Source organism: Aphelocoma coerulescens, chromosome 5, assembly GCF_041296385.1.
Source record: "Aphelocoma coerulescens isolate FSJ_1873_10779 chromosome 5, UR_Acoe_1.0, whole genome shotgun sequence".
In the NCBI taxonomy this organism is placed as follows: domain Eukaryota; kingdom Metazoa; phylum Chordata; class Aves; order Passeriformes; family Corvidae; genus Aphelocoma; species Aphelocoma coerulescens.
The window spans coordinates 8783318-8855406 of NC_091019.1; the positions used below are offsets into that span (position 1 = coordinate 8783318).

General features: G+C 42.1%; 1 protein-coding gene across 1 annotated transcript; it reads left to right on the plus strand.

Annotated features, from left to right (window-relative positions):
• Positions 1–7729: 7729 nt before the first annotated feature.
• BBOX1 (gamma-butyrobetaine hydroxylase 1) lies at positions 7730–30934 on the plus strand. The gene is given in 8 exon segments (XM_069018818.1): positions 7730–7951; positions 10064–10178; positions 22477–22675; positions 26074–26179; positions 28556–28690; positions 28692–28747; positions 29460–29626; positions 30774–30934. Coding segments are annotated over 8 exon segments (1161 nt in total).
• Positions 30935–72089: the final 41155 nt, after the last annotated feature.

Genomic DNA, 72089 nt, shown 5'->3' on the forward strand with positions numbered 1-72089 from the left:
ATGAGAAAAATCCCTGTGTGAGAAACAGGCCTGGGAAACAAAAAGGGAGTTTTGAAGGGATGCAGCTGTGCAGATAAGATGTACTGACCAGGAGAGAAGGGAGGGTGAACTCTGAATTATTTTAATCATAACATAACTGTAGAAGCTTGCCAACGTAAGTCCAATTATGTAGAAGCAGAATGTGCTTTGATAAGTTTTAAGCCACTTAAGAGTTAACAAGCTGGTATACTATATAAGTGCCTCTGGATTGCTAATAAACAGAGCTTGCTTTTATCAACCACATTGGCTTGGACTGCAATTTCTCCCCCCACCGGACTCCACAGACCCTTTTTTCCAACAAGTACCATGCTTTGTGCCGGACAATTCAGCATTGTCCAGGTGTCAGGGAATGAGACTCATTACCATCAGGTTGATGCCTTAAGTTTTAACTTTTATATTTTTCAAATCCTATACTGCCTAGTGTGTAACTCTGAAGTTTCTTGTGGCCTGTTAACTACTGTTCTCTCATGCTGGTTAGACATAACAAACCTTTCTAGGTTTCCACATCAAGTACACCAGGCCCCAAAATGTGTAAACAAAAATCCTGTGAAGTGGGGTAAACTTGGGGTAATTACATTATGAACTGAGGTTTTAATTGGACAATTAACCCTGATATGCAAATGTACCAAACTTATAAAAGCATGAAGAACTCATGACCCAGGGTCCATCTTGGGTGTAGCCTTTTGACTGCCCAAGGTGTACCTTGAAGGCCCGCCAAATAAATACCCTACCTTTATTCCCTTATTCTTTTCTAGTCTCTGTTTTTAGGTGGCCATCTCAGGCATCAAGGTAAACTGCTAACCTTGAACAGAGAACTATCCTGAAATGAGTACAAATGTATCAAAAGTTTATGGCAGGTTGGAATGGTCTTTTTTTTTTTTTTTTTTAAACCCTGGAGCATAACACAACTTTGCAGTCATACATAATAAAACTTTGTCCAAGAAATCTCAGGAGGACACTGCAGCCAGTCCTGAGGTATAAATATTTTTACAGTTCAAAGGAAAATTGCAGTATGGTAGAAATACACACATATATATTGACATATGTATATTTATGTACACATTTCTATAAAAGAAAATATATTCAATCTGGATATAACCCCATTTTGGGATAAAAGATGTTTTAAGTCTGTATGCACAAAACTAGCTGTACTGCATTGCAGGTGAGGGTTAGTAATTACTGGGTTCCAATGGGACTACTGTTTACAAACACAAGAAAGAAAAAAACCAGTATTCTGCTGTGCTATACTCAATCAAGTGAAATAAAAACAAATGGAGACCCAAGGGTAACCTAGTTTTAAACTGTAGCAAAGGAAAATATTAAAAAAAAAATCTGATAACTCCAATAGGCCTTTGTGACTCGAAATACTGAAGTCCAGGACATTTTTATGCACAAAGACAACTGGCGAGAATTTGGTCCTGGTAGCATCAATATTTTGCCCTGTGAGTTTAAGAACAAAAAGAAAAGATACTTTAAAAATATGCAATATTTGAAGTTGTTAAAGTCTATTAAAATACATTTGTAATGACTTATTTATTCAGGGAGCCTCCCCTGGATTTTTCTGATTAAGAAAAACATTAGACCAGAACTTTTCTAATTTTAGGATCTGGATACATCTTCTTTCTGCAGTACAGTGTGCAGCTGGCTTTAAATAAGAGTATAGCTATAGAAAGCAGTCTGGCTGTGAAAGGAGAAAGGAACTCTAGGAGAACTCTGTTGCCATTGCTAAAGTCATGTTTACAAAGCTTTTCCTTGCAGGGAGGTGGATCCTGTGTTTTCTATTCCATAGTATCCACAGGAGGGGTTATGGTGTATATACTTTTAAGCTTTAGGTTTGGAACATGGCTGGTAGTAGCTCCTACTTTTGGTTTGTGGAATTCATTTCAAGGTGTCTTTTTGTGAGAGACTGAAATGTTATGGCCAAGGGCTTAAATATTCTCATGCAGGACTTTTTGCTCTTTATAGCAAAACTGTATAAAGAAACTGCAATCACAAAAGTCCACCCCTTCCTGAATATGCCTCCTGACCAGAATTTTGGACTGTGAGTTAAGCTGCCTAAGTATTACCACAGGCCTGGGCCCTAGGGTATATCACCGTGTCCCACAGCCATAGGGAGGAGGAGGAGAGAAGATCCAGCAGGCAGGAATTGTGCAGTAAGATTGATTGATTTAATTATTTTACAAACTCTTTTATAGACTTTTTTCTTCATAGTCTAATTGGACAAAGGATCAGCCACCCCCTTTGGGTGATTGGCTAAAATCCTAAAACATCCATTGTCAAAATATTTTTCCACTATACCATAAACAGGACTTTTCAAGGTTGCAGGTGGCTTGGTGGTTTACATACTCTGCTACCTCTTCTGTGAGAGAGAAAAGTCTCTCACGGACTTAGAAAATAGCAAGAAAATCCTCACTAGCAGCATTTCTGTATCTACAGTTCCCCCTTTTTGTTTGATAAGAGAACAACTCTATTATTAATCCTAAATAGAAATCTACATCAGTTATTAATTCTAATATATTCTTAAGGCTTTAACTATCTGACTCCATAACAAGAAATTTAAAGTTCAGTCTCAGCTGGTGGAAGGACCATCCCAGTCTTTGCTTGTAGAAGGACCATCTGCCTGATGGTTGACATCCTGGTCATCATCAGAAGAGTCATTAGGCTGATGATCTACATTCTGGTCGCCATTTGGATGGTTGGCGTTCTGGTCATCATTTGGAGGTTGCCTGTTCTGCCTCTGGTGCCGTAGGTCAGGGCGAACGCATTTTGCAGGTAGCCACTGTACCCCAGTATCTGTGGAAACGCAAGCATACCCACGACCCCAAATGATAAGCTCATGTGGGCCTTCCCACTGGTTAGGGAGTAAATTCCGCACCCAGACTTTTGCCCAGGGCAGTTGTCTCTCACCTGCAGACTGCAATGAGAGAAAATGATTCAGAATAACAGGATTATTTGAATTTTGTGGTACTGTAAGATGATTAATTGTATACAAAGCTTTTTCTAGTCGGCTTCAGTAACCAAATTCAAAGGCTCCTGTGAGAATCATTGAAAAGCCATGATAACATCTCTTAATTCAACTAAATAAGCAGAGTCTGACTCGGATTGGTGTGTTAGTCAACCACCGCAAAGGCAGTGTAGGATACTGTGTGCCCTTACGCACAGTGACCCCTGCTAAAAATTTGTCCCAATCTGTACGCCCCAAGCTGCCAACACGTCCCGTCCCCAAAGGTTAAAGGAAGTGGTAGCAACATAAGGCCTAATCATAGCTGGGTGCCCCTCTGAATCCTTCACCACCACAAGCCGTTCACTTAAATAGCTCTGTGTGGTTCCTCCTACTCCTGCGATGGCCGATCCCACCGGGGCTAAAGGCCATGAGGGAGGCCATGCAGAGAAGGAGATGATAGTTACATCAGCACTCGTATCAATCAAACCTCGAAGCTGAATCCGGAGTGGTTGGGCGTTCGGCAGGACCAGGGTACACGTCATCTGTGGCCTTTGGTCAGAGATGTCTGCAGTCCAGAAGGCCTGTGGAAGTCCCGTAGATCCACTGCTGTTATCTTTGTGAGTTTGTTGTTCTATCCTGCGGACACAAGACTTAAAAGGCACTAATTTAGCAAGGCAGGTCTTTTCAGGAATAGTTACAGGGGGTTTTTGTGTGGAGACCATAGCACAAATCTGACTTTTAAAGTCAGCATCAATAACTCCTGAGTGTACTAAGATTCCTTGATGGGTAATGTCAGGTTTTCCCACCAGCATTGCACTGGATTCCTGGGCTAAGGGTCCATATGCATCCAAGGGAACCTTATAAATACCGCTAGAGTCTAAGACGACTGCGGCTGAGGTATGCACGTCAAAACCATCTGATCCCTGGGTGCTGTCTCTACGGTGGCTGAGTAGGCCTGTGCCTGTACCTGTGCCACTCTCTGGGGGAGCGACTGCATCGGAGAGCAATTCCCCCTCCTTGCACCCCGGCGGAAATTTCCCAACAAAGGCCGACCATTGGCATGAGTCAGGGATCTACAATAGTCTGAGCAATGCCCTGGCCTGCCACACCTCTTGCACTGGGGGATCACTGTGTTCTCTTTTTGCTCGACTTAGGCCGCTTCCATTTTTTCACCTGTTTTGGTTGCTTTGGTTCATGACCAGACGATGCATGAACAGGCTGCAGGAACACAGCCAAAGCAGACCTTTTCTGGCTCCCAGATCCCACCTTAGCACAGGCTTCAACCATGTCTGTTACCTCAGGATCCCCTGGCAAAGCATCTATGATTTTTCTGCATTCCTCGTTTGCGTTCTCTCTCATTAACTGTCTTAACCCGTCATCCTCAACCTGCTTCTCGAGAGAAGCAGTGACTTTCTCTACAAAAGAGAGGAATGACTCTGATTTCCCTTGAACTATTTCAGTATATCGCTTTCTAGGTGCAGGCAACTCTATTGTTTTCAACAGGGCAGCCATGCCAACCTGTTGAGCTTGCTGCAGGATGCTAGAGGACAAAGTAACCTGTAGACTGGGATCAGAGAAGGGACCAGTCCCCATCAAAGCATCCATTCCCGCTGTCCGTCTAGGATTAGCAGCAGGGAGCTGCATATTTGCTAATGCAGCCTTGTCGGCCAGCTTTCTCCAGGTTTTCTCAAAAACTATAAATTGTACCAGTTGAAATAGAATTTGACCTAAGTGTCTGATATCAAATGGAGCAAGTAAATCTGTATTTATCACCCTTATTATCTGCATAACCTCAGCAGAACCTAGCCCATATTGTGCCACCTTGGATTGGAGGTCCTGGGCAACTTTCCAAGCAATTACCTCATGCTTGTCACACTGGCCAGAATCTGGGAGAGCCTTATACACTGGGAAAGCTTGGATCTCCCCTTTTGGGGAGTCACTACCATCGTGAACTTCTGGCACAGCCTGCGGATGTAGTGTAACAGCTCCCTGGTTACCGGCAGAATCCTCAGATCTATTTGGCATTCCAAGTGTTTCCAATAACCTCCAGTCACCCTCCTCCAATGCTTGCATTTTAACTGACTCTAAGAAGCGACTGTAGTGGGTTGGACGCACTCTTACTGTGCAGTCCTTAAAGGTGCAGGGGCGAGACCGGTGCAGCCTTTTCCTTCGCCGTGTGGCTACAGCCGCCTTACGACCTGGGGCCAGAACCTCATCTGCCTCACTTCCCAATGATGAGTCATCAGGCAAAGACAACTCTTAGACAGGGGGCATGAACAGAGGTGGATGGAGAGGGGCACTTTGGCTGGGTGGACTAGGGGCAGAACAGACAGCACAGACTGCAGTTGGCTGTGCTGCAGTTTCAACAGCTGCTTCTTTACGGGATGCCGTCTTGGCCAGTCCCAACTGAGCCGGTACTGGAGCTGCTGCCACCATCTCTGGGGCTACAGCCGCGCCTGGCATCATGCTCATCTCTTGCTCCGCGGCAGCGTTCGGTGCCGTCGCTGTTTCTCTCTCCCCAGCCACGTTCAGTGCTGCTGCCCCCGGCCACCACTCTGCAGCCGCTGCTACTTCTGGGTTTTCCTGTGGCAGCGCCACTTCTGGGTTCACCACCAGCCACGCCGCTCCTCAGTTTGCAGCCGCAGCTCCCGCGGGCGGCGCGGGTGATGCTGGCGGCGTGGGCCCGGCGCACCCCGCATGGCAGGGTGCCTCTGTTATTTGCAGCAGCCGTTTTTGCAGGCTGAGCAATTCTCCCAGCTGCCGGGATATGTTCGATAACTCTGTCAGCAAAGGCAGATGCTGTATTAAAAGGTTGATGGCTCAGTTCTGCAGCGGTGCAGAACTGTCCAGGGCCAAGGAGGGCAGCGGACCACACCCAGGCAGTCTCGGAGCAGGGACGCCTGGTGCTACGCCGGCTAAGAAGGGACATCCGGGCGATTTTGGCTTTGTTGGTGCATAGGCAACTGGGCTAAGAGCTGCTCTGGGGGTCCAATTCACTAAGCCGCTAATTCGTGGCCCTGGATAAGCCGTGGCCGCAGCTGAGCTGAGTGGCAAGGCATACTGAGCGCCCTCCTGCTGCCCTGACACCCCCGCCTCTGCCGGCACAGGGTCCCTGGGGGCTGCGGAGTCCTGCAATTGTGCAGGGTGAGGAGGCGCAGGCTCTGCCTGTGGAGCCGGGGGGTTTTTTCTGGATCCACCATCATTTGCCTCAGAAGACGGGTCAGCGGGGTCCCCCTCAGACATTCCTCCATCACTCATCACTGAAATAGGCAAGCCAGCTCTGCTGCCACAGTCGAGGTCTGTCAGCAGGATAAATAACGAACGCCAGGTCTGGTATAATTCTAACGCTGCTGGGTCCCCAAACGGGAGTTCGTGCCGGACAGCACAGCCAAGTTCCTGCTGTAAGGCAAAGTCCAGGGCAGTATCTCTGTCCATGGAAATCCCTTTTAAAGTAGCCCAATCTAATAATTCCCGAACTGAGTTTTCAGGAATGGAGGTTTGCAATATGCTAAACACACCTTTCCAGACCATTACCACAGTGTCGGTTTGTGAGCTGCTGTTCGCCATTTCTCAGTCCTGTTGGACCTCCCAGTCCCGTGGGGGAAGGGGAACAGTGTACCTCTAGAAAAATTTGGCTTGGCTCGCAGCAGTAGGACATGTCAGAGAGTGCAGATCACGTCGGGCAGCACCAAATATTACCACAGGCCTGGGCCCTAGGGTATATCACCGTGTCCCACAGCCATAGGGAGGAGGAGGAGAGAAGATCCAGCAGGCAGGAATTGTGCAGTAAGATTGATTGATTTAATTATTTTACAAACTCTTTTATAGACTTTTTTCTTCATAGTCTAATTGGACAAAGGATCAGCCACCCCCTTCGGGTGATTGGCTAAAATCCTAAAACATCCATTGTCAAAATATTTTTTCCACTATACCATAAACAGGACTTTTCAAGGTTGCAGGTGGCTTGGCTGTTTACATACTCTGCTACCTCTTCTGTGAGAGAGAAAAGTCTCTCAAGGACTTAGAAAATAGCAAGAAAATCCTGGCTAGCAGCATTTTTGTATCTACACCTAATTGAACATGAGATAAGATAATGGTGACACTATTGTCCAGTTACCTCGGGTCTAGGGAGAAGTAAACAAGGCTGAGGGAGAAGAACGTATCCACAAGAAAGTCAGACCCAGCAGCTATCCTGAAAATCAGCTCTGGCTGGGTTCAGGGTGGGGGAGGTCATAGCTCACTCATTTCCTGAAGCCAGGTTTGCACATGTTTACCCCTCAACTAAGGGGAGAGGAGGAGAGGTTTAGGGATGTGGCATAATCTCTGGTCAGAGGGAGCAGAAACAAAAGACGGCCAAGATGATGGATCAAATTGAAGGGGTTTTTGAATAGCTGTGTCTGAGTACACCATCTGTAAGCAACATACAATGACTTCCTGAAGTCGAGGTAGTAGGAAGGGAGGGGGGAATCAATCTAACACTGTCCTTTTGCTGTACCGATTTCTTCAGTAATAAGCTGCTCTTCGTGGCGTTTTAGGAATTCCATGACAGTGTTCTCCCTCTGATGTTTTCAATATAGAACCCAAAAGGCGGAGGACGGTGGCTAACGCCTTGCTGGGGACCGGAGTCTCTGGAGACCAGGTGTGTTGCCTGGTGCTGGTGCAGAAGGGCTGGAATCCACTCACTGAGAGTACTCAGCCTTGTAGTCGGCATGCTGTGCCAGGGCTCCACACCGCTCAGCAGCTAGCATGAGCCCAGGGATACAGAAGGTGGAAGCTTTGAACGAGCGCCATTTCATCTGCGTGGAGTGGGAGGACGGAAGTGAGAGCAGCTACCCCTGCATCTGGCTGAGGGACAACTGCCAGTGTCCCCTCTGCTTCCTGCCCTCCGCCGGAGCGCGCAGGCTGCTCTTTGAGGATCTGGATGTGAACATCGTGGTGAAGCAGGTTCCTCTGGCAGATAGAAAAAAGGTATTTGAAGCAAACCATCATTCACATTGTTATGAACATATATTGTAGTATTGGCTTCTCACAAGTATTAAAGTAGATACTATATAATGTTAGAAATGCTTTTTGCTGTGTGGATGTAGTTTTCTTTCTTTTTAGCAAGAATGTTAGCAAGTGTGACCACGTAAGATAACCTCCAAGCCAACAGAGGATGAGGCCCAAGAAGCTGCTAATCAACACTTTGTCCAGAGAACAAAAGGGCCCAAAGGCTACTCTGCCCAGAGAATGGGGAGGCCAGGGGGGGCCAGAGCCACTATCACCGCTCTGCCCGGGTGGCCAAAGAGGCCAAAGCTGCAATCAGCCCTGACTCTCTAGAGAATTAAGAGATCCACCCTACTATCAACTCACACCTAGCAGGCCCAACCCCAAGAATCAAAAGAAATAAAACCGCAAAGCAGAAGAATACGCATGCTCTAAAAAGGCGGAACCAAGGAGTGGCCATGCAGAACAGCTCCTGGAAAAGTTTGAATATGCATAGAGAACAGACAGTAGAAATGGTATAAAAAGGACTAACCTCGAGCATCAAGTGTGCTCTTGGCAGAGTGCCAAGGCACCCGGCCATTACCTCTTTGCTTTATTTTATATGTCTCTTATTGTCTTTATATTAAACCCTTTAAATTCTCACAGGAGAGTGAACCTCGTTTTTCACAACCTTCTCGTGAAACTTGTCTAACAATGCTTACTAATCTAAATTTGAGACACTTCCAAGTTATACTCTAATCACAGTTTGCTTATTTGCAAACCTTACCAGGTATAAGCTTTTAGGAAAAATCCCAATTTGGGGAACTCAGATCTTTCTACCTTCATGTGAAACTTCACTTTATAGATGTCATGCAGAGACTGCATAAACCCAGGCTTCAGATGGTATAATATAATAATGCTTTTAAAAATTCTACCATATGCTTCTTCATCACTAGTTGTTGAAAATATAGACATTTCTTGGACATTTAATTACACTTACACTTTTCCCTCTCTTTATTCTTTAAGTAAATGGCTTGAAAATATGAAAAACATATGGCAAAAGGATGATGACCGTAATCCATAAAAAAAAATCAGCTCATTAGCAAATTTTCAATGTAAAATAAACTTCATCTTAGAGTGAACACTCAAACCAAAGTTGAATCCAATAATCAGAATTGGCCTAATGTCTGTATCCCTGTCTACTTATCTACATTAACATTTCTTCCTGAAAAAGTGAAGGTTATCAAGCAAGAGAGGATAGTGGCTGCCCTCTTTATGAATTTCAATCTTTCCTGATATATAAAAACTGAATATATTATTTATATTTTTTATGTTTTAAAAGCAGTATATGGCTCCTTTGGCAAACTAATTTCCATAATTTTACACTTAAAGATGTTTTAAACATATTGAATATGCAGCAGTCAACCCTGGGGCAGCCTTGCTGCAAGGGCAGTTTGCAAAGGCTAACCCATGTAGGAGTGTCTCAGCCACAGGGTAAGGGTCTCTGATGAGGAATTCTGGGATCCAAAATTGTAGACTACAAAGTTGTTAGATCTACAGTTGTAGATTGTAGACAAAATTAATGCAGTGTAAATTCATTATTTGATTAGGCAAATTAGGTATTGTCTGCTTCCACTTATATTCAGAAACTGATGAAAGCACAGCACAAATACTAAAATGATACTAGTGTTTTACCATCATGTGAATGAGTAGAATCGCCTGAATTGGGAATTGATACCTACTCGTTGGTGTTTTGCAAGATATTTTCGCTCTTCTGAGGTGGGGTGAAGTGCTCTCCCCAGTGATATGTGTCAGTTTTTACAATTCCCTTCTTCTATTAAGTGCTGCTCCCACAATGGAAACAGTCCACACAAACCAGCAAATTAGGTCATGGATTGAAATAAAAATGAGCATTTATAAAAAGTATCAGAATTTGAATGGTATTCAGGTTGGGTTTTCATTACTTGTTTGCTAACATGCTTCAGGGAAAGCTTAACTCTGATATTATTGATCTAAGTATTGCAATTTCTGCAGTGTCTAAGTTTTGTTGTTGTTCTAGGTGATGTTTTTTAAATTTTTTTTTTCTAAACTCCCCTTTTCCCTTTGTGTTGAAAGATCTCTATTACATGGCCTGATGAACACACAAGTGTATATGAAGCTGAGTGGTTGAAAAAATGATGCTTCTCTGAAGAAGCCAGAGCTGTAACGCAAGCAGATTTATTTTTACCAGGTAGGAATTAAATCCATGTCTGCCACGCTTATGTCAAATGCAAGGGTTTTGACACTGATAGTACTGGCTAGATGTGCCTGTATGAGGACCAGGTCTACCCAGCTGAAGCAGTGGCAACGACCCTTGGTGCCCAGTGCCAGGCTGTGTATGCATGACAGGAACCCGTGATTATCTTTTTCCTCTTCTATCTTCTATACCTGAGTATAGTACAACTATAGTATAAAAAGAGAAGTATAACTGATTGGGCTGCATTTACTTTCCTAAAAGCCTTTTTCTTTCCAGAAAGTATTAGAAGGTCTCACAAATGAACCATGGACCAGCAGTGGTCTGTGACTATGCAAGTGTATGAGTGCTGTTTAAACTATTTAAATTCTTCTAAATTTTTCTAAAAAGAAGGATAATTTGGAATTGCAAGGGAGTTACAACTGAAATAATTTTTTCCATTTTCATGGCCTTCTTGTTAAAAAGTAACTGTGTAGCATAGCAGTGTGTAGTGCTGAAGTTGAGGTTGTGTTTGCTTTGCTTCCCATGTGTATTTTAGTGGTAGGCTGTCTTTTGATTATGAAGTATTTTGTACAGCTGTCTTTGCAGCATTTACCCTGTACAAATCACTAACCCTTTTAAGTGAATAATTATAAACCCACTAGGTTTGGCATGATGCACATCATCATTCCTTTGACAGCCTTTAGACTGAGTATGAAAGTGTGAAAGCTTGCAAGATACCTGTGATTGCTCTTGACAGTGTTCCTGTGAGATCTGCTGTTGCAGAAAGCTGTGCATCTGTATTCAGTGCTAAGACAGTATCTGTTAAAATAGGACATTACTGGTTTAAAATTTAAATGATGAGTAATATTTCTATTCGTTTCAGTGGATGCTATAACAGACTCCTTATAGTTCAGAATGGAACTTTTTTCCCCTGGTAATATAAAAATTTATATTTACTTTAATTTTGGCAAAAATAAACTGTTGTGTTTACTATTTTGAAGAGTTTGGCATGCTTCCAGAGTGAATATGGTGAAGATACAAACCTTATTCAGGGAAACTAGACTTGATTTTTCAGGTAGTAAGAACTTTTATTTGTAAAAAATAATATGCTGTGAAAGCTAGCAGGATGTTTTGTAGCCTTCAGAGGGATCAAAGTAAATGGAACATTGCTTTAATTGATACCCAGACGAAATAATCTAGATCTCTGGTTGTGTTCATTGGCAAAGGTATTAATTACTGAGATTTCAATATTTCAGATGTAATGCTACTTTTTTCACCTATTATAAAGTCTTAACTGGCTGTGATTTGCCTTCACATGCATGCATTTGCACAGTGCTTACTCTTGGCATCTAAATACAGTGCATGTTTTAGAAGCTAGTTATCTCCTCTGCCACTGCTCTTCTCCATTGGAGCCATTCAGGGAAAAACATACACCAAAGATCTGTTTCATTCTTTGGGCAATGGCTCTTCAAATTCTGTTTCACATGGTAGGTCTGAAGAAATCATGTATATAAACATTACACCAGTTAACTGGCTTTTTTTAGTGGTGTCATTCAGCTCTTCCTCATATTCTCAGCTCTTCCTCATATTCTCAGACAAGCCCTGGCTCATTATGATTGACGCCTTCTTGCAAAAAAAAAGGGTGCAGCCTGTGCATTTGCTTGCTGGCTGCTAAAGATCTGTTTCTCATTGTGCATTGTGTTAAGTTTAGAACACACTTCCTTGTGGTCAGTGGAGCTGCACACTACAAATTACATGCCCTTAAGTAGCTAATCATATTCCAGCAGTATAGTGTTACAGACAATGATACGGAATGTCAGCCCTGTATGCTGGTTCAACAAAGAGGAACGCAAGCTCACCAGACTGCTGTAGTTAAAGGTTAACTTTCACTGCTGAGATTATCACAGCTGTGGCTAATTTTTTTTTCTTTTGCAAGTGGTTATTTGTTTTTAGTGTTGCTTTTTTAAAAAATGCTTTTTCGTCATAGTTTCTGATTCAAAAAATGTAGATGTCAGGCACTGTGTTAAACCCAAAAAGAAGAGTAGGTCAGATTTTCAGTGCATGATGAAGTGACTTTAAGTAGCTCTATGGCAGTATGTTAAGATTTCCCTTTTAAAACATTGCCAGATCCTATCCATGCAATATGCAAAATCAAAATCTGCTATTTGTGTATATCAAGGCTCATTTCAGCCCAGCTTACAAGATGCTCCCAAAAGAACAGCAAAAGAGCCATATTCTACTTCTACAGCTGTGGTGTCTCAAATATACTCTCCTTTTTCTTTCTGTTTACTTGAGTTCTGCCCAGCAGATGTCACAGGAATGATTTACCATGTCTGTAATTCAGATGCTGGGTGTAGTACAGGATGCTTGTGAGAGACACTAAGTAAGCCAGTATCCAGTACGAAACTTCACTGCATTTGCTGAGGTTAATTTTTCAACATGCTGGCATACCAACAGCAGGATGGGGTTGGGGTGGAAAATAAGATAACATCAAAATGATATTTTCCTGTTGGGTAAAACAGAAGATTCTGCAGAGCTAGTACGTAGTGGTACTTTATATTTTTGACCTTAGGTTAGGTTAAGGTTTCAACAGCAGTTTAAAGTTTCAGATGATGATAGTTCTTTAAAATGTGGTAATATGATAGTGGATATATATCCAGCTCCACAAAAGTTTGAATCAGGATGTTAACAGCATCAATGGTGTTTTCAGTTTCTCTGCTAGGCCCTGAGAGATGATGATTTTAGGAGGGTGAAGTTAAAAGTAGTTTTTTACTTAAAAAGTTTGGTCATCTGAATTTATCCTGCAGTAATAACTAATAAGAGCTTAACAACATGAGTTAGGCTGCCATATACATAACTCACAATACAACAAAAATACACTTGGCTTTCAACAAACATTGAAATATGTGATGTAGACAAAATAATTTTAGATGAAGTAATATTATCTAAGGTGTCTAGACTTTCTTATATGACTCCCGAAGTTTTTGATCTCCACTGTCCCAACCTGTGTAGTAAATGCTGGATAATTCCAAGTGTTTGTTAATGGATGCACACCATCTGCAGGTACTGGGCAAAGGGCATCTTCTCATTTTATGCAAACTCTAATGTAGTTATGACTAACCTGGTGTGATCAAGAAATGGGATTTTTGGTTTCTCTTTCTTTTTTCTGCCAAATTACTGTTCTGAAATTATTGAAAGAGGCATTAATTCTTTCAGAAGTGTTTCATTCTTCCCATTTTGAAAAGCACATAGATCTGGGGGCTTAGTAGTCATAATATAAAGTATCAATGAAGACACAAAATAGTTCTACAAGACTTCTTTTTATCCTGTATATTTTTCAGTTACATTTGCAGAGGAACCTGGACAGGTAGAGGGCCCTGGACAGGCTGGATAGACGGGCTGAATCCAACAATATGAGGTTTAACAAAACCAATTGCCAGGTCCTGCACTTTGGCCCCAACAATCCCCTGCAGTGCTACAGGTTGAGGAGAGAGTGACTGGACAACAGCCAGGCAGAAAGGAACCTGGGGTACTGATTGATGGCAGACTGAACATGAGCCAGCTGTGTGCCCCTGTGGCCAAGAAGGCCAACGGCATCCTAGCCTATATCAGGAATAGTGTGGCCAGCAGGACCAGGGAAGTGAGTCTTTCCTTGTACTCAGGACTGGTTAGATCACACCTTGAGCGCTGTGTCCAGTTGTGGGCCCCTCAACTTAGGAAGGATGTTTAGGTGCACGTCCAGAGAAGAGCAACAAGGCTGCTGAAGGATCGGGAATACAAGCCCTATGAAGAGTGACTCAGGGAGCTGCAGTTGTTTAGCCTGGAGGAGGCTCAGGGGTGACCTTAATGCTCTCGGCAACTCCCTGAAAGGAGGTTGTAGCCAGCTGAGTGTCAGTCGCTTCTCCCAGGCAACCAGTGACAGAACAAGAGGAGACGGTCTTAAGATGTGCATGGGGAGGTTCAGGTTGGACATCAGGAAGAACTTCTTCACAGAAGGGGTGATTGGGCATTGGAATGGGCTGCCCAGAGAGGTGGTAGAGTCACCGTGCCTGGAGGTGTTTAAGAAAAGGCTGGATGTGGCACTCAGTGCCATGATCTAGTTGACAAGGTAGTGTTTGGTCATAGATTGGACTTGATGATCTTAAGGGTCTTTTCCAACCTAGTTGATTCTGTGGTTCTGTGACACAAAGATTTTTAATTTGGCAACTGCAGCTATGCTGTGCAAGTGAGATCTAAGGCTGTCTAGACACTAATGACTCATTCCTAGCTTTCTTACCCCTTCAGCTTTCACAGCATATGTTGTAATATTTCTACTGTAGTACAAATGGAAGTTGTATTTACTGCCTTATGCAGTGGGAAAAAGTTCTGCTATGATGACATGATAAAACAATGAAGAGCTTGAGTGGGACCAGTTACCACCAGGAAATACTGGCAAAGAATACAGTCCCTGTGCAGTTCAGTACAGCTCCTTGATAGATTTTCAGGCTGAAGAGGTTTTGTGAATAAAAATGGGTAGAAAGTTCCTGTTGTTTGGTATGTGGCAGAATAACATGCCATGGGGGGCACAGCGTTTTCTCAGGCAGACTTTTAAAAAAATACTTTAAAATGGAAGAACGTAAATATCTTTATATCACAGGATCTTTTTTCGGTTCTCTTAGGTATGCTTTCCTGTCCCTTTTCCAAATAATTATGGACCTGGTAATCTGTCAGATTGTAAATATTGGACAACATATAGCATTTTCATCTGGAGCCAAGTTATAAGTGCTGCTTCTTTTAGTACAGACCTATGACTTGTCTCTCACCTATTGCTGTTGTGCTCACCTGGCTGTGATGGTCTCTGGGACCAGTCAGGAGAATTCCTTCACTGTTTTTTGTACAAATATGAATTGTTTAGAAGCAGTTCATGTGTATGTCAGACATAAGTGTTAGAAACTAGACCTCAGAACTATTGCAGCTACTAGAAGGATCAAAAGTGGCACTAGTATAGTTAAATTAAGCTCTAAGAGCTCTCTGGAAAAAAACACAACTACTAATATGTAAAGCATAAATATTAAAAAGTCTGCAGGAAATTCTGCGCTAAAGTTAATAATTTTCTTTGGGATATTTAGTATTAAGTGGAGTGGTCACATTCATATTACCACTTGGAGCTGTATGCAAGGTTTCAACTTCCAGTGTATTTACCATGGTGTCGTTACTTGTTGGGGTCTCCTCCCCCCGCCTGTAGCCCTGGGAGCCCTGAGGGCACAGACACACGGGGTTTCCCTGCCCCTGCTCAGCCTCGTTCCCCATTGGTTGGTTTGTGTTCCCCTGCGCAGGCAAAGGACCCTCGGGTGCTGACTGTAAGAGTCTCTCGGCAGAGCCCGGCCATGCGGCTGGGGAAATAAACATCTCTGAAACATCTAGCAAGAATCCGTCCGTATATATATGTTTCCTTTCCACGGGACTCCTGGTTTGATATAGGCGTGTTGCAGTATCCCCACTGCAACAGTTACTAGGTAGATTGGCAAGTGTCAAGGGGGAAAGGTTACTCCTGCAGTCGCTCAGAGGCTAAGCTCTTGACTGCATCAGCATCCCACTGAAGGGCTGGAAACTTGGAGCCTTTCTTCTCTGAAACATGAGGTTGGATTTATAAGCATACATGTACCAGCCTGCACCTTTAAAAAGATTAGACGAACCATTAAGGATGCTGGCTACACTTGCCACAGGGGAATTTATATGAGAAAAGAGAAACTTTGAGGAAGAATTTATGGCCTTGCAAGGCAGGATTGAACTGTATTTACCCTCTAGCTTTCTTCGTTTTGTTGGTGTTTGGGATTATTTTTGTTTGTTTGTTGGTGCTTTTAAAATGCAAAGTGGCTAAACAAACCAACAAAAAAGCTCTTCAGTTTTAGTAGCTGTTTTGGGAGTACCAGTGTAGAGTTCAGTTTCCTTGACACTTGTGGGAAACAGAGGAGCAGAAACTTCCACAAGCATTAGTGAGTTTGATTTACAGCACTGGAAAGAGCTTGGATTGATGTAATGGCAAAGCTATACAGACTTTAAGCAGAAGAATTATGAACCAAGGTTTCTATAGTTATAAGTAAGAAAATGTATTGGGTGATATGGTGAAGGGTTTTTAAGTATAGTAATGTGATTTTATAGTTTTAAGTTAAGAATGTAGATGTTATAATAGAAGTATATGTGTGTACGTGAGCTAGCAAGCCATTGGTTGTGAAACAAACGCATGCAGTAAAAAGTACCAAAGGTGATAGGTTATAGAGTCAAAACAAAATTTTGTGCTAATTGCTTATCGGACCAAAAAGTTATAAATTGCCATGTAACTCTGAAACCCATTACTTTCTCAGTTATGGCAAATTGTTACTAAAGCATGGCCTTTGGGACTGATGCCTTGTTGATTTTTAAGTAATAAATTGTGATAATCGTGATCGTCCCATCTCTTGGATAAGGCACCGACAGACACTTTGCAATTTCCACATTGTAGCAGTACTGTAAAGGTTAAATATCTCTTCAGTCAGTAGGCAATGTTATAGTATTATTCCCAAATACATTTCAGAGTCTGGCAAAGGCTAAATTCCCAGAAAAAATATTTCTCTTCAAGTTAAGTGATATGAGAAACATTTTGAATTTAGCTTTTGTCTCCCTTTGGCTCCATAGCTTTTTGGATGTGAGGCCAGATGACAGTTGCCAGTGCTGAGGGTCTGGTTGGGTGGAGGGTGAAATGGGTGGTTGTTCCACAGGCCAGCTGTAAGAGTTGACAGTTTTGTTATGCCAAAATCCAAGACACATCAGACTGCTATACTGAGCATGTGCTGTTTTGCAGTGCTGCGACAAAGCAGGTGTTTGTAACAGAAGCCAAAACCACCTGAAAACCCAACACCACAGCCCATGTCCGCTGCAGAAGGGTCATTCCATATTAGGTGAAACTTCTAGCAAGAACAATAGGCATTGGGAATTTGAACAAGAGGACACTACAGTCCATGTACCCTTGGAAGCCTAGGACTCCTGGAGCTGCAGTTCAATTCCAGGGGCATGTATTTATTTTCCAAAGGGACGAAAAATCTGTTGGTGTATTCCTTGAAATTCTACTTCTTGTTTCAGGAAGATTAGGAAAATATTTATTAGCAAGTCAGTAAGAAAACTAGGATGGAAAAGATGAAACTTAAAATGTTCCTTTAGTTTTCACATGGTTATTTACCTGCACTGTCTTTCAGGGGTATTCTTGGCAGTTCACACAACATACTTAAAGCTATTTTAATTTCTTAACTTCTAATAGAGAAAAGGGAAAACATTCATATTTTGTTTTTTCACCATCTTTCAAGTGTGTGAAAATATGTATATTAAGTTAAACAAAGTTGAGCAGTGAGTAGCTGACCATGGAGTGGTCTCAAAAAGGAATTTAATGAGGTTAGATTATCTTTCCTCAAGGCTTGTACTTTTTTTATTTTGTGAACATGTTAAAAAATTCAACAGCTTGTCTATCATACTGCAGCTTCTTTGAGACACAGGCAGAGTATAAAAGATGGTCTTTGTGGATAGCTTATATCTGGGCATGTGTGCTGTGATTCTTGGACCATGTCTAACTGGCCTTAGCCAAATGAAAGAGGAACACTAGTGGTTGAAAATTTTGTAACTATGTAGTGTCTGAGTTCAATTTTTTTTTAATGAGTACATTGTGTTTTGTGCTTCCTACCTGTCTCTATAAAGAGGTAAAAAAGAAGCCCCAAACCTGTGCTTCATATTTGTCTGAAGTATAGCTTGTCCCTGAGTCACCAGGTAAAATTACCCAGAGTTCTCAATTCTGAAGGCTCCTTGGAATTTGTAATAGTTTTTATTGGTCCTCTCCATTGAAGAGATGTTGGAATAAATAGAGATATAGGTGTTTTATAAGTGATGTCACCTGCATAATTTCTCAAATGTTTATATGGTCTCATTTGTAGTGTGTAATCTCTGTGATTGATGACTGGGCAAGTTATCTGAATATTAGCTAAAATACCAAGTAAGGTAGTTGTGATTTAAACAAAACAATTATTCTATATAAAATCTTTTCATGCTTTATAGTACACTCTTATAAGAATAGCAGCTTCAGACTAAATATATAAAAGCAAGGAAAAAAAGTATGTCTTTACTGTAAGATTAAAAGCTCTGATTCAATATTTAAGAGAATGCTTGACTTAAACCAGTAGTGTTTCAAGTTTTGCAAAAAACTAGAATCAATGCTAACTTTATGCAAAACAAAAAAAGTAAGAAATAGCATCTTTGTCCTTTTTACCCATTACTGTGCACCATCCTTGGTTTGAACGTATGTGTATGTTTGTGCATACAAGCCAGTAAACTTAAAAACTTAGGAGATGTTACAAGTGGAAATAAGGGAGAAGAGAACAAGAAGGCAGGCAGTGTTTCATTTGGGGAGTATCTGAAATACATCTTTGTTATACAGAAGAAAAAGTAATTACCCCACATCTATTTCTGTGTGTTACAGTATGGAGGGAGACAAAAGGCCCATTTATCTGTCCAAATGGTCTTTGGACAAATCTGGTACCAGCACTGCTTTTCAGATCAGGTGAGCAGATCACACCTCATTTCCTCATTCTGCAAGTCGACAGGTTCCATTATTCGTAGCCCACAAAAAGTCTGAAACATGTAAGACCCAAAGTAGCTATGAAGGAGCCTGTAGAGTCCTAATCACCAGGATATTTTGCTTCTGTGCTTAGCTGAGCTGCAGCAGTCGACAGCTCTGAGATGGCTGCCAGTCTCTGGCATCACAGCTAGCCCAGCTGAGCCCAGCTGGAATCAGAGGACAGGACAGAGTGCTGTTGGGGTGGGGGGTTCTAAAGGCTTACGTGCTCTCTGTTCAATGATAAAATGATTTTTTACTGTGAATTACTGTTGAATACACTGAGTGAATGTTTTGGGTAGTGGCAAGTAGTGTGTGTGGTGAAAGCAGGGCAGAAGTTCATGAGGCAACTGGCACGGGGCACAGCTCTGTAGAGACTGGATGCTTGGTGGCTTGTGTCTCTCTGGTCTGGGCCATCCCTCCCCTCAGCAACTTTTGCTCCAGACAACCTTCATGAAATAGAAAAGACCCACTGCTTCCCTGGAGTAAGTTGCCCAGAGAAGGTGTGGATGCCCAGTCTGTGGAAGTGTTCAAGGGCAGGTTAGATGGGGCTTGGAGCAACCTTGTCTACTGGAAGGTGTCCCTGCCCATGGCTGGGGCATTGGAATCAGCTGATCTTCAAGGCTTCTTCCAACCCAAACCATTCTGTGATTCTATATTCTATGATAAGCACTAGTATAAGTACAAGGGAGAAAACAATTACCAGTGATGCTTTCTAGCAAGGCAGCTTAATAAAAATTATATCTTGACCTAAGATGCATTTGCACTGGAAACCTGTAGTAGTTTCAGGTTACATGTACTAAGGGGGCTTACAAGTGCAATTTGTAACAATAAAATCACTACGGACTCCGCATAGCAGTTTTCTTTCAGCTGCACGTGCAGCCATTTTACTTGCCTTTAAAATCTGTACTATTTTAAAATCCCTATGTACAAACAAATAAAGAAAAGACCAAGATGGATTCAGTGGTCCAGGTACACCATACAGTATTTTTGGACATTCTCTGGAATTCTATCAACTGCAGAAGAAAATCACTATTATTTGTAACAGATGTGACCCACAACTGTAGCTTCCAGTGTCCTCTGCCAGTAGCACAGAAAAATTAAATGAAAGGTAACTGTATTAATCACTGTCAGGCTCCAGAAAGTGTCGTGGTGAGAAGCTGTGCTTTGGGCTCCATGATTAATATCCTGCCTTTTTCCTTTCTACTTTACTCTTCCCTTGAGTTCTTGGCTGAATACACTAGAGCCATTAAAGCTTAGATGATATCGGTTTCAGTGTTGTTTAGCAAAATTGGTCCCTGCAACATTAATTTGAGGGAAAGAAATGGGGGTTGAATGGGGAGGGGTGGAATGACCTTTTATTATTTTAACTTGATCTTGGCCTATGACATTGAGCTCAAAAGAATGAATCATGGGGTTTAGTTGTTATGTGGTTTGGCCTGCACTAATGAATGGCTACAGCACTGCCTTTTATTGGAGGATATTCATTTGATTTTGGCATATGTTTCTGAAAATTTTAAAATAGACGTTATGAGAAATTTTAAACAGATGGTTAGCAAAGTACTAGCTTCTCCACAGAGACAAATTATCAGAGTTCTTTTCCTGAATCTCCTGTATGCTACTGGTAAGATATGAACATTATACTTTTCACTGGTTTAGGGGTTTGATACCTTTTAGTCTTTGTTGAAGCTTTTGGCAGATACTGCCATAGAAAACCTCAGACCAAATAGTTAAGGTTTAACAAAGTTACAAGTAAGTGAAACACACCTAGTAAGAGTTGCGAGGGACCCCCAGTGGTAGAGTTCCTCCAGCTGTGCTCTGGGATCATAGAATCACAGAATGGTATGGGTTGGAAGGGGACCTTGAAGATCATCTTATTCCAACCCCCCTGCCATGGGCAAGAACACCTTTAACTAGACCAGGTTGCTCAAAGCCCCATCCAACCTGCCCTTGAATGCCTCCACACTTTCCCTGGGCAACCTGTTCCAGTGTCTCACTACCCACCGTTAAGGCACCCTGAAGCTTTTTTTTTTCAGACTGAACAATCCTAATTTTCTCAGCTTTTCCTCATATGAGAGGTGCTTTGTCCTTCTGATCAATTTGGTGGCCTCCTCTGGACTCACTGCATGAGTGAGAGCTTTAGACAACCCCTGCCTCAGACTTAGATTTTTGTCAGCAGCTTAACTTAGGTGACCCACACCTAAATTGCTCTGGCTCACAAGTTCTTAAGAATGGCTGATTAGATCTATTATGAAATGAGTTATTTATTAAATAGATGGGAGATTAACAGACAAAAGGCCTTAAACAGAATTACTTACTATGCAGTATAAAACAAAAGAACTACTAGTAGATTACATAAAACAGTGCACGACATAAAGGTACCTATATTATAACTAGCAAAGTGATAGTCTAGATTAGGAATCAGTGTAATTTATCACTGAACTGTCGATAGTGTACACAGAGTCCTTTCATTCAACCCTTGAGAGAGTAATCACAAAGCAGGCATCCCAAACTTTGGGGAGAAGACCCCACACATTTCCAGGGAATGAGCAGAAAACTTCTGCTTTGTGAAAGTATGGTGTAGTTTTTATAGTTTTTCTATAAAGTGGGGTGTCTGTCAGTCAGAAATTCTAGCTTATCTTTCCACATCTGCATCCACAGCAAGATGTTTATTGTCAACTGGGAATGGTAATCCCATGGTGCTGAAATAACTCATTAACTCAAAACAAGCTGTCCTGATGGAGTTATTTCACCAATTAGCAAACTTGTGTGAGAGGCGAGATGCCCTGAATTACTGCACCAGCTAACAAGCAACAGATAAGTTCTTAAGGGCAGGGGGCATGCCCTGCTACACTCCAACAGGTCAATGTCCTTCATGTCTTGGAGACCCCAGGGCTGGATGCAGTACTCCAGGTGGGGTCTTAGCAGAGCAGAGGGGCAGAAAATGAGTGGGCATGAAAAGTGTTTCATGGACATAGGCAAGGGAAACTGAAACCACTGGCCTCGGGTTTTAAGAAGCTTCTTCACAGAGCTCTGCGTGGACCAGCATGGTCCCAAGCCACGAGTTCGATCTCAAGTAACCCCCACAGACTTATTGGTTGACCTCAGGTAACCCTAGCACAGTCCCAACTGATCAGTTTGTCCTCAAGTGATCCCATAGGCTAAATGGTTGACATCACACAACTCCAGCATTGTCCAAACTCATTTGACCTCAAGTAACCCTGCAGGCTAATTGGTTGAACTCAGGTAACACTATCATGGTTCCAAGTGACGAGTCTGAACTTGAATAACCCCATGAGTTGACCTATGAGGGAGGTCTCAGGGTGCTCCATGGTTTTGCACCCATGATAAGAAGCTTTCAAAGCAGTCGTATTTTTAGGTTTTCACTCTTGTGGCTCACCAGTACAGGCCGAAAACTGAATACACACATTTCTGATGCACTGTTAACAAAAAATACTCCTTTCAAACTGTCCTTTCATTCAACTTCTGACCTAAAATTTTGAAACTGCAGTGTCTTGCTGAATTTCATCATGTTTGCTTGTCATCCGTGCAAACTCAGGGACCCCATCTGAGGTGGTTTGCAGAAATGAGGGATATTCACAAATACATAGAAATCCCACTAGCTTCCGGCTTTGATTGTGTCCTGAGTTTTGATGCTAAAACAGCTAAGGTCTTGTTTCTCTATTTCTTCCCTTTCAGAAGGCCAGTACTGGGGCTTAGACCTTCAACTTCCCAAAATACCTTTTGAAGAAATCACGTTAAATGATGAAAGTGCATACAAGAGGTTGTGTACCCTAAAGAAAGTGGGAATTGTTCTACTGACAGGAGCTGCTACAAGGCAGGGAGAATTGATTAGACTTGGCCACAGGATTGGGTTCCTGCGCCTCACATTTTATGGGTGAATTTATTTTATAATATCTTCGTTGTGCCAGTGTTGTAATCACCTCTAATGTTCTTCATCTAAGCTTGCTGTATCTGTGGATTAATTTATTAAGGCAAGGTGTATGTTTTTTTCTCTCTATATTAGAAAATTTGGCATCAAGTTTTTATACTGTCACAGGTAGGGTATTTAAAGAAGAGCAGCAATAACATTAACTGCTGAAAGAAGGAAAAGTGCCTGAAAACATGTTGTGGAATATAGGATAACAGTGAGATAGACTTACTTATCTATACTATGGAACAAAACAAAAAATCCCTAATCTAGTCCCCTTCTGAACAGAGAAAGTTATCTGTTCTGAAACTTTTGCTTAGTCTGATTTTGAGTCATGGATATAGGTAAGACTTAGATGATGGTACTGTGTCCCACATCACCAAGAAGATGGACTGAGTATCCATTTCCCTGCTTGCACCAGTCTGCTCTGGAAAGCCATAACCAATCCCAACAAGCAGAGTTCAGCTTGAAAGAGGGCAAGTAGGCACTTGTAAATTATCCTTTTGATGCCAAGAACTGGAAAACTGAAACTCTACCTCTGTAAGTGCCTACTAAATGAGTAGACAATGATGATGGCAACTTACATCTTGCTGAGCTGAGTCAGTGACCTCCATCTAACTAAGAAGAAATGTTTGTAGCTAATATTTATAATAATTTTCACCTCTGAAACAGAAGTTCATTTCTTACTTGCATCCAATTCTGGAGTGGCTTTTACAACTGTAATAAAATAATAACTTTGGGTAATTTCCTTGCCGTTTCACTGGGAGCCAAATACAACGCCTACAAAATACTATAAATAAAAGGATAAACTTGGAATTGGCAAACTTGCCAAATAAAACATTACCTCAACAGGGCCCTGCAATTTAAACTGAAATGTAACAGCAATGAATATAATTCTGACACATGAAAGAAAAAAGCCTTTTTTCTTGTCTAGATGTCTGCTTGGTGCGACCTCCCTAAACTGTCATTGCTGTAAAAAGTGGAAACATTCTCTGTATCAGCCATATAACAACATCAAGAGTGTTCACATTTTTAAATTAATCTTTTTCTTTCTATTATGGAGACCCAACTCCATTAACAAAGTCTCCAGTCATACCACAATTCGTTTCTCCAACTTCTCATGCCCTAGACCTTGTGTTCCTCCTCTGTTCTGAAGCCTTGTCCAGTGCTTGGTGTGGTGGGAAGTCCTTTCTTTGGGGCTCCAGCACTCCCATGAAAACAGCCAATCCATCAGTATCTCCTAGAGGGCTTCAGCGTCAAGATAAGGACATGTGTTCCAAATCTCATATGAATGAGACATAGACTTTTAATGAAGTGTAAGACCAAATAATTCAAATGTGGCTTCAGTTCCTAGTGCTGCACTTTTGCAGGGCTAAGGATGTAACAGACAGCTTGGTTTTCTAGTGATGAACACTGAGCTCATGTTGCTATCTAAAGCAAAAAATTGCTACACCTGCTTGGTGTCAATCTTCCTCCTCTATCAAACAGCCTGAACAATTGGCTTTGAAATCTGACCCTAATTACTAAACCATAAACCATTCCAACCCACTTTGCTCTCCCTAAGGTCCAAGAGTCTCTTGACACTACCCTTATTACCTGTGCACCCAACATGGCGAAGTTGATACTTCAGCTCATTTGAGACTTAGACAAAGTGAGTCTGATTTTTCCATATTCCATGCTGAGCTCCCTGTTAGCATCTTTGACTTCAAGTCAGTAACTTGGGCTTTGACCAAAGCTCCCTGTGTGGAAGGAAAGCTCCTGGGGAGCAGCATCCCTTGCAAATACTGACAGCAGAAAAGCAATGACTGCTTTTGCAAAAGCTTATAATGATTCTATAAAGTATTATCACTCCAGTAATTTTATGTATTTCACATAAATGAGACAATTAAAATGTGTTAAATTGTTTTAAAACCATCAAGTGACACCACAGCCTATTAAATTAAAGATGGAGCAAACCTAGCTGCCTTGAGCACTAATTACAAGAATGATATAAAGGGGCTATTTTTTGGCTGTCAAACTGGGAACTGTGGAAGTGTGGTTGAAATTATCATACTTGAGAACTGAGGTCGTGTGCTGATGAATATGTGCTGTTTTTCAAGTAATGTACTGATGAATATGTGCCATAGCAAATAATAAAAACTGTTTCTCCCAGGCAGTTAAACACATTTGCAAATATTCAAGGGGGTTTTCCCTCTGGCAATTGCAGAAATTTAATTTTAGTATTTTGTATAGTTTCTATACTAAATACCACTCCTAGAACAGCAGCGTTTATATACTGTATGTAAATAATTTCATCTGCCTGTTCTTTAGCCTATTTTCTTTTTAAACTACTTTAAGAAGTAAAGCTAGGCACACATCATCTGAAACATATTTGGTCTATAGTATTCCACAAGGGAAAATGAGTTTCATAATTTCTTTTCAGTCACTTATGTGCCTGCAATTATATGGACTCTGCATGGTAAATTACACTTTTCCAGACAAATGTCTGGATCTATAACATGCATCTGCTGAGGACTGTTTTCAATCATGTGAACTTTGTGTAAACAAAACCTGTGGTTCTTGGTCTGAAATTTTCCTGTGTGGTGTGTCGCTCAAAACACATTTTGTCTGTGCAGCAACGTGAGATATTCATGTCTTTGTCATATAGCTGTGACACTCTTTTCACTGCAGTTGTCACAAAACTTTTTTACTGAATTTTGCCAAATTCCAAGACAGAAACTATATCATAAAATAAACAAAGCTAGTTCTCAAAAAGAAAGTCATAGAAAGGGAAGAAGTTTCAAAGTCTTTCATCAAGATATTTTTCCTCCAGTAGCAAGTCTTCATCTTACAGGAAAGATACACCTATAAAGGATACTCTATATTTCATAAGATTATAAAGCCTTAAAAATGACTTCTGGGGAAAGTTACATGGCCTTTAACAATTTTGTATTTCATTGATAAAGGGCTCCATATGGCAGAGGGAAAGTGGAAGGTTGATAAAAGAAATGGGCCAGCTTCTACTTGCTTATTTCTGAAGCATCAGTACTAAGATGATGATTTCTACTGGCAGAAGCCTCTTGGTTAGCGTCTTCAACTGGCCTTTGCATTCAGCAAAGTGCGGCCACTGGAAAGCCATTGTTCTTCTAGGTGCTACCCTGGTGCCAGCTGTCCCTTGGCACACGGAAGTTTATCTAGGACTGCTGAAATAAAGCTCTGTTGGGGTGGAGGGACTGCTAAATCCTTATTTCCTTATAATGTTACAATATTTTCATGTTCAAAGATAAAATTACTCTTTTACTGTGATTTCACAGTTTCAGTGTATACTGTCTGGCATGCTGGCTGGCTGTTCTAACATGTTTTCTCTTTTCTCTTTCATTATAAAGACCAACTTGGCAAGTGCAGGACAAAGCAGATGCTAACAATGTAGCTTATACAACTGGGAGACTCTGTTTTCACACTGATTACCCTGTTCTGCAGCATTCACCTGGGGTAAGTTGAATCTACTGAGCTTTTCACCCCACAAAAGGGGAAAGGGAAATGTTTCTATAGTGTGAAATATGGTTAGTGATCACTGGCTCTGAATTTTGTCTTAAAAGAGCAATGTAAAAATAACAAGATATTAACCTGCATATGGCAATCTATATACACATGGATATGCAATTTATACAGTATGATGTAAATTCAGTGTAAATCTCCTATATATCCTGTAATTTTTAAATTAAATTCACAAAGTATTGAAAATATTACCATATGAGAAAACTTTAGGGTCCTTTATATGCTTTGAATACTGTTCTCATTATTTCACAAAAGTTAGGTGTCTAAATGCTATAGTCAGGTTGTGACATTTAAGGACTCATCTGTTCAGCTCAGGAGGGGAACAGAGAAAGAAATATGATTAAGATAGTATATTCTGTTTTCTGTGAATTGATGCAAGATAAACACTTGTTTGTCCTTTCCTAACAGACAAAAAACCAGGGCCATTCTGTAAAACTGGACAACCACAGAAAATATGTTTTCTACCAGTCCCTGTCACATCAAAGTGTAATCCACATAAATCACATAATTCCAGAGAACTGGAAAGTAGTAGGAAAAGGTACAAAGGAACACAGAGAACCCTGGAAGAGTTGCACCTATAAAACTTTCTCTTCTCCTGTTGTGGAGTATTCTGTTGTTTCTGTATTTAAACAAAAAGCCAATGTGATTTACCCATAGGGAAGTACCAAATACTTCACAATAAGATTATCTTTTCATCATTTAGATACTGTTCATTGATGTGGAGTAAGAATGGAATAGGGCTTCATTAATAGAGAGCAGATGTGAATTAGCTCGCTGTCCTGTCTGCGCCAAAGCTCATGCTCTGCTATGAAACATTAGAAAAAGAGCGTAAACTTTTTCATTCAAACGTGCTTGTAAGAAATAAAAGTATTAAAGTACATTGAAATGTTTTTGAACATTGTCCAAAATGCAGTTTTCTATATATATCTAGTTATTACACAATATTTGAACTCTTATGTCATATTTATTAAAAATATTTGGACATGTTCTTAAAGGATGATGATTAATTTTAGAACTATCCCATAAAAATTGGTTTAGGAATTCCTAGGACCATAATACAACTTACATTACTGCAGCCCTCCTTATCAGGGCCAAGCTGTGCTTACCTTGCACAAGGCCAGCTGTGGCCACAAAAGAAAAGAACTTGTTGCCTTGTGCTCCCTTCAGTGGGCCCTTTGCCCCTGCCCACAGCTTCAGTTTCCACCTTCATCACCATCAGCAAGGTCTGCAGGTCCAGCTGCTAAGGAGAACAACCCCTGTTCCAATCCTCTTTCCCATCCTGAGGGCTTTTTTTGTTTGGTTGGGGTTTTTGGTTGGCTAGCTGTCTGTTTATTTGGTTTTGTTGTTTATTTGTTTGAGCTTCTGTGTTTGTGGGGTGGTTTTTGTTTGGGTTTTTGTTGTTTTGGGGTCTTTTGGGTTTGGGGGATTTTTTTTTTTTGTTTTGGTTGGTTGGTTGGGGTTTTTTGTGGGTTTTATTTTTGTTTGGGGAGGGTTTGTATGGGGTTTTTGGTTGGTTGGTTTTTTTGTGTTTTTATTCATTTGTTTGTTTGCTTGCTTTTGGTTGTTGTTGTTGGGAGTTCTTTTGTTTTGTTTGGTTGTTTTGTCTCCTAGTGGTCTCAGAAATAATTCACCATCATGGAAGGGCCAAGTCACAAATGTAACAACATTTGATATGACAAGTGTATTTTGTGTCATTTGCAGAATAAGCAATTACACTTTGTGTGATATCTAGAGCCACAGGGAGTTTTACTGCTTGTGTCAGCAGCTCAGATTTAGAACCATTGCAACCTAGAGCCCAGTTTAGGCTTTCTGCTCCATCTTACACCTTGGCAAATTCATTCTAAAGTGAAATAAAACTGTCTTAATCTTACTTTATCACAGAGACAAGCCTTCTCTGACAGCCACCTTTTCCCCTCTATGAGTGAATAATTCACATCAGGTTTTGTTTCTGCAGGACAAAGCTAATACGTGTTATTGAGATAAGACTGAAACACATTTAAAACTATGTGACTGCCACAAAGAGGGACTCAAAGGAAAGAAGCAAGACCACTTTGCCACTGACTCACAGATTGCAAGCATTAGAAGATACCCCAAATGGGATGGATTTATAAACATGCTGTTTTAATTTTCTGCCTTTGTGATACTTGTGGCAGGGCATTGTGAAGCTGCAGTAAATGAGAACTCAGTCTGTCACTGGGGAAAAAAACCCAACCAGAATAAAAGAACCACAGATGTGAGACAACTGATACTAATAAACTGTTGAATATGCAAGCTAATTTTTTTTTTAAATGAGCTGTTAATTCATTCCAGGTTCAATTTCTTCATTGTATAAAGCAAACAGCTGCAGGAGGTGAAAGTGTAGATGGATTTCATGTATCCAATGAGCTGAAGAAACAAAATCCTGAGGCATATCAGATCCTGTCCTCTACTGCTGTGGACTACACTTGATGTTGGGGTGGATTACTGTGATTTTGCTGTGCACTGTAAACAAAGGATTATAGAGTGAATAGTTTCAACAACATCCAAAAAGAAAATCCCTCTCGTGTTGTGGATTACATGTTGGTAGGAGACGGTCTGCTCCTGCCACCTTGTGGGAAAACACTGGTTTAACTTGGTCTGTAGTTCTAGGTTTAAGTGGGTTTTTTTGGTTTTTTGGTTGGGATTTTTGTTTAGTTTTTTGGGGAATGTGTGACTTGTTCTGTGCATTGTACCACTTACTTGGTTTTTGCCACACACAAACAAGAAGTGGTGGTAATTAGAGTAACTCCTAGGCACAGGCATGGGTTAGCAGCAGCCAAATCTGTTACTAAATGCCAGCCAAGGTACATAAATATCATGCCAAAGAGAGGTCATAATTTGAAACGTTCAGATTAAGAATTATATACTATCAAAAGTTGAAATGCAAATGTTCATATTCTTTTCTGGTTTTAAAAATTTTATGATTTATAAAAAAAAGTTTACCATTAAAGAGTGTATAATATGGATTTTTGAGCAAATTAAGTGTCTATACTTTCTCCTGATTATCCTTTTTCCTAGTTAGGCTTAATTAGCAAAATCCATTCCAATAACAATCTGAATTTTACTGTAGAAACACACTGATATTCCAGCAGGAGAGTTCAGTTGTTGTTTAATCATCTCGAACTGTTTCAGTAACAACAGAACACATTCCTTTTTCTTTTTCCTTTCCTTTTTTCCCCTTTCCTTTGTTTCATAGCATGGATTCCAGAGGCCAAGCAATTCGCATCAATTATAATAATGCAACAAGAGACAAGGTGTTTGACATACCAGCTGAAAAAGTGAGGCCATTTTATGCAGCTCTAAAGGAATTTAATGATTTATTAAACAGTGCAGAACACAAGTTTACTTACAAGCTGAAACCAGGTCAGTAAGTTGCTTCTCCTCGCAACAGTTTTTCACGTTTTTCCTGACAGTCAAAACACTTGAACGTTGTTAGCACTAGTGCTGAGAGGAACTTCAAATCTTTCTATCATTTATTTCATTTCATTTCATACTGCATTCTTACATTCATCTCATAGATTTCTTTTGCATAGTTACACTATAAAGAAGAAAAAATGGCAGGGGGGAGTAGTCTACCTATAGATTAGTCGAATGTATCTTTATACTAAATCCAAAACAGTATTTTATGCTACATACCATATTGGAAATTGATGTATCAATAGCACCACAGATGGGAAATAACCATGTGTGATATCATGTGTTGCCTTAATCTCTGTTATTTCATTCCTCAGCATTAAAATAAAGATATGAATCTCTCAAGAGATGTTACAAAAGTAAATTCGTTGGTGTATCTGACTGCCTCATGTACTATGGTACTTGTGTCTTTAAAATATCTGTGAGGAAATTAATCTCTCTCCATTGGAAACATGCAATAAAATAATGGGGAAGATCACATAAATGGAAAAACAAAGTGCCTTACATTACATTAGTGACATTAATTTTGTTGATGAACACATCAAAATTGTGGTAGAGGGAATGGGGAGAAGATAAGAAAGACTGTGAGGTTATTTAATTCAAGATTTATCATAATGGTGGCACACAAGGGAGAAAAATTAAATTGGTATTCTAGCATTAATTATGTGATTTCCTAATTTTCAATGTCTTGACTTTGTTCTCATAAAATTCTCTTAACAGGGATAGTATGTATGTGTATAGTACAAATAGTACTAGGCTGATCAAACAAAAAGTATCCTAGTGGCTTTCACCCATTTTATTTATTTCACCTGTGTGGATTTGCTGTAGTTGCCTTTCTCCTCAAGGCTTTATTTTCTCAGTGTGGACTCCTCTACCACTCTGCTTTTTAACTCCTCATTATATAAGAAATGAAAGAGATGTCAAAAGGGAACTGGCCTGTACGGTTGAGAAATTTAAAATTACTGTGTTGTTGCTGTGTATCTGAGCTACTTAAAATTATTGCTCCCTAGCTGTTGATATGAATTTACCTCCTTTTTTTTTTGAAGGAATCAACCATAACATTCCAACTACTGAGTTTTGTGCAATCTCTTTATAGGAGACATAGTGACATTTGATAACTGGCGTGTGCTTCATGGTCACCAAAGCTACCCATCATGTTCAGAAGTGACACGTCACCTGAAAGGTGCCTATGCAGACTGGGATGTGGTCATGTCAAGGCTCCGGCTCCTTAGGAAAAGGGTCCTGAATAGGGATTGAGCTTTCTTACAACTAGAATGAGCAAAACATAGGTTATCTAACCTCAGTGACAGCAGCAATTTTATAAAAATAAGTCTTTTCAGAAACTAACATCACTTTTGACAAGGGCTTGTTGTAGAACCAGGGTAATGGCTCTAAACTGACAGAGGGTAGGTTTTGGTTAGATATTAGGAAGAAATTCTTTACTGTGAAGGTGCTGAGGTACTGCAACAGGTTGCTCAGAGAAGCTGTGGCTCCCCAATCCCTGGAAGTGTTCAAGGCCAGGTTGGGTGGGGCTTGGAGCAACCTGGGATAGTGAAAGGTATCCTTGCTTATGGCAGAAGGGGTGGAATGAGATTGTCTTTAAGGTCCCTTTCAACCTAAACAATTCTATAATTCTATCATAAATGTATTTTTTATTTCTATAAGCTAAGAATTTCTATGTTGTTCATAACAATTTAAGATTTATCTATGCCCTGGTCTTTGAATCTAGGAAATAAATTGACACATCTGTAAGTTTATGTGCTTTTTTAAAATCAGTGTGCAAAGTGGCTTGAAAGATTATCACTTTACTTCACTGACTGGGGATCACAATGCCTTCCTTTGCCTCTACATATCTACTTGCCCTCCCTAGAAAGCTTGAAAGGTAAAATGAAAAACATACTATTAACTAAATTTTGTTATGAACGGCACCTTCCTCTATTTTCAGAGAAGCATTCTTTCTTGCATAAATCATAACTAAAATTCACTAGCAAAATAAAAAAACCCCATTTCTATGGTGTTATTTTTAAATACACACCTTTCTAGGTAGGACTCCACTGTCATACATGATGTCATTGAACAGAAGCTGTATTCTCTATATCCCACTGTACATGTTTTGACTATCACAGCCACAAATAATTTTTCTTACATTTTGTAAGAAACGGTCCGAAGATCCCTCATCTGCCTCATGATCATCGCCAAGGACAGAAACTGAACACAGGAGTTCCGACCTGCCTAAGGTGGGGTGTCTGTCAAGTGTTGCCTGCGGGTGTGCCCACTGGGAACTGGTACGCATTCCTGAGGAAAATTAGTGCAGGTCACAGTGGACTGCGCGGTTCTTGCTGCCCAGGCAGGAAGGACTGCGCTGATGCGGAAAGGAATGACCTGTCCTGTACACCTGTCCTGTACCTGTTTCCCAAAGCAACGGGCCTCATAACAACGGCTGTAGATTTCTCCACCTCTTGGGGAAAATTGGGGGAGATGTGGAGATACAGCTAGAAAGCAGAAGCGAGAGCACTGCTAAACTCATGCCAGAAGTAGACGCGCTAACGCTGCTAGGCCACAAACCACGGCAGGCAGTACGGCCTATAAAAGGCATGCTTGGTATGTACCTGTGATAGTGCTAGCTTCTAGTTTTGCAGTGTTACTATGAAACATATATATGGTCTTGGCCAGTTGCCCCTCACTTCAGAAAAGGACTATAAAGGGACTTTCTGAGATAACTGAGATGAGATCTCCCCATGGAAAGAAGGCGAATCTATTGGCAGAAGACCACGAGGACTTTGTCTCATCCGTTGGTAGCTATCCCCGCCCCCCCCCCCGCCCTTCTTCCTCTCTACTCTTTTACTTTTTTTTCTTTATCTCTCTCTTTCTCTCCTCTATTGCATTATTTTGTTGTGGGCACTTAATAAAGGTGCACTGTTTTGATTAGAACTGAAACCCCTTGTGTCCTTTTTCACTCTGAGATCCATAAATGAACCATCACAACCCTCGCTTGTATTAGCGGATTGTGACATATTTCCAAGTCCATAAGCTCAGAAACCATAGACTTAACTAAAGAATGCATCATATTGAAGATAAATCACTCCCAGAGTAGAGGTCACACACAGGGTCAGAAACCCTATCAGATGCCATGTACAGACCTAAGATCTGTACAGCAGACTTTTGAGTAAAGTCAGGGGGAGGAATGCTGATGATGCTTGGTGGCTGGAAACTACAAAGCAGAAGTGGCTACTGACTTTGCATGTGACAGAAATGCGGCAACTGAACCCAAATCCAGTTTTTGTTACACCAAATAAAAGAGAACACCTCCAATAGGTTTTTAGGATGTTTTCCTCTACTCTGGATTCTGAATAAAACTTATGCTCTGAAGAAAGTACTGCAGCCAAAGTAGTCGAGTTCTTTCCCTATATTCAGATACCAAATGGAAAAAGAAAGAATTTCAAAATTCTTGTCTTTATACTCAACAACATGTCCGCTGAATATATTTTTCACTGTTCTTATAGCTGCAGAGTTAACAGGATGCATCTCACCATGGTGTGAGCTGAACAAAATAACCACACTTCCTCCCTCAAATTCCTCTGCTTAACTGTGTATTTTCAAACTGTTCCTTCCAAGTCAAATAAATCCTAGTCTCTTCTTAGTAGGGTAACACAATAGGACTATAACTACAGAATTAAATGACCATAGAATTTAAATAAGGCTAGGTTAGATGGAGCTTTGAGCAATCTGATTTAGTGGATGGTGTCCCTGCCTATGGCAGGGGGATTGGAACTAGATCTGCCATTTCTCGTGCTTTCACGTGTCAGAGGAAAATAACTTTCAGAGATGGGACTATGCAATTACACAAATTTATTGTTTAAAATAACAAACGCATCAGTTAAGGCGTGAGATTTTACAACACCGCCGAGTAATGGCGACTAGTCACAAGATTCAGGGTTACATCGTAATTTATAACTTTCTAATCCAATAGATACTTAAAATGACACTTTGTTTTAGATTTATGACCTATCTCTTCTCACTGTGGCAATTCTCACTGCAGTGCAGCTATGTCTTGACCAATAACTTCTCATGTCACGTACACACAGTTGTCTCTCTTATACCATCTACATTCTTAACTTAAACGGTATAAAATCACACGATTATATTTTAAAACCCTTCACCAAAACACCCAGTGTACAATTTTACTTATAAAGATAGGAACACAAGTTTGTAATCCTTTTGCTTAAAGTCCACAAATGTCTGTCAATTAAGCCAGACCTAGTGTCTCGGTTTGAAAGACAGGTGTCTGCTAAGGAAGGCAGAAGCCTCCCTTGAAGTGGCAGATATAACCCCTTTCCCCTGAGTTATTATAATTCTGAAATCAAGGGTCTTTAGGCAAAGATGTGGGAAATAGGAATAACAGTTCTTTACTAGATCTATATATCTATATATCTATATATCTATATAGATATATAGATATATAGATATATAGATATATAGATATATAGATAGATATATAACCAGTCAAACAAAACAACAACCACTATGACAGTAACAGCAAACACAAACCCAGTCCCAGCCTTCTCGGCTGTCAGGCTATTTCCCCTCGGGTGCAGTTCCGCTCGCAGCCGGCAGGGATCGCTGGCGGCTCCCGGGGAGCAGGGCAGGTGCGATGGTTCCCCCGCGGCTGCAGGGGGCGCTCCGGAGCGAGCTCGGGGAGCATGCGGCTGCACTGGTGCCCTGGGATCCCGGGGAAGGGTGGAACAAAGGCTTCACAAACCGCTGGGTGGCCGATCCTGGACTCCTGGAACAGCAGGCTGGAATGGCAGGCCGGAGCGGCAGGCACAAACACAAATCCCGGGTGGCAGACGAGATGTATTCAAAAGGGGAACCCCCCGGGGCTCCAGGCAGGCAGGGTGAGCACGGCTACAACGCAGCGAAGGCTCGAAGCAGCAGCGGTGCAGGGCGGCCCCAGCCCAGCTTCCAGCAAGGCAGGGAAAGCAGCTTTGGGATCCCGGCGTTGTTTCCAGCAGAGAGAAAGACGCTGAAAACGGGAACCAGCAGCTCCTCTCTCTGCAGCCTCTCTCTCCAGATGCTGAGAGCGAACTGAGCTGACAACCAGGTGAAAAACAAAAGTCTGGACAGGCCCTTTTGTCTTTCTTAAGTACGGTCATCTTCTCTTAAGTACTGCCATTTATCTCCTAGCAACATGCATATGGAAAAAATTCCTTTAACAGAAAAAACTAGGACTAAACTAAAACCCCAACACCTAGTCTCTTCCAGGGTTGTAAATCAAAGCCTCCTTTAATTGCAGGAGTTTCTACTCCTCTGTCTCCCACAAGATCATCTTTAAGGTCCCTTCCAACCCAAACCAGTCTATAGTTATATGACCTAAAATCAGTTTGCAAACATTTCCATAGCTTCTACTCATCATTTACAGTCAACAAATATCAGTTGAATAACCAGATGAAACTCAATTAGGCTTTTTTGTCATAGGGCAGTTTGAATCTTGTTGTCTTTATTAAATAGTGAAATGTTATTGTCAAAGTTTTGACCTCATGACATAGTCTAACAAAATTGGGGTTTAGGAGTAATTAAATCTCTCAGTGCCTCCTTGAATAATTAATTCTGGAAACATGAGGAAAATATTTTTTTGCCTTTGCTATAAAAGAGGGAAAAGCTGAAGAAAGATCAATACCTATATTTGTGTATTCCAGCAGTGTTCTGCATTAACTGTGATATTTTCCATATAAAAATGTTGTGAATGTTGCAATTTGTACATCTTGTGATTTACACCATCATTAATAGGGAAGATATATTTTCTGCTTTTACTCTATACTTTTCTGAACACTTTCATTCAAATTTCTTTTCATGAAAGCTGTTATGGAATTGATTGCTGTTTTGGGCTTGTATCTAGTCTCACACATAACATTTTGCATGCTAGTTACAAATATTTGTAAATATTTTTAGACCTGTATCCATTCACATTTGTCCTATATACTTAACATATAGTTAAAATATAACTGAACTGATAACTTTGAACAGAATGGAGCACTAATAACGGTAAAAACTGTTCATCAGTGAAAACATGAAGTCCTTCACAAGTAAAAAAATCGAATTCCTGTAATGTCTTCATGAGCACAATATCCAGTTAAACTGGAAAGGGGTCAGACTACCCACACAAACCTGATGCAAATCAGGTTTCAGGCTTGTGCTTGAAAACTGTCTGCTCAACTTCTAGAATCCAGCTACTATCTATATCACAGATTTTAATTCTAAAATCCTTTGCCTAATACTTTAGTCATACTGGAAAAAGAGAGTATTTCTGTAACTATCTGCAAAGTAGATCTCCTGATGATTATTGATACCTGGTCAGGCTAAATAATAGAGGAAGCCCCAATTTTTTTTTCCCCCCTTCTTTTCCAAAACCACACAAAACAATGGCATTGCAGAGCTTTAAGATTGGTCTGGCTTCTGATGTACCTGCAGTACAGATACATGCCAGTCACCCAGCATGGGTATGTCAACCTTCACAGACTAAAAGTTCCAACTGTCTTTGCCATCTCATAGCAGCAAGAAAAGAATCAGCTGGTAATAAGTGTTTGCAAGACAACACTGAAGAAGCTTTTGGGCTGTATCCAGAGGGTGGTAAAGGACAAGATTTCACTCAGCTGTTGTAATCCAGAAGTTCTATTCCTGTGTTAGCTTTGTGATGTTCATGATACTTCAACTAACCAGGCTGTGGTAAGCAACTGTCTGCATCCAGCTCAGGTGGAGAAACAGAAAAAATTACATACCTATTTTACTATGTGCAAATGCCTTTTCTCTTTCGTCCTAGCTTTCTTCTCCTCCCACTGCATTTTGTAGCAATGGATGCTGGATCTAATCCCAAAACACTGTTTTCATATTTAAAAATCTTCTTTTATATAGCAGATTTCCATCTAGTTTTTAAAGCTTGCTGAAAGTAAGTAGCATCTTGGGCATATCGGTACACTCACATCTCTGTGGATCACTTCAGCACACTCCAGCTCCACTCCAGCTGCTGTTGACCCACCTGCTGCATGTGTCAACTTCTTTTGGCTGGTGGACAGTAAACCGCAGTCCAGAGGGATCTCTGAATGCCTATTGTGGGAAGAAAACTGGACTAGTTGTCCAGCTTTGCAAGTTGAAATATATTGAGATACATATACATATGTCCAGATAGATCTAAAATGGTTTTAGTGTATCTATGTACACACAAGAGTCACGTTACCCAGAGGCATAAAGGCAGATGCAGCCCCGTTTCACATTTGGGCTGTATTGGCTGTGATAAGGTTACACTTGTAAATTCAAAGCAAATCAAATGCAGCCTTCCATCGCAACTCCTAGTTTTGGCTGAAAAATACATATTTATTCTCTGCCATGTTTTTCTCTGTCACAAATCAGAGAAAATACTTAATGATCTTGTATCAAATTCTCCTTAAGGCAAATGAGGTTTTACTTTAATCTGCACCTTCATAAAGCCATCTGTCAGGGCAAGTCCATAATTTAAAGTTTAATAGTGGAAATCTGAAATCACTTTTGGTAAAATCTAACATAATTATTTTAGACACACATTTTAAACTTAGAACCAAACATTCCCCACACTGTTATGCCAGTCCAGTAGGACAAAAAAAGATGGTAAAGACTAAGATGCAGAAAGAACACAAAAATCCCCTTCAAATAAACAAACAAAAAATTCACCCCACACCAAAAAAAACCTAAAGGAAATAAATCACAACTCCTCATAAGAAACCTATTTTTCTATACAACATCTGATTAAAGTTGAAAAGGAAATTGTCAAAGACAGGGAATTAGCTACATCACCTCTTGAAAATAGCCATAGTATCAAAATTTATCTAAAACAGAGACAGGACAGCTATTTGGGCAGTTCCTGCTGAAACCAATCTCATTATTGGACATAGAATGAGAGAGAGATCAGAGATGGGAGTGAGGACATTTTCCAGCCACCCTTTCCACCCTGGTGCTGGAGCTGTGAGGTCCGAATTGTTGGCTTCTCCTGGGATCACAAGGGAGGGAGAGCTGCATCTCCCAGTCTCCTGTAACATATGCTGCAGAGAAACAAGAAAAGCAGCTGCAGTAGCTATTGTTTTTCATGGCTACTTAAAAGGATCTTCAGCAGTCATAGCAATTCAGAGTGGCCCCAAGGCTCCTATTCATTGGTATCAAGGTCATCTGGTCAACCAAAGAATTAGGGTTTTTTGCTTTTGGGGTGTTCTGTAGGATACGAGTTGGCTTAGTTAGCAAAATATATTTAAAGTCAAAGGTTTAAGTATTTTAAATTATTTTTAATGACAAAGGGGGCAATAGCTTTAAAGCAGGCAGAAGATTTTCTTTGTTGCCATGCCATGATACAAGTCTTTGGCCATTAGCTCAAGTAAAGTAAGGCAGGAGGTCTAAACACTGGATGTGGATTGCAGATGATTTCTCTATTATCCCTCCTTTCCAAGCAGCCATTTGAATCAATATCTACTCATGTTGGCAATAATCAAGCTATGCATCTCTTTCAAGTTATTTTTGGATGGATTCAAAGCAGTGTAAATCACAGAACAACAGACATGGAGAAGATACAGAAATTTTCAGACTATATAATACTCAGTTTCTAAAATCTTTCCCTGTTTTTATTCAGACAGGACTGTGGTTATGAAAATGTGCTAGAGACCATACAATGCCCTTGAAAGGCAGCGGGTGAGAAGCAGCTGCTGCAGTGAGCACTGTGGTAGGATACCTTGAAACACTGCTCATGACAGAGGAGCTGGTTAACTTCCCACAGCGTGGCTGGAAATGAGCAGGCCAAAATTCTCCCACTTCTGGTCACACCAGTCCATAGCTGTCTCCTGTCTGTTGTTGTTTCCAATGCTGCACTCACGACTGGGGTTTTCCATACCGCTTCCTTGCAACTTGTCTTTCACTTTGACAAGCAATCACACAACAGGGCAGGTAGGAGGAAAATCCTATCCATTCACTTTCTTGGCTTCTCTAGAAAATTGCCAAGGAAACCAAATGTTGTACAGCCAGAGCATGCGAATATTTTTTGGCAACTGCAAGGACTTAGAAAGAACCTTTCCTCTTCTTTTGCATTTCCCCCATGCCATGTGGCAATCATTCCAGTGCAGGCATACCCCAAAAGGAAAGGGAGACAGTTCTGTGCATTGTATTTGCAGTTTCTCATTGGCTGCATCACTCCTCTGCCCTCACAACAGCATCTCTTTCCCCAGAAGCATCAAATCCACTAGATTTTGTAACTATGGTTTCATGGTTTGGGAATGGTATTCAATTTAGTACTCCTGCTAAAACCAGGCATTGCTTCCCCTCCCCCCTCCAACTGGAGGCACAAAAGGCAAGGATCTCAGGTTGAGATAAGAACAATTTACTGGAAACAATGAGATAAGAAAATCAACGTTAACAGCAACAATATTGACAAAAGGTATAAGAAAAGAAAGCCCCTGACAATAAACAAATACCAGCCCATTCTGTCCACCACATTTTTTCAACCTGAAGGAATCCCTTGTCCCCAGAAGAGTCTCTTTTCCCCACCCCAGTGTTGGGAAATAGAATTATTGGGATCAATAAAAGAACTGTGCAAGCAATAGGCCTGGAAGTTTTAGGCTTGTGTGTGAGGAAAAACTTTCCATGGGAAAGTCCCTGTGTGAAAGATAACAAGCAGGCCTGAGAAAGAGCGAGGGAGGGAAAAACTTGCAGCTGTGCTATCTGGGAGTGGACGAGGGAGATGAGCACTGAATTCTTTTGATCATAACAAGACTATGGAAGCTTGCCAATGTAAGTCCAATTATGTAGAAATAGAAATGTTTCTTGATAAGCTTTAAGCCACTTAGTTAACAAGCTGGTATACTATATAAGTGCCCTTGGACTGCTAATAAACGGAGTTTGCTTTATCAACCATATTGGTTTGTGCTGTTTCTCTCTCCCCCCGCTGGGGTCCCGGGCTCCTCGTCCCGCGGAGCTTCTAACAGGATTGGATGGGAATGGTTGAGTTGCTGCTACAATGGGAAGAATTTGCTGCCACCATGAAGTCCAGCACGGTACTGCTTCTTCCTTACTATGGGTGAGCCTCTGCTCGTAAGAGCAGCCAGTGAACTGGGACCTTAGTAACACCCGATCTGTCTAGAAAGGACCCTCACCATCTACTCAGGTGCCTCAGGGGAAAAACCCAGGACCCCAATCCCCTCCTCCTTCCTGGAGGGGTGTCGCTCCCCGAGTGCAGCAGCAGCTATGGAGAAGCCCAGCTGCTGCTGCTGAGCCCCGCTGTGTTGAGGAATTCCTTGTGGAACAGGGGCATATGATACCCCAGGAGAGCTTGGGCACCCCAGCGTTGTTGCAGAAGTACCCCTGATGGGGCCTCAGGCTGAAGATGAGCTTGCAAGGCACCTGCTAGCCAGCAGCCTTGAACAGCCTTGGGAAAAGGTATACACTAGTCAGCTCCCCCGCTGCATAGAGGCTTTCTCATGGGAAAGGGATGTGAACTTTGCAAAGTATAACTTGGTGTAAGTAAACAATAAAACTGGAGCATGATGCTCAAATCGTATTGGCGTTCGTGTTGTGTCTCCGACTGGTTCCCCTGCACCCGGGACACCCCCCCCCCCCCCCCCCCCCCCGCTAAATCGCTGTTTTCTGCTACTGCCTTGGGCTTTTTTGCTACACTTTAACCTAAGACCTCATGTCTTCCCAGACCCCCTGGCTCCTAATAAGGCTGCAGAATTTTCTGTTACATCTTGTTCACCACCCTAGGGTGTGCCCGCCTCTGCCGTTCCAGCTGCTGCTCTGAGGTTTCTGCTAGAGACCATTTTGCCATCCGGAGGGGCACCGGGACCAGCTGCTCCTGTGGGTTTGTAGACGAAGCCCCTTTCCTATCTCTCCTGCCAGCCTGCCCACCATCACCCACTTACAGAGAGGCGGCCGAGCTTGCGCCACAGCGCCCCCTGCAGGCATGGGGGAATCATCGCTCCCGCCCTGCCCGGCTGGGAGCCACCAGTGCCCCTGCCAGCTGTGAGCAGAACTGCACCCAAGGGGAAAGGGCCTGAGAGCCAACAGAAGGCTGCTGCTGGGCTTCTGGTTTTGTTTGTTGTTGCTGCTGGTGGTGTTGTTTGTTTGTCTTGTTATACATATATATATATATACACACACATAAAGAACTGTTATTCCTTTTCTCATATCTTTGCCTGAAAGCCCTTTAATTTCAAGGTTATAATAATTTGGAGGGAAGGGGGTCACATTTTCCATTCCAAGGGAGGTTCCAGTTTGGCCAAATTTAGAAATATATCCTCTGAGAGAAGGCACAACCACCCCTTCCCCCCCCCCCCCCAGGTTCGGGAAAAAATAAATTTTCCTCGAAGGAAAGTGAAGAAGATAAAACTATTTATTTACCAAACACACGGGAAAAGGAAAATAAGGCTAAATAATAAAATGTTTCACTGTGGAGGAAAAAACCTGGGGAAGTGTTAAGAGTCCTCCCTTTGGTCTCCTCGGCGCTGGGGGTTGGGCCAGGGCCAGGCCCTCTGTGCCCGGTGGAAAGTCCTCCCGATGTGCTCTGAGGTTGAAAAGCAGTCCAGTAGAAAAGGGAGAAAATCCGGAATTCCAGAGAAGGAAAAACAAAGTCCAAACTCTCAGTCTCTCTCTCCAGAGAACAAGAAGCTGAAAAAAACTGGCCAAAAGCTGACTGGGAAAAAAAGAAAGCAAGCTGGGTGCTTCCTCGCTCCCCTGCCGCAGCTGGGAAAAAAAAAAAAATTGCAGTTGCCTATTCTGCTGATGCCATTGAGTCCATTATGGCCCATTAGCAGACATGACCCCCTCAGGATTGGTGTGATTGTGCTGGTGCTTCACTGGAGGGAGTTACCATGGCTGAGTCATTGGTGAAGAAAAAGAAACACTGCCCTGCCTTGCAGGGTTTGCCTCTTCTCCCTTATCTCATTTATACACCCAGCTGGAGCCTGAGGTGTCGGGTGTGGACTGGGAAGGTACTGCAAATGACCCATCATTAACAATTTGTCAGAAATTATGTGAGCAGAGTAGAAAACACAGTTTGGTTACACCCACAGAGTGCTAAACTTCTCCTGTAACCAGGACAGTGTGACTGCTATTGGCACAGGCTGTTCCTCTGATTCAGCTGCAGTTTGAGTGGCCACAGCGCCAGTCACGCTGCTTTCCTCCTCCTCCCCCTGAGAGTGCTGTCTAGTATCAGGCAGTGTCTGATAAATAGTAGCCAGGGCTCAGCGTGTTGCAGAAGTTCCCATCTCTCTGGAACTGCCACAGAATTTTTCCTTCATATATTTTATCACTTTAACAGGATCCTGTAGTTGTTCCAGGGTGAACTTCCAAACCATTGGAGAAGTTCTCCAAAAGCTGGCCCATTTTCTCCCATATTCCATGCTACTCATGTATATCTGTCTTTGGGGCAGATCTCTGAATATCAGCCCTAGAAATCTAAACACGGTGTGGATCCCAGTGAGGAGATCTGGCAGACTTAGAAACAAGAACATGCTTTTGTTGACATCCAAAGGGAATTCAAGTCTCAAAAGCTGTTGTAACAGGCGTGATGGAGGAAAAGGGGGTAAAAACCTGGGGAAAATCATCCTCCCCTTTTCCCTCCACAGACTGGATGTGATTATTAATGGACTCCCAAAGGTAGTGCCCAAGGTAAGGGTAGGAGAGCAGCACTGCATACCCATCTCAAAATACCCTAATTGCCCTTGATGTCATGTCATAGACTGATATTCCACAGCACAGCAAAGCAATCCTGATCCCTCTTCCTGCTTTGAAAATGAGCTCCATGATGGGCACGTAGTGCTTATATGGAAAGATATCCAGGGTTAGGTGCCACACCCACATGAACAGACCAAGCAACATTGTGAACAGTGGCTCCAGACTTAATACAGCAAATACTTAGATAAAACTTGTTTCCAACTTGCTCTAGGCAGATCTGCTGCTATCTCAACCCTTCATGACCCACATTGGACACCAGTTAAGGCTGTCATGGTTTGGGAATGGTATTCTCTAATTAGTACTCCCGCTAAAACCATGCATTGCTTCCCCTCCCCCTTCCAACTAGAGACACAAAAGGCAAAGATCATGGGTTGAGGTAAGAACAATTTACTGAAAAGAGCAAAGATAAGAAAATGAACATTAATAGCAGCAATATTAATGACAAATGGTATAGGAAAAAAATCACTTATACAGAATGCCCCCAACAATAAACAAATACCAAACTGCTCTGTCCGCCACTTTTTCCTGACCAGAAGGAACCCATTCCCCCCAGAAGAAAGTCCCTTTTCCCCACATCTGGCAATGACAGGCATGTCAAATAACCTCCCTCCCAGCTACTGCAAAAATAAATACTCTGTCCTGGGAGAAACCAATATATTTTTATTTATAATTATGTGCTTTATGTATTTTTATTCATTGTCATTATTTGCATTATTATTAATTTTAAAAACATAATTTGTTTTTTAAATAATGAGTATCTACCATAGAATCATAGAACGGTTTGCACTGGAAGGGACCTTGAAGATTATCAAGTTCCAACCTCCCTTCCACTAAATCAGGTTGCTTCAAACCCTGTCCAACCTGGCCTTGAACACTTCCAGGGATGGCAATTGCACAGCTTCTCAAAGCAAGAAGGACCATCAGTGAAAGAGAGCAAAACATTGTCTCCTCTAGTGCACCTCACTCATCTCCAGATTTGCTTCAGACTTTCCTTTTCAGTCAGATTAATTCTTTTTGAGTAAGATGATAAAACAGAGGGGTAACCCCATGTATCTCACAGTCTGCTTCTGGCTACACCCACTGTGTGAAGAATTCCTTTCCTATTATTTGGGATTTCACCCATGTAGATTTCCACTTGGTTGTTTGAATTTCTTTCCCTGGACTCAACCTTTGCAACCTCATAGCTGAAGTGATACAAACATCAGCTGAAGCACAAAGCCATCTCTTTTATACAGGAACTAAGCCAAGAACTAATGTGCAGAACTGTGCCTGCAATGAGGGCAAAATGGGCTCTCAGGTACCAAGTGTTCAGAAGCTTTTATGGGAATTCAGAAGAAATTTCTGGAAATATAATGAGATCAACCTCTAGTGAGAGATCCACTAAGGTCCGCTGAGAAAAAGTATGACTGGTAGGATTACAGCCTTTAGTAGTAAAGTGATCTTCCTGATCTTGTAGCGGTTTGGAGTGTACACCTGACATAAATACTCAAAATATTGTTTGCAGTATCTCAATTGTGACAAGAGAAACTGAGACCCATTGTTTAAAGTTTCACAAAATGCAAAGAAGTTTTCTTACCAAGGAGACAAGCCAGTAGGACATGACGCAGCTCTTGAGTTGTTCTCAGGCAATTTGTGACCATGAAAGGATAAAGTGAGGTGGGGGCTATACCCCAAACGACCACCAGAGACCCTCTTGAGACCATTCCCCAAATTGTATGTACATGCCCAACTACAAGGTGTATAGCTTTGTATCTGCAAATGGTTTCTGAGAAGGAGGAAGAGAAACCCAGATGAATAGGAAGACGAATATGTATGGTTTGTATGGATAAATGACAGGTTTGGAACTTTGCGAGTGTGTGTGCTAGGAGAAGTGATCTCACATGCATCCAATGCCAAAATAAAGTCTGCTTTCTAATACTGAAATTACAGTGTAAGGGTGCTTTATTCTTCCTGACATTTTGATGACACACCAAGCTTGCTCAATGCCTCCCTCAGCCTAAATATGGGTAAGAATATGGATTTTCCCTTAAGATGATTCTTGAGCACAAATTATAGGGAGGTTGGCTTCATGAGTGGTGGCACCATGCTCCTAAATTAATACTTCATTTGCAGCCCTGGAGCTCCTACACTTGGAGCTCCCTCAGCAATTTACTCTCTCTTCTGAAGGGGAAGGTAATGGCTGGGCATGTTGCTGGTTACTCCCCAGGGGAATCAGATACAGTGCTAGCAACAGTAGAAAGCCTGTAATTCCTTTATATTTGACACAAGAGAGCATTCAGAAACGGCATGTTCCATAAGGATGAGACTTGTTTCCAGCATGAGCATGTGTCCAGGAATCCTGTGGTCTCATTTGGCTGTTTATCCTGGCTATGCCCTTGTTTCAACATCACTGTGAATGCCCACTTAGAGTACTTCTCTTCCTATACGTGGCACAGGTTATAGCAGAGGAGCTGTTAAGTTTATTCCACTTGCCCTGTGTTGTCCTCCTGTCCAAATAGCTGCACAAGACACCCAAGCAGATGTTCAAAGCACCATCCACACCTGTTGCTGCCTCCCCAATGGGGAGAAGAAACCCTTGTTTGACAAATTTCCCGTGCGTTCACATGTCGGAGGAAAATAACTTTCAGGGATGGGACTATGCAATTACGCAAATTTATTGTTTAAAATAACAAACGCATCAGTTAAGGCGTGAGATTTTACAATACCTCCGAATAATGGCAACTAGTCACAAGATTCAGGGTTACATCGTAATTTATAATTTTCTAATCCAATAGGCACTTAAAACGACACTTTGTTTTAGATTTATGACCTATCTCTTCTCACTGTGGTACTTCTCACTGCAATGCAGCTGTGTCTTGACCAATAACTTCTCGTGTCACGTACACACAGATGTCTCTCTTATACCATCTACATTCTTAACTTAAACGGTATAAAATCACACTATTATATTTTAAAACCCTACACCAGAACACCCAGTGTACAATTTTGCTTATAATTATAGGAACACAAGCTTGTAATCCTTTTGCTTCAGATCTATAAATCTCTATCAATTAAGCCAGACCTAGTCTCTTCCAGGGTCATAAATCAAAGCCTCCTTTAATTGCAAGAGTTTCTACTTGTCTGTCTCCCACATCTCCCCCTCCTTTCTGCACCAAAAAAACTCCTTTGATGGATTTATCAATCATTTGCTGTACACATTGAAACAGACAAGGCACCATTATGAGAACTATAACTATGACTGCCAAAATGTATAGGCCTGTTGTAATACATTTCTTTACCCACGATGCTAAACCCCATTCACTAAACAACTTATCTAGCCAAGTTCCATCATCGATTCTTATTTTCAACACACCCTCTTTAAGTTGTTGTATGCTCTTATGAATAGACTCTGAGTGGTCAGACAGATTCATACAGCACATCCCCTCAAAGTCTTTGCATCCATGTCCATGGGCCAGCAAAAGAAAATCAATGGCTGCTCTATTTTGCAAAGTTGCATGCCTCATGTCTTTGACATCTGCTGAGAGGCCACTTAATGCAAGGGACATGGCATTAGATTGTTTACTCAGCCAACATCCCAAGCGATCCAACTGCTTTAATGTAACTACTGAGGCAACTGGTGGCGTAAGAAGAGATGTTGCAAGCCTTTTTCCATGGCCCCATGGGGTAAAATCATCTTTGCACTCTGGCCCATATTGATGCGGAGTAGATCTTTTTTGTCTGTGTCTCATGTTGGCAATTGTCTTCATATTAGGAGTAAATAGTGTAAGCTCTCCCAAAGTACACGTACTACCCTTAATGTTTGAAGGGATAGCTGGCCATGCTCTGTCTCCACATACGAAAATCATTCCTCTTGGTAATTGCAGAGGAATAGAGATAGGCGCAGATGAGACTACAAAAGTACTATTACACCAAAAGGAGTGGTTCTCACACACAGGGTGATGTGGAAAAACATCTCTCATCAGTGATTGACTAGTGTTCGTAGAATGGAATTCAACACAGAATTTTACTTCTACAGAAGAACCAAGGATTTCCAATTCTTGGGGTTCATCAGAGGTTTTAGGAAGATAGGGAGTCCACCATTCCCATGTATTTACTGGGGTATAGTGTTCCCAAACTTCTGATCCTGCAAAGGTACCTCGTAAGGCCCTGTCAATTTTCTCTGGGATTGGCCAATTCTCTATTGGAACATTGACTAGACAAGTTGAAAATGGATTTTCTGGAGTTGTGGTAGACAGACATAGAGTATCCAACCCTGAAGCATTAGCTAAAGTCACCCAAACATTGGTCTTAGGTTGATTGACCGGCAAAGCTACTCCACCGAAAACAAACAAGACAAAGCAAAAAACAAACTTAACATTTGGTTAAATTTCATGTTTCTTGAAAGTTCTCTTGGCAAAAGACTCCTTCTCAATCTCAATCTCTGAACGAATTTGTAAGAATATTTTTTGTATTTCCCAATTTTATTTTCACTTCATCTAATGATGAGGCACAAAAATATTTTATATCTTCTTTAAATAGAAAAATGAGGATTATTTGCCAAAAGGTCTTTACAACATATTTGCTTATGCACTCTTACATTGACCTAAAACCTAAAATTTACAGCTTTAACAATAAAACAAAAGATTGCAGGTATGGGCTGTAGTCTCTGCGAAGTTCACGTCTGTGTACTCTCTTCTCTACTTGTAGAGTTGTCAACTTCTTTCTGCGCGTGATATGGTTTCACATTCTTCACAGGAAGCCACCTAGGTCCCGTACCTGTAGAAACACAAGCAAACCCTTTTCCCCAGGTTATTAATGGGAGTGGACCTTCTATTTGTCCTGTTCCTGGATTTCTAATCAGAACCAAAGGATTTTCTCTTAATCTTGCGTGTGTGCTATTAGAGAAATGCCTAAATATTGGAGGATCAGGCTCTGCAGAAGAACTATTCAAAAAGTTATAAACATACAAGGCTTTGCTTAATTGCATCTGTGGTGTTGCTTGTACTAGATCTCCCTTTTGCTGATCTAAAATACATTTCAAGGAATGATGTGTCCTTTCTACAACTGCCTGACTCGTGGGTGAATAAAGAATGCCAAAAGTACGGCGAACACCCCAATTCATCAAAAATGTGGCTACCTTCTGGGCTGTATAAGCAGGACCATTATCTGTTTTTATTTCTTGAGGCACCCCCAAGGAAGAGAAAGCTTGCAAAAAATGCTGACACACATGATTTGCTGTCTTTCCTGTGTGTACAGAAGCAAAAACTGCATTGGAAAATGTATCCACTGACAGATGGATATTTTTATATTTTCCAAAAGGTGGATATTTAGTAATATCCGTTTGCCACAATTGCAAATTCTGTAGCCCTTGAGGATTTACTGCTCCCATGGAGACAGGGGGCTGCACCAGTTGACAATCTGGGCAGGTATTTACAATTGCTCTAGCCTGATCTTTTGAAAGATGAAACATTCTCATAAGAGCTTGTGCATTCTGATGAAAAAAAGCATGACTCAACTTTGCTTGTTCAAAAATATTTGGCAAGGTGTTCACTATGGCAACTGTTAACTTATCAGCCCTGGAGTTGCCTTCCGCCAGGAATCCTGGGACTGAAGAATGAGCCCTAATATAGGAGACAAAATATTGATTAGTTCTATTTTGCACGAGTGTATAGAGACATTTAAGATGAGGATACAGAGCATTATTGCTAACATCCTTCAAAACTGATCCTTCTATTCTCTTAACTATATTAGCAACATAAGCAGAATCTGTAATCAAATTAAAAGGCTGGGAAAAGCTGAAATGTTCTAACTACCACTGCAAGTTCTACTACCTGGGTCGAACCCTCTACTATTTGAATATTCTATTTCCATTTTTTAGTTTCTGGGTCTTGCCACATTACCATCGAACAATGTGTCTTTACTGATCCATCACTAAAAATTGTCACAGTCTCCAAAGGCACTTCACTTAACAGAGGTCTTTCTCTGAAGCTTGATTTTGCCTGAAATAATTTATGACTAGGGAAATGAATAGAACAGGTGCCTGGATAATTCAATAATGCAATTTGAAGTTCTTCTGAGTTTCGTAATGCCCAATCAAAATATTGCTTCTTCAGAGGCAAATAAATTATCGCAAACTCCTTGCCTGCCATAGTTAACAACCTTGACCTGCCTCTGATTATAATCTGAGCAACATTTCCATCGTTGTGAAGATTGTTTTTGGAGATCTGTAAGGCAAAAAGACCCATTCTATTATCAATAAGGGATCTTTGGCAGAAGCATCCCGTTGAAATATAAGACCATACAATTGCATTTTTTCCCCCAGTACTGCAAGGAAGAATGGTTGTGAATCTACACAACGATGTGCTTGTCTTTTCTGAAAAGCCTCTGTTACTCTGTCAAGTGCCTTTAGAGCTTCAGGTGTAGGGGTTCTTGGGGATGTAATGTCACAATCTCCCTTTAGCAAATCAAAAACTGGAGCAAGTTCATCATTGGTAATCCCTAAAGTAACTCTAATCCAATTTATCTCTCCCAAAAGATGCTGCAAATCTTGTAAAGTACAAACTTTAATTCGAAGCTGTATTTTCTGTGGCCTTATTCCGTCATTTTCCATCCTAAATATTTCCATGGTGAAGTTTCCTGTATTTTTGACGTAGAAATCTCAAGTCCAGCCCTTTTAATCTCTGTTACAACACTGTCACGAACTTCCTCCATCTCCTTCTGTGTTGGTGCTGAGATTAACAGTAATGTAGATTAACAGTAATGTAGAATCTTTGCTTTAGGATGTTTTCGCCTAGCTGGAGACAAGGCTTTTTGCTAAGTTTTATTTCTCTCTGCTTATCAGCAGAGGAAAGCCTATTCATATCTTGAAGGCTTAAGTCAAATTCATTCACTGATGGTAAACACTCATCCTGAGTTTGCACATCTGCTGTGCTACTGGCAACCCTCCCAGCTGTCATGGGGGCATCCATCTTTGCTTTCATCACTTCCGAAGATGTCATTTCCTGAGATGTAATTTCCAGGGCCTCCCACCCTCCAGCACCATAGGTCACTTCCAAGGGCTCCCCCCTCCTCTCTTCACCACCTCCCCTTCCGGGTGCAATATCACAAGCGGCCGGAGGGGGCGACTACGAGGGAGCCCGTGGCGCAGTTAAAATTTCAGAGCCGCCATTAATCACTGAGCTGTTCAACAATTCTATTACCACCCGGCAAGCAGGGATTAACATAGCCGTTGCCTTATCGCATTTCAAAGCGAGATCGTAAAGTCTAGTTGCAATATCATCCCAAACTGATTTAGTAAGAAGAAGGTCAAAGTCAACATCAGGGCAGTAATGAAAACCCCAAAGCAATAAATCTTTCACTTCCTTGATGGGAAGAGGCTCAGAATGTAACTTGAGTAAGGCATCTAACTTATAAACAGCCCTTTGTTCTTTTGAAATAATTTCACTCGTATCTAACCTACCCAGTCCCTGCTTCCACCCAGCCTTGAAGGCAGTTCTCCTTCTGGTGTGCTATGGGAGAAATCGGCCCGGGATCCTCCATCAAGCTTCCTTTCAGCTTTAGCTTCCGCCAGATCACCCTTCATTTCAGGGTTCAGTTAATTAAACTCATGTCAACCAGGGGAATCCTCTTCATCCTGACTCTGACCTCTCCGCCGTACATCCACAGCACACTGGGCACCACTTGTCCAATTTCCCGCGCGTTCACATGTCAGAGGAAAATAACTTTCAGGGATGGGACTATGCAATTACGCAAATTTATTGTTTAAAATAACAAACGCATCAGTTAAGGCGTGAGATTTTACAATACCTCCGAATAACGGCAACTAGTCACAAGATTCAGGGTTACATCGTAATTTATAATTTTCTAATCCAATAGGCACTTAAAACGACACTTTGTTTTAGATTTATGACCTATCTCTTCTCACTGTGGCACTTCTCACTGCAATGCAGCTGTGTCTTGACCAATAACTTCTCGTGTCACGTACACACAGATGTCTCTCTTATACCATCTACATTCTTAACTTAAACGGTATAAAATCACACTATTATATTTTAAAACCCTACACCAGAACACCCAGTGTACAATTTTGCTTATAATTATAGGAACACAAGCTTGTAATCCTTTTGCTTCAGATCTATAAATCTCTATCAATTAAGCCAGACCTAGTCTCTTCCAGGGTCATAAATCAAAGCCTCCTTTAATTGCAAGAGTTTCTACTCGTCTGTCTCCCACACATGTTGGGCACTTACGGCCTCTCATTAGAAGAGGATGTTGCTCTGCTCTCAATGCCCTTAAGATGTGCAGAGCTCCAGTCCCCACACATCAGCTCTGGACACACCAAAGCCCCAGCTGATGATGGTGCTGGTAACCTGGTGTGTACAAGCTTTGGCTTACATAAGTTAGAAATGGAGTTTTCAAGTCATGGATTCAAGTTGAAAAAATCACCATAGCTCAGGCTAAAGGTTAATAAGGGTTGCACAGTATTCTCTGACCTTTTTTACCTTTGGTAGGGCTATGGGCTGACTAAAGGGTCTGATCTGTGGCCAAGATCTCCTGGAGATTAGACAGCGAATACGAGTATCGCTCTGCAACTACCTCTCCCTGTCAGGTCAAATGTTTCATCTGAGTAAACACATTTCTATTCTATTTACCCATCGGTTTATTTTTACAGAATAAGGTGAAGAATTAATAATCCTTGAAAGCCTTCTTTTTCCTTCCAAGTATTTTCATTTAGTCCACATGGCATATAAATCTGAAAGTGTTTTGGACAGAGGCATAGATCCAGTCAGCTTTTATGTGGCCAAGGAGCTGTATTCTATGTTTTCCAGTGAGGGATTTTGGCAGTATTTTTAGGTTCTTGTTTAAGAAAGGAAGGATATGATGAGCTCACACTTTCTGCTGCCATGCATAGCCATCTTTGCTCATAAACACATACCTTGCTACTCCTCCTGTAAGGGGAAAAGTGCTCTCTCAAATAAGGTTGTTGAAGATAGAACGGCCATGAGCTCATGGATTCCTTTTCTTTCCAGGGAATATTTATGACTATTAAAAATAAAGAAATTTTTAAAATTAAGGATTAGGATGGTCTGAAGCAGCAAGTACCCTCCTCTGCGAGATCTCACTCAAGATCCCTAACATGCCCTTGCCTACAGACGATGACCCAAGAACTTGTGCAAGGATCACAACACTGCTCAATAAACGGCAGGAGAAGCACCATAAAACATCATAGTATTAAGCATAGACATTAATCCAGGAATGAAATAGCCTGTCTTCAAGACTCAACATCGCTGCAGCTGCTCTAGTAATTTGGATACATCAGCGAGCTGAATGCAGAGGAGTTTGGATCTATTCCAGTTCCTTTCTGGGTCAACACAACCTTTGGCATCAGGGTCCCAGCACAACCCTGAAGCTGGCTAGATATACAAATAAATACTCACTAAAACTTGCTTAGACCTACAGATCCCAGTGATCATTGCAGTACTTTCTGTTTCTGTCTCAGCAATGGGTGTATCTGTGAGAGGACATCCTTCTCCCTGGGAGGTTGTCTTGGTTTGAAAGACAGGTGTCTGCTGAAGAAGGCAGGAGTCTCCCTTGGAATGGAAGAAAAAAAAAAATTGCAACTCCCTTCCCTCTGAATTATTATAATTTTGAAATTAAGGGGCTTTCGGGCAAAGATATGAGGAACAGGAATAACAGTTCTTTACTATTATATATATACTTGTGTGTATAACAAGGTAAACAAACAATAACTACGGCAGTAACAACAAACAGAATCACAAACCCAGTGCCAGCCTTCTCAGCTGTCAGGTCCTTTCCCCTTGGGTGCAGTTATGGTCACAGCTGGCAGGGGTGCTGGTGGCTCCCGGTGAGCGGGGTAGGTGCGATGGTTCCCCCGTGGCTGCAGGGGGTGCTCTGGAGCGAGCTTGGGGAGCACACGGCACTGGTGCCCTGGGATCCCGGGAAGAGATGGAACAAAAAAGCTTCACAAACACCTGGGCAGCTGATCCCGGTGTCCAGCCAGACCCTCTGGAACAGCAGGGACGAGCACAAATCCAGGGTGGCAGACGAGATGTATCAAAACTCCGGAGCTGTGGTGGGAACCCCGCAGAGGTCTCAGCAGGCAGGGCAAGCAGGGCTGCAGAGTAGCAAAGGCTCGAAGCAATGGCGGGGGCAGGGCGGCAGGAGCCAGTAGGGCAGGGAAGGCGGGCTTGGGATCCCGGGGTCTCTCTGGTAGAAGGAAGGCAGCAAAGAAGCAGCCTCTCTGTCCAAAATGCCAGGAACTGGCTGCCCACAAACCCAGGTGAAAGAGAGTAGCCAGATGCACCACTCCCCCTATGGCCAGGTCTTTTGTTTTTTTAAGCACTCAGTAATTTGTCCCCCTGGCAACGTGTATGGGGAAAATTCCTTTAAGAGAAAAAGAAAACAGGAGGAGAACTAAAACCCCAACAGAGGTGGATGCTAGAGGACAAGCCCTGAGCTTTGTTGGGACCAAACAAGGCAAAGATTCCTGTTTTTTTCTAATTTTACTTCTTCACCCAGTCTGGCCAGACCAGGGCGGATGGCACAGCATGATTTCACACAAGGCCACCAATCTTCTGTTTGAACAAATTAACTGCAGTGCTGGATTTCAAATGAGAAATAATGTCGAACACCACTTCTCTTGTTAAACATGACTATCCCAGCAGATATGTACCTTCCTCTCTGAGCAATACTGTGTCAACAGGAGCTCATGTCTTCCAGCCTCCCACCCTGTCAATACACACAAGTGCACACAAGCATACAAGGCAATATTGTCTGATGAAGTTTGAGAACCTGAGTTTTCAACAGGAAAGTCAACAGGAATTACTTCTTGGACACTTCTATTATTTGAGTTGAGAAGAATGAACAGTTACAACTTGTGTTTGAAAGCTGAAAACTTAACTTTCAGCTGCAGCCCATGAACATGAAATCAGCTTTCTTAGAGCAACCCATGAAGAGCATCTTTGGTTACAACTTTTAATGTAACACCCTTCAACAGCAAACAAATATCATTTGGATCACAGTGGAAATTGTCTTTGGAAACCAATCTGAAGAAAGCAGAAAAATATGTTTTTCTTTAACTAAGGGGTTTCTTCTTCCCTTGAATTGCTAATAATATTATTTGTCTTCATACACATTTATGTGTGTTAGAAGTGTTCATAATACTAGCCCCCAAGAAAATGAAAGAAAAAAGTAATAATAAATTACTTTTTTTAAAAAAAATCTTCTTTTTTTCTGTGGTTATGCCTTTACAACTCTTAGTATCTTCATCAACTTTGCTAAGTCGTTTAAATCAAAAGGAGGGTGACTGGTGCTTTTATTTAATATCTTTGGTAATTCTTTTATTTATTAAACAGGTTCCTAGAATAAAACAACAAAAAAGTATTTTTATATTTGCTTGCCTAACTGAGCAAAGTATTTAAAGTAGTATAAAATCAGTGACCTGACAAAATCAGGAGGGAATCACTCCTCTTAGGGTAGTTGAGAACTAATACAGATGAAAGGAACACTCTTAACATATATTATCCTACAGGTATTTTAAGTGCAGTCCTCATGAGCAATGCATGCTTAAATAGAAAACCTCTGTGTACTTGGTTATACAGAGGTGCCGAAGGAGATGTGGGAAATGCTAAATAACTTCTGTAAGTAATAAGAAGTAATAAGCTTCTACATCAAACCAGCTACAGTTACTAGGAGTCTCATACCTCTTGCACAAACTCTTGCACCAGTTCCTGACCTCTCTTTCCTGGGCTGTCACCAAATAGTGATGAACCCAGAGAACTCTTTTTGGAAAAGCAGCATTTCCAGAGAAAACATCCAGAGTGATTTAAAGTACAAAATACTTGTACTTGTGCCGATAGTCACATTGCATGTGCAGCACAGTTTGAACTCGTTTCCAAAAGGGCAACTGCTGTATCACCCAAAGTTTACTTGAGTGTTTACTTTAGAGCTCAGGGTATTATCTTTTTGTTTGGAAGACTTACTTTAAATGTGTCCGGGGTTGAGGTGTATTCTATTAGCATCCTCATGAGCTGTTGAAACCAGGTGGGGCAGTGTTTCCTTGCCTCCTCCCCCCGGACTATCTTTCTGTTAATGGCCCATCAATGTCCTGCCGCATGACTCATAGATAACTCCCTCTGGACTATCTTCTGTTAATGAGCCCATCAACACCTGGCCTCATGACTCATCATCCCATTGTGAGATGCTCCACCCAGAGGGACGAACCAAGCATTCCATCCTGGATATAATCTGAGACTCCGAACACCACAGATACCCTTTCCACAGGATTCCCAGAGGACAGGAGCTACATAGCCACCACTGGACCTTCCGAGGAAGAGCAACCCCTTTCTACAGGATCACTGCTTTGACAGAACCACATCCACCACTTCAGGAGGACTGCAGCCACCATTTTATCCGACTGCCACCACCACCCTGACTAACAGGGTGTCAGGTTGTATCCTGACTCTGTCAGTTTAACCCAGTGTTTTCTGCCTTTATCTTTTTGATTTCCCTATTAAATTGTTATTCTGACTTGGTGCCTCCCACTGGTTTGTTTTCAAACTAGTACAAAATGTTACATGTAACAAGGTGTGCTGGTTTTGGCTGGGGTAGAGTTAATTTTTGTTGCAGTGGCTGGTATGCAGCTGTGCTTTGGATTTGTGCTGAACACAGGATTGATAATACAGAGATGTTTTTGTTACTGCTGAGCACGGCTTACACAGACCCAAGACCTTCTCTGCTGCCTCTTCCTTTGGCAAGGAAGTTGGGGATACATGGGAGGGTGGGAGGAGACACAGCCAGGACAGGTGACCCCAACTGACCCAAGGGATATTCCAGACCATGTGACAACATGCTCAGTGTATGAAGTAGAGGAAAGAGGGAGGAAGGGGGAGGGGGATATTTGGAGTGATTGTGATTGTCTTCCCAAACCCTACCTGTGATGGGGCCCTGCTCTCTTGGACATGGCTGAATTCCTGCCTGCCCATGGGTAACAGTGAATTAATGCCTTGTTTAGCTTTGCTTGTGCGTGTGGCTTTTGCTTTCCCTATTAAACTGTCTTTATCTCAACCCACAAGTTTTCTAGCTTTTTATCCTTCCCATTTTCTCCCTGATTCTGCTGTTGGAGGAGTAAGAAAGTAGCTGCCTGGGGCTTGGCTGCTGGCTGGGGTTAAACCACAACAGAAGGTAATGTTATCAAAGACAACTGGAAAATCTGTGGTCAAGGCCACTATCTTCCTATCACAGAACAGTCAAACTTGGGGCCAGATGGGGCATGGCCAAGAGTGATAAGATAGAAAAGACCCATCAACATCAGTCATTTCTGAGCGGAATATGTGAGGACTGAGCTTTACATGGCAAAAAAAGTATGCACTTCTTAATTTTGCTTTAAAGATGCTCATGGTAATGTGATTTCCAGATGTTTAAAATCTGTGTCAGCTCAGAATGAAAGTATGCTGGGCAGTGCTCTTTTCTTGATGCTAGTTTTCAATGTCGAGGCTACTGACCCATATTGAGAGTAGGCTGGGTGCTAGGTGTATCAAAACAAGCTAAAAGATGAAACAAGAAAAAAAAACCAGTGACTAACAGCATGATTGCCTGGGTGCATGTGGATCTGGGATACAGGAACAATGGAGTTTACAACAGTTTACAAGTCCATCTTCTGCAATGAACCCATGGATGGTTTTCTAAGTCAACATAAAAGTGTTACGGACTTTTTGACGTAAACATGGCTGTTTGGCCCATGGCTGTTTGGCCCCTGGTATCTTGTGGTACCCCAGTTGTGGGACACCAGGAGGGATGTGCAGACTGGGAAAGCCACTTCAATGAACAAGCACATGGAGTCAGCTCTGTGGTGGTGTTCAAGCCTTATGGTTTTAAAAGCTTCTTATTTGTTTATAAACTTATTCTGAGTTTGGAAAGTAGGGTGGATTGAGCATATTTCCATCCCATGTCACCTCTTTAGTACAAACAGGGAAATACGCTGCAAGGTATTTGATGTACTATAAAGGATGCTTTCATATTATAAACTAGCAAAGAAACACCCTATTTGCTGTGACCCACAAGTATGCCTGGGCTTATTATGGTAGCATGGTTTAAAAAACAAAACCCCAAACAAAAACAACACAGAACCACCCTCTCCACCACCCCTTGCATAAAATCTCTCTGCAAGAGATACACGTTTCAGACCCCACATTTCCCATTCTCCGCATCTGCCTGGTGGCAGCATGGATACCCCTCTTTCTGCCACAGCCTCCAGCAAATACAGCTGTATCAACAGAAAGCTCATGAAGCTGGACAGCCCAACTATTACGACCTTCAGCAACACAAGTTTGTTAGTAAGTGTATCCTAAGGTTCATCACCCTATATAAAGTAACTATTGCCAGAGATTTCAGCTGATGTTTAGCTCTTTGTTGTGGGCTGTTGTGCACCTAAGAGACAGGAATGCTTACTAATAGTGCACACTCTAAGTGGTCACATCTCTAGACTGAACTTGAACCATGTACACCAGTTCCAGAACAATTATGGAAAATAAATTGATCCAACTCTATTTTATGCCACTGGAGGGCATTCATTGCCCTTAGAAATTCCCCTGTTGCAGAGTTGCTGCCACATGGCACATGGTGAGTCCGTGTTGTTCTATTTTAAACTACACAAGGTCAACAGAATACGTATGCGTGCTTTCCAGCATTTTCCCCATGGAAGCTCCTGTTGCAGTGAGCCATGGCTCCCACCATGGTGTCCTGGACCCTGTTGGACAAAAGGTCCAATGGTTTAACACCCCTGAGGCCCAGGAACCATAAGATGGCCGCCCGCCTCAACATGGTTGCCCTCTGGCAGCTTGGTGGAAAAAGTCGTTGATCAAGGCGGGAAAGACATGCCACCCTGTACGTCTGCAATGGCCACCATACTCTCCTCCCCTAGTTACCTCACTGTTTAGTTATTGGTCCTCGCTCACCCTCCCTGCCCCCCTCACTCCCCATTGGTTATGATGCATTTGTCTCTGCCTGTGTTACACCCCCAAACGGTGTTGTTATTGCTTGTTCTATGTATGCTCTGCCCTGAGCAGTGGGGTATAAAACCCCCTGTCAGAGGCTTTCAGGCACTCTCTTGGCCCCTCTCCCCTCAGCTCCAATAAACCCATTCCTGCTTCCTCCAAGAAGAGTCTCCTCGTTGCTTCACTTTTCCTGGCGCTTTACCCATCAGTGGCTGAGGCAAGCCTCACTCAGGATCCCGCCTAGCCTCCCACTCCCTGCCTGCGCTCATCCTCTGCTGCTTCATCAGGCGAAGCAGCTGCCCAGTGCTTGGCCCCTGAGCTAGCCACTCGGCTAGGACTGTGGCAAGCTCCCCAGGAAATCATGACTCTTCTGCATTAAGATATATGAGAATGCATTTCACCTGGGTGTCCAGCACAACCTCAATGAAATCAGGAGATTTATTTAACAGCTTATCACTAGACACTGGCTTAAGCCTCTGTATGGGGAGCAGCATTTAGCCTCTGTCCTGGGAGGCAGTGAGGCCAGTTCTTTGGCACTTGCATTTCTGACACCATAGATTTTGTTAAGCAGGTGCAAAGAACTACATTCTTTCCACTGGGAAAAGTGGAGATAAGCCTCTTTGCAGACCACATCCCTGAGGCAACCAAGTGCTCCCACAGTTGTGAGAGCAGCAGAAATTGGATTTCTCAGTTACTCAGGCCAGTGTCACCTCTCTGGGGAGTTATTTATTAAGAAAATATTTTCAGGCTCAAAGCAGAAAAGCTGATCCTTTAACATACCATTTATCACAACAGAAGCACTAGGTTCTGGCATTGCCAAAAATTGAGACTGTTCCTGCTCCAAGGATCTTGCTAGCAATACCAGGAGTTTCAGAAGAAAGCTTTTGCTTTCCAAGGTCTATGAAAGGCTTCCAGTCTCCAGGATGAATATATTTTCAAGTAATTTCCCTAAGCATGTGTGAATAGTGCAGCCTTGTCTGGGCAAAGGAATCTTTCATGAGTGTTTGTTAAGACAGTCTACTGCTCAATGTTCCCTCATGCTTTGTATTGAAAACCACTGGAAAATCATGCTGGTATCAAATAACAGCCCTCTATAGCAGTCTTCATCATCCTGTGAGTGTTTTCTATTATTGTGCTTCATTTAATAGGACTTTTCTGCTTAATATATTGCATGTGTTTTAAAAAAAATTAGTCGAGGCTTAAATAAGTTCAGACTTGCAGCTAAATTGTCCATTCAGACCTTAAACCTGAAGTGCCATTTGGATCTCTGCAACCACTTCTATCTTTAAGTAACTTTATAATCAGAAAAAGACATAATAATCAGCAGTATGGGCACTGATATGTATTACTTATATGGTACATAGGTATCATCAGAGCACAAAACTGTGTCTGTGAGGTTACTACAGCATAGAACGACAGCACCTTTCAATAAAGTTTATCATATTTTAACCTGGGCAGTAATAGTTATGCATTGCAATTGTCGTGTGTTAATTATTTATTAGAACTCTTCGATAAATTTAAATTATGTCTCCTTATACATCTGCACGTCTATATATAGATAGAGCATAAATATTTTTATATTTATCTATATATATTATCTGCTGGAAAAATTATTACACCAAGAAGAAACAAACATATTGGAGTTTAATTAAACTCTGTTAAAATTTACAATGTTAAATGGCTAAACATAGTTCAGTAGAGCAGAATTCCAATGAAATTAATTGTAATTACCTTGTTCTTCACAGTACATCAAAATTTCCTTGGCAATTAGTATGCAATATATAGACAATAGAACCACACATTTTCAGCAACAAGCTAATAAAAATTGCCTCCGTGTTTTTACTTAAAGTTCCCTGAAGAAGCAACAATTACCTGATTCTCCCATGAAGTATTTCTGGGATGAATATCTGGGGGAAAGAACTTCTTTAGCTTAAATTTTTTTAAATGTATTTATATATATATATAAAACAGTCTCTACATTCAAGGAAGTCAGTTTTTTGTCTTCTCGGTTTTCAAGAAGATTAAGTGTTTCAAGATTCTCATTTTCTACACTGAAATTGGTTTATTTAAAGACGCAGTTTAAGTTACATTTTCTGACATATTTTTAGCTCTAAATGACTCATTCTAACACGTGAGAAAAATGGAATAATAAAAAGTTTAAAAAAATGGAAAAGGAAAAAAACAAACCACAAAAAACCCCAAACCAAAGCAAAACCCATCTCCTCCCACCTTTAAGTGGGTCTTTGCTTTGAAAAGGAGATCTTCATATTGATATTGAAGTTCTTTACTAGCAGAAGCGTTACTTTTCACATTTGGAAAAATGGTATTGTGAACTTCAGTATTTGGAGAGATGAGAAACTGTCAAGGGATGTCCTCAGAAATTTTCAGCTGCAGCTAACATGATGTTTTCTGTGTGAAAGTAATTTGCAGTACTTTCACTTGATATTAGAACATTTTGTGGGTTTTTTTGAAGTGAAATGCAATTTAACTGTTAAGGAAAGTTTCCTGTCTGACTATCCAAGAGCCACGGCTGCAGCAGACCTGCACCACCTGAGCTGGGATTGAGGCCCATTCCCAGCAGGCTCCAGTGAGCTGATGGGTGCCCCTCTCGACTGCCTGCATATCCCACACTCACAGGGTCAGAACAAGGTTTCCCTACCAGCTCAACACCAAACACCAAAGTGTTTCTGCTGTTTTTCTTCTTTGGCACATTCAATTACACCATGACCAGGCAGAAGATATCTCCTACAGAATCACAGAATAACAAGGTTGGAAGAGACCTCCAAGATCATCGAGTCCAACCCATGCCCTAACACCTCAACTAGACTATGGCACTGAGTGCCATGTCCAGTCTTTTTTTAAACACATCCAGAGATCGTGATTCTACCACCTCCCTGGGCAGACCATTCCAGTACTTTATTATTCTTTCCGTGAAAAACTTTTTCCTAATATCCAACCTACACCTTCCTTGACGCAGCTTGAGACAGTGTCCTCTTGTTCTGTCAGTTGCTGCCTGGTGGAAGAGACCAACCCCCACCTGTCTACAACCTCCTTTCAGGTAGTTGTAGAGAGCGATAAGGTCACCTCTAAGTCTCCTTTTTGCTAGCCTAAACAACCCTAGTTCCCTCAATCGTTCCTCATAGGGCTTGTGTTCCAAACCCCTCACTAACTTTGTTGCCCTCCTCTGGACATGCTCAAGCATCTCAACATCCTTCCTAAACTGAGGGGCCCAGAACTGGACACAGTACTCAAGATGTGGCCTCACCAGTGCTGAGTACAGGGTAAGAATGACCTCCCTGTTCCTGCTGGCCACACAGTTCCTAATGCAGGCCAGGATGCCGTTGGCCTTCTTGCCCATCAAGGCACACTGCTGGCTCATATTCAGTCAGCTGCCGACCAGCACCCCCAGGTCCCTTTCCGCCCAGACACTGTCCAGCCACACTGTCCCCAGTTTGTAACATTGTAGGGGATTTTTGTGGCCAAAATGCAGAACTCGGCACTTAAGATTTACTAAACTTCATCCTGTTGGACTCTGCCCATCCATCCAACCAATCCAAGTCTCTCTGCAGAGCCCTACTTCCTTCCAATAGATCAACACAAGCTCCCAGCTTAGTGTCATCTGCAAATTTACTAATGAGGGACTCAATACCCTCATCCATGTCATCAATAAAAGTACTGAACAAAACTGGTCCCAGTACAGACCCCTGAGGGACACCACTGGTGACTAGCTGCCAGCTGGGTGCAGCACCACTCACTATCACTCTCTGGGCCTGGCCATCCAGCCAGTTCCTCACCCAGCGAAGAGTGCCCCTGTCCAAGCCGTGGGCTGCCAGCTTTTCCAGGAGTATGCTGTGGGAGACAGTGTCAAAGGCCTTGCTGAAGTCCAAATAGACAACATCCACAGCCTTTCCCTCATCTACCAGGCGGGTCACCTGGTCATAGGTATCACTGAGAAATTGTTTTCTAAATCATGCTCTAAAATCAAATCTCTCTTGCTGTGTCATTCCAGAACATGACTATTTCCCATCTCTCCATATGACAGCATTAGCATTCCTGTCTTTCAGAGAGTTAGATGTTATAGAAGAAAGTTTCACGAAGGATGTCTGGACTTCAGGCGGCTCTCTTGAAAGCTGTTTATTGCATAGGCAAAGTTACAGCATTTCAGGGAGTGGGTATCCAGAGCCAGCCCTACAGCTGCCAGCTCCAGGTGTAGGCATACCTGAAGCCGCCCTCTGTTCAAGTTACAAAGCATTTTATACTTTTCTTTGCAGAGTATCTTAACACATAACAACCAATAAGCACCATACACAATACCTTTACATTTGCCTATAGCCTATCATAACTACTACCATCACCATATTATAGTCATTATTATCCAATCGCGAGAGTAAGTAAGTTACAATTTAAGCTTACAGTGGAAAATTCTCAGACCTTTCTTCTTCTTGCTACATCATTTCTTGTTTGCCTGCCATATCTCTCTTCTTGGTAAAGACATGTTTTCTAATACTTATGCTCTTCTTGAGACTTATTTACTTGGTGAAAAACATCTCTTTGTTTGTAGTCACATACCTTTGTCCTATTCATAAAAATCTCCTTCCAACTCATCTCCAACCTTTGCCTTCTCAGTTACTCATCGATCACTGTTTCAACAAAACATCTTTTATTCTATATCAAAACTTGCTTTCAATTTCTATCTCATCCCCAGTTTCTACATTCAGAGATCTTTCTGCCAAGCTTACATACCCGTGAAACTTTCTTACCAAACTTTCATCCTCCCCAACAAGATGTGACAATGGGGAGACCTGGATATGTGTGATATAATAAGTTCTTTCTGATCTTGATTAAAAGGGAAAGGTCTAAGAGACTGACTGCCTATTAGAAATATTCTGCTTTTTACTTGGGCTCATATATACATATTATAGTGTGGGGTATGCCCAGCCCCTGCCCTAGAGGGATGTCTGCTGAAATTGCGTAATTGCCCAGCAGGACTCCCTGGGAAGGCAACCACTTCTTTAGTCATGGCGAGAAAAGACAGACCCACAATCCTTTAGGAGACCCTATGCAGATCCTTTGTAACCCATTGGTCTTTACCCATCCCCTGTATCCCTATAAAAGCTAGCCCTCTGCCCCTGTGAGGGGGAGAGCTCTCGTCCCTGGCTTTCCCCTTTGCCGGAGGGGACCAACAATAAAGCTATCTTCCGTGTGGAACCAGCCACACGAGCCTCTGGTCTCTCTCTCTGGTCTGGCTTGGCCTGGAGTCTGCCCTGCAGAGCTGAGCTGAAATCACGAGCTGATAATCACTGAAGAGCTGACAGCCTCTGCAAGGGCCCTCCTGCCAGCAGCTGAGGGAAGACACCGGGCCTCGGGAAGGCGATTCCTTTCAGGACCATCTCTCCGGACCGGTCACCTCTTCCTGGGTCAGAGCCACTAACCCCATCAGCAGCTGTAATATCATAGTAATGGACAATTATAAAGTCCCAGTCCTCGCTTGGCTTTACAACTGTTTATTTAAAAGGGGCTTAAGGTACCCCTGAAGTGGCATAAATGAGAACTAGACAAAAGTTCTCAGGAGGTTAAAAAACAAACTTTACTGGCAAACTTTGGAAGATCAGAAACTTGGCAAAATTTAAAGCAAGCATTCAATCAAAATAAAGCATTTCATACAGCACTGACTTAGCAAACTCTCACCCATCCTACCTTAAATTATCCAGATTTCAAGAAGACAAAATTAGGAGACCAAAAGGAGAGAAAGAGAGAAAATGAGAGAGAAAAAAGATACAACTGCTGCCCTTGAATCCAGAATGGTCACAGCTGCCATAAAGTTCAAGGACAATAGCGATGCAACCACCTGCATTTTTGTGCAATGGTTTTATCCGCTCCAGCTTCCTGTAGCCACCCGCACCCACCTCCCTCTTCCACCAGGTGGGGCTTCTGGTCTGATCCCCACTCTGGGGCTAAATTGGGGCTCCAATGAGGCATTGCTTCCTGTATGCCAGTGCCTTGACTGCTGCCCCCAAAGGGGCACTATTCCACCTTCATGGAACTTGATCTGCCCCCTCCCTTATACACCCCTTGCTTGTTTTGAGCCAGTAATCGTTTTTTCCAGTCTCTCACAACAGTGAAGAAAGTTTCTATAGCAGTTGCCTAGAACATATTAACCCTCAATCATAGAATCATAGATGGTTTGAATTGGAACGGACCTCAAAGATCATCTCCATTCAACGCTTCTGCCACGGGCAGGGACACCTTTCACTATCCCAGGTTGCTCAAAGCCCTGTCCTACCCGGCCTTGAACACATCCAGGAATGAGGCAGCCACAGCTTCTTGGGGCAACCTGTGCCAGGGCCACATCACCCTCATAGTGAAGAATTTCTTCCTAACATCTAATCTGAATCTACTGTCTTTCTGTTTAGAGCCATTCACCCTGGTCCTAAACACTCCAGTGCATCCAAGGAAGAGCAAAGGCTTTTGTAACTTGTCTGTCCCTGACAAGAGCATACCATACAAGAACATACATATTCCCTTCTCCTGCCTTGTATATGCACATTAGTTACGGTACATAATACCATATAAAAACATTTTAAATATTTTATGTTACAGAGGGGATACTGTAACAAGCCTATATCAAACCAGGAGTCCCGTGGAAAAGAAATATGGACAGATTCTTGCTAGATGTTTCAGAGATGTTTATTTCTCCAGCCGCATGGCTGGGGCTCAGCCGAGGAACTCTCACAGTCTGGACTGAGGGTTCTTGCCCACGCAGGGAAACACAAACCAACCAATGGGGAACGAGGCTGACCAGGGGCTCAGGAAACCCCGTCTCTGTCCCCTCAGGGCCCCTCTCCCAGGGCTACATGGCAGGAGGAGGAGACCCCGACAATTTTATGACTCTGAAACACAACTAACTGTCAGTGATAAAATACCCTCAAGAGACCTGAATGCTGTATGCCTCAAAACATTTAGAAATATCTTTTAAGTATCTCTTTTCAAACACTGTCATAGAAACTGACATGCTGAATGGAATGTAGTTCACTCTAGTACAGCTGTTACCAAAAATTGCTAAAAATAAAAACTCCGCAACACTTATGTAGCACTGAGAAGCAGGTATTCTTTATTTGGCCAGATGCATAAGGAAATATCTGCTCCAAAATCTCATGCATGCTCAGGACAGAAAAAGCTCCTGTTTGCATACTGTATTTTATACGCAGATTTATAGCATTTCCCACAAGAAACATACATATTATAATAATTTCTCCAAAGCCGTTAACTCACGTTCCCTCCCCTCTCCACGCACATTCTTCTGCCCTGGGGGTCCCTGGAGGTCAGTGACACCAAAGTCATACCTGACCACCTGCTGAAATGATAAAAGTTGGCACAACTGGCTGGTAGCTTTCCAGTTCTTCTTACAAGAATAAGCATTGTGCAGTTCCACAGGCTAGTGGTTTTTGAAGAAGCATTGTATTAATACACCAGGTGCAAAAATTTTTTCATCTGGTAACACAGCAACTTGACCAAGTACAAGAACTTGTCTAAGCAATCTGGAACAAAACAGTTAAACTCTTCATCTAAGTAAGGCAAGAAGTAGCAGTTGTTAAAACAATTAATTCCTTTTGACTTGGAGAAGAACATGCTACCTCAGAGATTTGGTTACATGTGAAAGGTAACATTACACCCTCACGTTAAAATCAAGGAGAAATAAAAAATCCAGAAATTAGTTCGGTGCTAAAAAAACCATCAAGAGAACACAAGTTCATCAACTTAGTCTCATGAAATCCTTACTGCAGGTTTCCTGGGCATATTTGTCCAGAGCTAAAGCTTAAATACATACTTTCACTCATTTTCATATAGTATAAAAGGAACTTTTCATTTAGTAAAAAAATTAAACTAATTTAAATACCTTGTATTCAGTCTCTATGTTTTTCTTCTTTTTCAGATCCCAAGTATGCAAAACTCTACCAAAAGCAACATATTTGTCCATATATCAACTAAAAAGTCAGAGGCCAAGAAGAGATCTAAAACATGAGCCAGACTAGCAGTGCTGACAGTTGACACAGGGACAAGGGGTAAACACGTAAGATAAGGGACAAGCTGCTTGGGCTGTAACAGAAATTAAGAGAGTTTTAGTGGTACTGTACATTAATTCCAGGATGAAATGCAACAGAATTTAAAAAGACAGAAGAAAATTAGGTTGATGGTATGTTATTCTGAATTGTTGGATAATGAGATGCTTTCATTAAAGAGCAATAGCATGAAAGGAGTTCTCAAGATTGGCACATCCTCTCCAAAAAAGCCACTACAGAATATTGATACTTTCTGTCTGGAGAATATTAATCCTGTTCTGAATACTTCAGAAAAATAATGGAAAATGGATTACTCAGATCTGTGTTCTTACCTCACTCAAGCTGGAGGGATGGGAATCATGCAACAAAGCTTATAAAAAATTTGAAGACAGTATCTCCCAAAGACCCAAGCATTGGATTTCATCGGTGATTCTCAGTCTTGTTTGCTTTCAAACACTGATCCTGCAGCTGGCATTAAAAAAGGCAGTTCACAGACTGATCTGCTCTATACCATGTGTCGTAGAACATAAGGGGACTCTAAAATTATCTAAAACAAATTAATTACTAGGTACATCCCCCTTGTCCAAAACAAGTCATATAGCATGGTGTCTGAGACTGAAATGGTTCATACCTTAAACATTGTTATAAAGGAGTTTTGCCCATTATAGCAAAAACTGTACAAAGGAGCTACGACCACAGAAGACCACCCCTTCTTGAAGATGCCTGACTGGAACTTTGTATTGTGAGTTAAGCCGCTTAGATAAGATTAAGGGGACACTACTGTTCAGTCATTAGGGCTAGAGAGAAGCAAACAAGGCTGAGGGAAAAGAGTGCATCCACAAGAAAGCCAAATGCAGCAGAAAATCAACCTGTCTGTTTGGGTTGGGGGAGGCTGTTGTGGCGGCGGTTGGTGGTGACGTGCCGCGACCTTCCCAAAAGCGTCCCTCGTGGAGTCACTTGGCAAGACTGCCATGCACACACACATACACACACAATCACTCAACGCCAGATAGCTTGATAAATCCACTGGCAGTAAGGAGGCGAGAAAGGTTCTTGTATCAAGTTCCACAGGGGGTTTATTGAAGCTACACAGGTGAAGGGGTCCAGGGACAAGAACCAAGAATATAGGAGGGTCCAGGTTTAAATATGAGGTCGATAGGGGCAGAGAGAGCATCAGGGCCAATGATTTGAGGGAGGTACACAGGCAGGGTCAAGGCATGGGAGCCAGTAGGAAAACACGGAGGGAGTGGTAAGGGAACAAGGGCCAGTGAGAGAGTAGGGAAGGGAGAACTTTCTGGACATATATGGTAGAAAGGGGCAGGGAGGCCAACGGGCCAATCGGGGTAACAGAACTGGAGTACATTTCCATAACAGAACAGGGTATGCTGGGAGAGGCCTTTTTGGTCACCCTGACTGAGGGAGTATCTCTCCTCCTAAGGCACCTTCCTCCAAGGGGTTCCTGCGTTCTCTGGTGCCATGGGCCTACTGGCTGCCACAAGACACCACAGACCTTAGAGGCCAGGTTTACACACACTTCGCCACAACCGGGGGGAGGAGGAAGAGGTTGCATAACCTCTGGTCAGAGGCAGTGAACACCCATCCTCCCTTACACAAACTGGCCCAGCTGTGAAACCCCAACCCCACAGGCCACATCCACAGGACATTCACGTGAAGGGCAGCTGAAGGGGTGTAAGAATCCATCAAAGACCCGCCAAAGTGCTCTCCAGAGGCTTTGCACCACAGAATTGCACAGGATGCAAAGTGATGCAACAGATCCACAGTCTGCTGCAAGAGACTGGCCCCCGCCCTGGGGGAGGTGCCAGGGCATTCTTATCTGGCCTGAATATATATTAACCCATCAGATTCTAAGCTTTTCAGGGGACCTTAACCACCAAGAAGACCAGCTGGAGAGGATCATTGGGACACTGGTGGGATCCACGGAATGGTGATATTCTCTTTAATTTGTCTCTGTCACTCTCTTTCTGCCCCCCATCTCTTTTCTGTTTCTTTCTCTTGCTTTTTATCTCTTTTCCTCTCTCTCATATTTAGTGTTAAATAAAATCCATACTATTGACTTTGGCATATGGTCTTGTTTGAACCTTAATTTAGGCAGAGGCATTTCTAATAACTTTAAAACTGGACTGTAATACTTATTTTGGCGTAGCAAGCAGGGTGGTATTCTCTGACCCTAACTGTTCCGGTTTGGCCAAATTTAGAAATATATCCTTGGAGAGAAGGCACAACCACCCCTCCCCCACCAGGTTTGGGAAAAATAAACTTTCCTCGAAGGAAAGTGAAGGAGATAAAACTATTTATTTAACAAACACACGGGAAAAGGAAAATAATGCTAAATAATAAAATCTTTCGCTGTGGAGGAGAAACCTGGGAAAATGTTAGAGTCCTCCCTTTGGTCTCCTTGGAGCTGGGGCTTGGCCCAGGGCCAAGCCCTCTGTGCCTGGTGGAAAGTCCTCCCGATGTGCTCTGGTGTTGAAGCAGTCCAGTAGAAAAGGGAGAAAATCTGAAATTCCAGGGAAGGAAAAACAAAATTCAACTCTCAGTCTCTCTCCAGGGAAAAAGAAACTGAACAACTGGCCAAAAGCTGACTGGGAAGCAGCAAGCCGGGTGCTTCCTCGCTTCCCTGCCACAGCTGAAAAATAGTCGCTATCTCTGTGTGACCTTGAACAAGCTGCAAACTGCTTTGAGAAAGTTTTGCTCAGTTTTTCCTTCCCCCTCTCAGGCTCAGTTTAAAGGCATAGAAAGTCGCAAGAATTAATTTCTGGGCATAGAGCAGCGATATGGGATACACATCACAAAGTCACCCCAAGACACTCTGACAGCTACTTATGTGGACTAATTGGTCAGTTGCCATTTCCACTCTCACAGATTGGTGGCTTGAAAGTGTCACCTGTAACACCCTGGTTTTAAAGCTCTTTTCCAAATAAATACGGGATCATATTTTTAAGGGTATTTTTATTTTTTGCTGTAGCAAGTTAAAACATTACAGACTGTGACACCTACCTCATGGGAAATGTACTCATGGCTGAAGCCTAACACAGCATTCAGGGCAGCATCACAAGAGATGATCCGATTCTGAGCCCACACCTTGCAGATGATCCTCAGCATATAGCCAATTCTGTGCATCTTCCACCAGATATGCAGGTCAGGATGAACCTCCTGTCATGTTTGTTAGCACACACTGAAGAAAGAGACATTGTTTGGCTGCTGGTCCTCTTTCCACTCCTCAGGGAGCACTCTCACTATGAAGACTTAGGCATCAACATGATACCGGAACATGAGCAGCTGCTGCTTCTCCATGTCTCTTTCAAGTAGTGAAGGGAAGAATCTACAGCTTCACTTGTTGGCTTTTGGCACTGACTGTTACTTTACACAAGAATAGTTGGAAGGCTAGGTGAACCAGGAAATTGTTAATAAGAGATAAAATAGTTTTTACACAGTGCACATGCTTCTGATCAGGGTTGCTAGGACTGTTGCTGCTGCAGAACAAAGCTGCTTTCGTTTTCATTTTTTTTTGGTAGCGTAGGGGCAGCTAATGGCCCCAGCCAAAAGTCAGGACCTCACTACATCAAGTATTGTTCTGTAAAATCCTAAGTAAAAATGTTTGCCCTCAAAAGTTTGTATGGGAGACAGACAGTGGAAGAGAGGCAGCAATATCTCTGTTTGTTATGGCAACTGATGCACCAGGATGTTTGTGCAGGGTCACATAGGAAGTCTGTAGCAAAGCCAGAAACTGAACTTCCATCTTCTGCATGCAATTACAGCACTAGCACAACAGGCTTTTCCTTGCTTTTAAACATTTTTTGTCTGAATTCTTGCTGGGGGTTTGAAGCCAGTAACGTCAACATGGAAAATAATTCTTAAACGGAGAAAGCAACTCCATCAGCAATCAGCAGTCCAAAGTTCCAACTACACTTGCAGATCAGGAAAGAGCAGTTGTTCCACCAGTGACTGCAGAGAGGCACAACTTAACCTCTATATAAGGCTCCACTTCATATGTTTTAGGAGGCATGTTCCTGAGCCAAGCTTGAAATCAATCCACGAGGCAGACCAGCAAAGCTTGTTTTGCTGCTGTAGGTATGAACACAGGGCAAGGGGATGCAAATTCAGATCTACTGCTGATGGCAGGAGGAGCTGGACATATCTGAGGATGCAGTTCAACATCTCTACTGGTTCCACATTCATTGCTAATATCTTTGTATTGAGGAGCCCTAAATAACGTCTTCAGAAAACATTTGTTTTTTCTCAAAGTGCCATGACAGTCTCATTCATCGGGGGGTTTGCAGATACAGCATTGTCAGAGCTAATGTCTCTTGACTGATATTGAACTTGTACAGACAAGGTTGCACATTCACAGAACAAGCACAGCAGCAGAAAAGACAGAGAACAGAAAAGAAAAAGCAACAAAACTGATAGAAGAAGGTACTGTGAAGTTGACAGCCTTAATTTGCTGCACACTATCCTCAGAAGCTATGGAACATTTAACTTCATTTATCCGCAGGTTGGAATGAGAAGAATTATGGGGGCTGACTAATAGGATGAACCCTAGTATGAGCCATAGAAAATGTATAGCAAATTCTACTTCAGAAACTTAAGCTGAAGTGTACCTTGCACCATTTTCCGCCACATAGTTACTGCTGCACATCTCTGAAATTCAAAACTTTCAATTGACACACTGACACCTTTTTAATTTTCCAGAAGTCTGAAAAATTATGGGGAAATTATTTCACATATGGTGAAATACTATTTGTTTTCTGAAACAAAATTGTTAATGCACATGCAGCTTTGTTGCTGCTGGCTTGGGAACCCAGATTCTTTAACAAAATGGCCTGTCAGAGCTGCTCACTGGCCATTACATGTTTCTGGACCCCACTGCTCCCTCACTGCTTCAGTTGGGACCCTTGGCGAAGCCCAGGTCATGTCAGCCCAGCTCTTTTCTTCTGGAAATGCACATTCTACGGTCTGAGGAAGGTGATGGAGAAGCCAGTCAGGTAATGAGAACAAGGCCAGAGCCCATAAGAAATCTGTCTGATGGGCAGTGTTTCACTGGAGTTGTGCTGCCCTTAATTTCTTCCAAAATCCATCTTATTCCAGCAAGTTAGCAAGCAGGCAGCAGTCCACACTATTGTTTTCTCAACAGTGATTGGGAATAAGTCAAGTGACAAAAGGTGTTGATCTGATTTGTTGGGCTGCTGTGTTGGTTTTGCATGGCCTGGTTTTTGGTAGCAGGGGGGCCACAGAGGTGGCTTCTGTAAGAAGCTGTTGGAAGCCTCCACCTGTACAGAAGAGCCAATCCCTGATGGATCTGAAGATGGACATGCTACTGGCCAAGGCTGGGCCAATTAGAGATGATGGTAATATTACTGTATCCTGCAGCCGTAGGAGAGGAGAGAAGATCCAGCAGGCAGGAATTGTGCAGTAAGATTGCTTTATTTAATTATTTTACAAACTCTTTTATAGACTTTTTTCTTCATAGTCTAATTAGACAAAGGATCAGCCACCCCCGGGGTGGATTGGCTAGAAATCCTAAACATCCACTGTCAAAATATTTTTCTACTATACCATAAACATAGTTCTACAAGGTCGCAGGTGTTCATAGTTTGTAGAGCTTCTGCTAATTTCTTTGTGAGAGAGAAAAGTATCCCACAGACTTAGAAAGAAGCAACATTGTATCCACATGGCAATACCTCTGTGATAACAGATTTAAGAAGAAATCAAAACAAAGTGGGGCGTGCGCTGTTTTTTTCCAGCCAGAGAAGAGGAGGAGGTGAGAACCTGTGAGGGAAACTACATGGGGACACCAAGGTCAGTGAAGAAGGAGGGGGAGGAGGTGCTCCAGGGGCCAGAGCTGAGATTTCTCTGCAGGCTGTGGTGGTGACCATGGTGAAGCAGCCATGCCTCTGCAGCCCATGGGGATCCACGTGGGATGCAGAGATCCACCCACAGCCCATGGGGGAGGTGCCCACACTGGAGCAGGTGGATGCTTGGAGGAGGCTGTGATCCAGTGGGAGACCCGGTGGAGAGAGAGGGCCCTGCTTCCAGGCTGGAGCAGCCTGTCCTTGGATGTGAAAAATGAGGTTCACTCTCCTGTAAGAATTTAAAAGGTTTAATATAAAGACAGTAAGAGACACATAAAATAAAGCAAAGAGGTAACAGCTGGGTGCCTTGGCGCTCTGCCAAGAGCACACCTGATGCTAGAGGTGAGTCCTTTTTATACCATTTTTACTATCTGTTCTCTATTAATATTAAAACTTTTCCCGGAGCTGTTCTGCATGGCCACTCCTTGGTTCCACCTTTTTAGAGCATGCGTAATCTTCTGCCTTGCGGTTTTATTTCTTTTGATTCTTGGGGTTGGGCCTGCTAGGTGTGAGTTGATAGTAGGGTGGATCTCTTCATTCTCCAGACAGTCAGGGCTCATTGTAGCTTTGGGCCTCTTCGTCTCTCCGGGCAGAGCGGTGATAATGGCTCTCAGACTCTCCTGGCCGCCCCCATTCTCTGGGCAGAGTAGCCTTTAGGCCCTTTTGTTCCCTGGACAAAGTGTTGATTAGCAGCTTCTTGGGCCTCATCCTCTGTTCGCTTGGAGGTTATCTTACTTGCTCACACTTC